This window comes from Malus sylvestris, chromosome 3 (assembly GCF_916048215.2).
Source record: "Malus sylvestris chromosome 3, drMalSylv7.2, whole genome shotgun sequence".
Taxonomy (NCBI): Eukaryota; Viridiplantae; Streptophyta; class Magnoliopsida; order Rosales; family Rosaceae; genus Malus; species Malus sylvestris.
Genome location: NC_062262.1, coordinates 12,543,496 through 12,614,441, shown reverse-complemented (window position 1 = coordinate 12,614,441; position 70,946 = coordinate 12,543,496). Strand labels below are relative to the sequence as shown.

The window sequence follows — 70,946 nt, the reverse complement described above, 5'->3', positions numbered from 1 at the left end:
GTGATTGGAAGAGGTAGAAGATTATGTTTCCATTGATGAGGTAGAAGATTATGTTTCCATTGGAAGAGGTAGAAGAATAATTTGTGTGTAGGCCATTTGAATTTGTCCATTGTATTTTTAAATTTGTCGTTGTCGAATTCTTTTGAATTTGGATATCTCTGTCATTTCCATTTGAATTTGCAAACTTTAGTGTTTTTCATTTACATATTATTTGTTACATTTTTTAAGAGATAATTTTATAATTTCATATGTATGTATATATTAAAGGTTATTTTGGAAATAATAGTGGGTGGGAAAATAACATTTTAATTTTCTAACTTTTTAAGGTGGCTGAGATTATAACGTCGGTGGAAAAATAAGATAATTTGGGTGGGTGAGATTTAAGGGCACATTTGAGGAAATCAAATTTACATAAAACCCCCTCCACAACTTCCTTTCACCACCGCCCCACCCTCCCATCGCTCCCCTTTATTAAATTCTCACTCCCCTCCCCCCACCCCTTCCCCCCCCCCCCGGCGATCGTCGCCGACGCTCTCTGTGAGGTAAAAGCACTTTCTCCTCTCTCTCTCTCTCTCTCTCTCTCTCTAGAACATCGGTCTCGTTTTGTTGCTTGAAAATAGATTTTGTTTTCGCAGATTAGACTGAGAAATTTGCTAAAAACCCTGTTCGAGATTTTTTGGTTGAAATCGCGGCTTGGGATCGAAGGATGGGTCAGATCCAGTACTCCGAGAAGTACTTCGATGATATTTACGAGTACAGGTGCGCTCTTTTCTGCTTCCTTTTCTTTCGATTACTTCTTCATTTTTCAATATTTTTTTTGTTTTGTATTTTGACTAACACTTTTTTGTCTTTGTTTTAATGTTGGTACAGGCATGTGGTTCTTCCTCAGGATGTGGCTAAACTCCTTCCAAAGAATCGGCTTCTCTCTGAGGTAATTTCTTAGGGTTTTTTTTTTCCTAATTTTTCGTTCATTTTTTTGTTTGTTTGTAATTATATGATCATTTGGTTCTCTGTGTTTAATTATTTGGAAAATTTATAATGTTTGATTTCTGTGGATGAAAGACATGCAATTCATATTTTGTAATCTCAGTTGTAAAATCTACGAAACCCCGAATTTAGAAGCTTTCATTCTGTTGTTTGGGGTAATTTGGTTAATTTTTCAGTTGTGGAACCCAAATTAATTCTGATTAGTTAGAACCCATTATTTAAGATGCTCTCTGATATGTTGATGGTGTAGTCACATGAATTGTTTTCTATTGTCTTCCTCATTTCTGTTAAGAAATGAAATGGATTGGTCGTTTGGTTGCCGAGGATCGGAAGTAAAGTGGAAAGAGGAATAAGATAGTGAAGGATATGATTCCATCAAGTTCTAAAATCAGAAGCATCTCGTCACTTCTGAATTCAATTAACACTCATTTTGTTTCATTTTGCGTTTTGATTTAGAATGAATGGCGTGCAATTGGGGTTCAGCAGAGCCGTGGTTGGGTTCACTATGCAATCCATCGCCCGGAGCCCCACATCATGCTCTTCAGGAGGCCACTGAACTACCAGCAACAGCAGGAGAACCAAGCCGCCCAGCAGGTGCTTGCAAAGTGACCCTTGTCTGCTCAAAGACAGCGTGTTAATCTCCAGAACTGAAATGTTACATAAACAGGTTTATCATTTGTTCAAAAGTAATATAAATGCTTCGGTCGTGGCACTGTAGTGTAATTCTCTCGTTTGAAGAATTGTTAAGTGTAGCAACTGATACTTATGTAGAATGGTGCTGATGGCTTCTCAAACGTGTTGGTTCGCCAATGTTCTTGTGTGGATTTAGAACCATTGGTGAAATTGAGTGATAATTATTATGGATAAGATTTGTGGCTTTGCGTTTTTTGTTCTTATCTTTTAGTGGTTGGTAAGTTGAGTCGTTCTGAATAAGTTTTGTAGTTGTTGAGAAGCAAAGCTGATCTCTCTATGTGCACTCAAGATGTGCGGTTCGGGTGGTTTGAAGTATGAGTTTGTTTCTCATTCATTGTAAATTTTGTCAGAGAAGGTGCCGAGTTCTCTAAAGGCTCGCTATGTAAGTTGCATCTTATGTAGTTTTATGTAAACTCAGTTTTGTATCGGGGATGGTCCTAACCTCTCCACTCGTATCCGTGGGAGGAGAAGCGGGCAGAGAAGCTGCCGATCACCGGTGGCCAGCAATGGAGTATAGTTCCTGGTTGAGAAATTAGAGCATTTCCACCCCTAAAAAGTTCCTTGGGCAATATGCAATTCAATCCTCCGCTCAATAGGCAATTCAATCCCCTCAGGTGAATAGTAACTTGCCTTTAGTGAAGCTCAAGGGCATCTTTCATTCTTAAATTGAATAGCTTAGATAATTCGTATTAAAATATTATTATTTTTTAAAACAAAATAATAAAAAATAATTTTATTTTTAATTTATGATGATAATAGAAGTTTGGTTGAAATTATTTGAAAATATTGAAATGTGGTGTAAGGTGGAAGAACATGATTAGGTATTTATAGAAAAAAATTATTATATTTTATTTATAATTAGTTTTAATAATTATTTAATAATTTTTTTTATATATTTTGTATTTTTAATTGTAGCTGACATTAGTCGTGCATCAAATAGCCTAGGGGCTAGGTTAATTGATTTTAGCCAAGGTGAGACCAGCCGAGCGGATTGGAATGTGTTGGGGGGGGGGGGGGGGGTTTAATCCATGGAAAAGGATTCGACGCAGATCATTTTCCTAAGGATCCTAGGGATTTGTGATCGTGACGGTTCATTGCACATTGTGCAGTTAGAAATTATTTCAAAATTTAAAATTTAAAATTAAATATAAATAGCACCTAACAAAAATTAACCGCACGATGTACGATGAACAGTCACGATCATTGAATTTTTAGGATCCTCAGGAAAAGGATTCGACAAGGATCCTTTTCCTTAATCATCAGGATCCTTTTCCTTAATCCACTATCCCCTAGAGAATTTGAGAGGAGTGGAAGTGCTCTTATTGTCGAATCCTTTTCCTTAATCATCAGGATCCTTTTCCTTAATCCACTATACCCTAGAGAATTTGAGAGGAGTGGAAGTGCTCTTATAGGATGAAATTTGGATGTTTGGGAAATAATAAAGGTAATGTAGTGTCCATAAAACCAATCTTTTTAATTCTGAAGAGTCCGTCGAATCACTCCTTATATATCAATTCCATTGGCATTTGTTATTGTGATTCTTTTTCTACATTCGACAACTGTCATCTATGGTACATCCATATGCCACTATGCTAATATGGTCACGACCCTATTTTGTAGAAAGGAAAGGGATTAGAGCGCAATTTTTGCTTATTTTTGACATTTGAATTAAATACACTGCGTCTTAGTTTAGTTGAGAGAGATCTTAAATAAGAGAAATTCTCGATTCTGGATACTGAACTACTTAACTCTTACGACACAAAGAAAAAAACATCACTGTAGCCCACATTCTCTAATTTGTCATGCTAATCCGACTCCGCTTTAATCCCGCCCTCTCTCTCACACCAATCCAATCTGGTTTGCTACTCAAGAACCTCTCCTCAGGTAACCTAACTTGAGAAACAATTCCATAGGGTCTACCCCATATTATATTTCAACAATATGAATGTCTGGGCATTAGGTCTTCATTCAAAGATTATCTTTACAAAATATCATACAAAATGAGAAACATATATATGACCATTAGATTAAACGGTGATCGTTATAGTGTTTCTTTAAGGCACCATATTTGTATTCCATTTACTACAAATGATGTCTAAATAATGTTGGATACATTTACTACAATAATGTCTAAATAATTTTGGATTTATTTTATTTTTTGGTAGAATAATTTAAGAATTATGAATTATAACATAGACGGTTCATCTCTACTAATTAATAAAACACTTATTGTCAACCAAAATTTTATGAAATTAACAGTTTAACCCTCTAATTAAAACAGAACATGAATAAGAAATATGGGGCATAAATGTAATTTCACACAACTAAATTTTGCTGTTTTTTTTTTTCAAAACCTCAGCTACATGTAATCCTAACATATCTCTAATTATATATATATATATATATATATATATATATATATATATATATATAAACTTCCCACTCTCACGTTATCTATCACTCCCTTCCTCTCTCCTTCTATTTCAAAAACAAAAATAAAAAAATTTCTCACACTTTGTGTGTGCCCATATGCTAGTATTGTTTTAAACTACTTCGAAATATGAACAAGTTCTCTCTCAATAGAAGAAATGATACAAAATCATTAGAGGGATCCCTCAATAGAAGGGGTGATACAAAGAGAATTACAATATGTTTGGATGAAGAGATTTAAGATTATTAAGAAATTTTAAAATGACGGGATTTTATTTTTTAGAATTTGTGAATTTTCTTGTTTGGTTAATTTAAAAGAACAATGGAATTGAATACATAATTTGTTATTTTTAAACTCTCAATCATAGAAATTGGGAAATGACACTTATTTACATGGAATTTAAATTTGGGAAATGGAGGTCTCAAATTCCAATTTTTTTTCCACGCGAAAATTCTAAATTTCTATGTTTATAAATCCAAACAAGGGAATTGGTGCATGTCAATTTATAAATTCTGACTTTTATCCAAATTCCAAGTTTATTTCCCTTATCCAAACATAATGCGAAGAGAAAAAAACAAAAAAAAATAGAATTGCATGCTGAAAAAAAAAACATAAATGTGAAAATTATTTGTCATGTACCAAATGCCATGATTAGACTTGCCATTCAGTACTACGGTTTGGTGGTATTCCTCTTCACTTTGAAGTGAGAGGTCCTAGGTTCAAATCTCGTGGATGACGAATTCAATACCAATTAAGCTGCCCATTGTGTGGTTTAGCAGAACTCCCCCCTCCCCCCTTAGTGTAAAAAATTGATGTACTAAAAAAAATGCCATGATTAGACTTAAACTAGCAAGTATGCCCGTGCATTGCTGCGGGTTTTAAAGCAGTATAAAACATGTAAAAGGATATATATATATATATATATATATATATATATATATATATATATATATAATGAGGAACAAAATAGGTGTCCAAGGATGGGGTACTATTTACATAGATGTGAAAATTCATTTTCAACCTTATTTACAAAACAGAATAGTCAAAGGGTGGAGTAATATTTACATACATGAGTAACAAAATAGGTGTCCAAGGATGGGGTTCTGCATTTCTTCTCACATGTAAGTTGTCTTTTGTCTGTTACATTACAGATTGAGAAAATGGAAGTTGTTAATCTAAATAAATGCGAGTGTGTGAAGCTTTTGAGAATTGTGGTTGAACTCCTTTGATGAAGCTTTTGTTGGCACCATAAATTGGTTTTGCTTCACACTGTCTTGATCAAGAGTGTGTGAAGCTTTTGAGAATTGTGGTTGCCCTCCATTGATGAAGCTCTTATTGGCACCATAAATTGGTTTTGCTTCACACTGTCTTGATCAAGAGTGTGTGAAGCTTTTAAGAATTATGGTTGCCCTCCATTGATGAAGCTCTTGTTGGCACCATAAATTGGTTTTGCTTCACACTATCTTGATCAAGAGTGTGTGAAGATTTTGAGAATTGTGGTTGAACTCCTTTGATAAAGCTCTTGTTAGCACCATAAATTGGTTTTGCTTCACACTGTCTTGATCAAGAGTGTGTGAAGCTTTTGAGAATTGTGGTTGCCCTCCGTTGATGAAGTTCTTGTTGGCACCATAAATTGGTTTTGCTTCACACTGTCTTGATCAAGAGTGTGTGAAGCTTTTGAGAATTATGGTTGCCCTCCATTGATGAAGCTCTTGTTGGCACCATAAATTGGTTTTGCTTCACATTATCTTGATCAAAAGTGTGTGAAGCTTTTGAGAATTGTGGTTGAACTCCTTTGATGAAGCTCTTGTTAGCACCATAAATTGGTTTTGCTTCACACTGTCTTGATCAAGAGTGTGTGAAGCTTTTGAGAATTGTGGTTGCCCTCCTTTGATGAAGCTCTTGTTGGCACCATAAATTGGTTTTGCTTCACACTGTCTTGATCAAGAGTGTGTGAAGCTTTTGAGAATTATGGTTGCCCTCCATTGATGAAGCTTTTGTTGGCACCATAAATTGGTTTTGCTTCACACTATCTTGATCAAGAGTGTGTGAAGCTTTTGAGAATTGTGGTTGAACTCCTTTGATGAAGCTCTTGTTAGAACCATAAATTGGTTTTGCTTCACACTGTCTTGATCAAGAATGTGTGAAGCTTTTGAGAATTGTGGTTGAACTCCTTTGATGGCACCATAAATTGGTTTTGCTTCACATTATCTTGATCAATAGTGTGTGAAGCTTTTGAAAATTGTGGTTAAACTCCTTTGATGAAGCTCTTGTTAGCACCATAAATTGGTTTTGCTTCACACTGTCTTGATCAAGAATGTGTGAAGCTTTTGAGAATTGTGGTTGAACTCCTTTGATGAAGTTTTTGTTGGCACTATAAATTGGTTTTGCTTCACACTGTCTTGATCAAGAGTGTAAAGCTTTTGAGAATTGTGGTTGCCCTCCATTGATGAAGCTCTTGTTGGCACCATAAATTGGTTTTGCTTCACACTGTCTTGATCAAGAGTGTGTGAAGCTTTTGAGAATTCTGGTTGCCCTCCATTGATGAAACTCTTGTTGGCACCATAAATTGGTTTTGCTTCACACTATCTTGATCAAGAGTGTGTGAAGCTTTTGAGAATTGTGGTTGAACTCCTTTGATGAAGCTCTTGTTAGCACCATAAATTGGTTTTGCTTCACACTATCTTGATCAAGAGTGTGTGAAGCTTTTGAGAATTGTGGTTGAACTCCTTTGATGAAGCTCTTGTTAGCACCATAAATTGGTTTTGCTTCACACTGTCTTGATCAAGAGTGTGTGAAGCTTTTGAGAATTGTGGTTGCCCTCCGTTGATGAAGTTCTTGTTGGCACCATAAATTGGTTTTGCTTCACATTGTCTTGATCAAGAGTGTGTGAAGCTTTTGAGAATTGTGGTTACCCTTCATTGATGAAGCTTTTGTTTCCACCATAAATTGGTTTTGCTTCACACTGTCTTGATCAAGAGTGTGTGAAGCTTTTGAGAATTGTGGTTGCCCTCCTTTGATGAAGCTCTTGTTCGCATCATAAATTGGTTTTGCTTCACACTGTCTTGATCAAAAGTGTGTGAAGCTTTTGAGAATTGTGGTTGCCCTCCATTGATGAAGCTTTTATTGGCACCATAAATTGGTTTTGCTTCACACTATCTTGATCAAAAGTGTGTGAAGCTTTTGAGAATTGTGGTTGCCCTCCATTGATGAAGCTCTTGTTGGCACCATAAATTGGTTTTGCTTCACACTGTCTTGATCAAGAGTGTGTGAAGCTTTTGAGAATTATGGTTGCCCTCCATTGATGAAGCTCTTGTTGGCACCATAAATTGGTTTTGCTTCACACTATCTTGATCAAGAGTGTGTGAAGCTTTTGAGAATTGTGGTTGAACTCTTTTGATGAAGCTCTTGTTAGCACCATAAATTGGTTTTGCTTCACACTGTCTTGATCAAGAGTGTGTGAAGCTTTTGAGAATTGTGGTTGCCCTCCTTTGATGAAGCTCTTGTTGGCACCATAAATTGGTTTTGCTTCACACTGTCTTGATCAAGAGTGTGTGAAGATTTTGAGAATTGTGGTTACCCTCCATTGATGAAGCTTTTGTTTTCACCATAAATTGGTTTTGCTTCACACTGTCTTGATCAAGAGTGTGTGAAGCTTTTGAGAATTGTGGTTGCCCTCCTCTGATGAAGCTCTTGTTAGCATTATAAATTGGTTTTGCTTCACACTGTCTTGATCAAAAGTGTGTGAAGCTTTTGAGAATTGTGGTTGCCCTCCATTGATGAAGCTTTTGTTGGCACCATAAATTGGTTTTGCTTCACATTATCTTGATCAAGAGTGTGTGAAGCTTTTGAGAATTGTGGTTGCCCTCCATTGATGAAGCTTTTGTTGGCACCATAAATTGGTTTTGTTTCACACTGTCTTGATCAAGAGTGTGTAAAGCTTTTGTGAATTGTGGTTGTCCTCTATTGATGAAGCTCTTGTTGGCACCATAAATTGGTTTTGCTTCACACTGTCTTGATCAAAAGTGTGTGAAGCTTTCTACGAGTTGTAGTTTTTGCATTGTTACAGAGGGGAAATGTCTGAAGCAGATGCAAGAGGGCTGAAGAGCTTGATTTTCGTATGCCATGTACTGAAGTTGTTATTGGCTTGTAGTAAGACTTTGTTGGTGACAATAACTCTTGTTGGGCATAAGTGCTCCCCTAGTTGAGTTGTCAAGCTTGAGGGTTTTTGATTATTTGTGAATGCTAGGAGTTCACATGTACAAGTTGTAACACTCGTCTTCTAGTAGGCGGAATGAATGGTGAGTTGCTTTCATCACTTTGTTGATGGTATGAATGTGAGTTCCTTTATCACCTTTCATCACATTTCATCACCTGGTTGGTGGCACGAGGATGAGTTCCTTCTTCACCTGGTTGGTGGCATGAATGGCAAGTTGCCAAATGATATTAGAGTACGGGTTGTACATTTCATCACCTAGTTGGTGGCATGAAGGAAAGTACGGGTTGTACATTTCATCACCTGGTTGGTGGTATGAAGATGAGTTCCTTCTTCACTTGGTTGGTGGCATGAGTGGCAAGTTGCCAAATGATATTAGAGTACGGGTTGTACATTTCATCACCTGGTTGATGGCATGAAGGAGAGTATGAGTTGTACATTTCATCACCTGGTTGGTGGTATGAAGATGAGTTCCTTCTTCACCTGGTTGGTGGCATGAGTCGCAAGTTGCCAAATGATATTAAAGTACGGGTTGTACATTTCATCACCTGGTTGGTGGCATGAATGAGAGTATGGGTTATACATTTCATCACCTGGTTAGTGGCATGAATGGCAAGTTCCCAAATGATATTAGAGTATGGGTTGTACATTTCATCACCTGGTTGATGGCATGAAGGAGAGTACGGGTTGTACATTTCATCACTTGGTTGGTGGCATGAAGATGAGTTCCTTCTTCACCTGGTTGGTGGCATGAGTGGCAAGTTGCCAAATGATATTAGAGTACAGGTTGTACATTTTATCACCTGGTTGGTGGCATGAGTGGCAAGTTGCCAAATGATATTAGAGTACGGGTTGTACATTTCATCACTTGGTTGGTGGCATGAAGGAGAGTACGGGTTGTACATTTCATCACCTGGTTGGTGGCATGAAGATGAGTTCCTTCCTTACATTTCATCACCTGGTTGGTGAGAATAAGGGTAAGATGTTTAGGCACATTGTAGCAAGTGTCGAATGACACAAAGTATGTTGAACCCTTTCGAAGCACAGTTGGCTTATGTATGGATGTGTTGGAATGTATGATGTTTATGTATGAATGTGTCGGCATGTATGATGTTTATGTATGAATGTGTTAGAATGTATGATGTTTATGTTGATTGATATGAGTGATGCTTATGAATGTTTTGCTATGCATGAAGGGATCCATGCTTTTGATATGTGAACCATGTTGGTTTTAACCCTTACTATCACATACTTTGTGTCAAAGTACGCATGTTGAAGCTCTGAGTTTGAGTATAAGGGTAGGTCAGTGTAGACCAAATGTTCCAGTGCTAGGAACGCAAAAGACTCAGAAGAAGTTGTCTGAATTCCCTTTTCTTTAAATATTTGCTGAATGGCTTGTGTGACAAAAGATCAAACGGTTGAGAGTCAAAACATTTGTAATGTGTATGCCTTCTTATAATAGCATTTCCTTCTGTACCTAGTCCTCCACTTTGAAAGAATGAGGCTTGGCCCCATAGTCATAATAGTCAAGGTACGTTCACCTCTGGTTGTCTTGATACGAACTTTTATCATTCTTGTTGTAATGGGCTTGCTGAGAGTAAAAATCATTCATCTTACCAAGAGACAGATATGTTTGGTGACTTAGCGAGTAGCTAAATGAGGCAGAAGATGATGCAATGGGTGTCTGAATGGCTAAGATCTCCTCACTTGGTAGAACTTGACTTCCACTTCCCACTTGTTGATAAGGGTTAACCATATGAGGGTTCCCTTGGTATGTCCTTGCTTCGGCGAAAACGTGGTTGTAAGCCTGTACCATCACCTTAGAGTAAGTCTTCCAAGTGTTGGCATTGATCTTGTACTTGAAGAAATAATCACGTAGGCCTGCCATAAAGGCCTTGAGGGCGGTCTTGTCATTTGCCTCAGCGCAGCAAGAATACTCATGGCTGAAGCGACTGGCATACTCTCGTAGTGACTCGTCCGGCTACTGGCGAATAGTGTAGAAGTCATCTACAGAATGCAAGTGATCGGTCTGGAAGATGTGTTGAGAGACAAACAGTTTCCTCAGTTCCTCAAATGAGTCTACTGTCTCAGGTGGAAGACGGCAATACTAGTTTAGAGCTCTGCCAGAGAGGGTGGAGGGGAAGATAAGACATGCTCTTCGTCGGTGTGCATCCGATATGCCATGGTTGACTCAAATAGGTTAAGGTGTTCAATTGGGTCATCCATTCCAGTATAGAGTTGTAAACCAAGCTTTTATTTTGTCTTCGCTTGAAGGGGGTGTCGAGGATCCTCCTTGTGAGAGGGCCAGGCCTGGGTTGGTTCCAGTTAGGTGTCTCGGCCTGATGTTCGACCTTCAACTTGTTTACTTCCTTAAGGAGCTGTAGGACAATGGAGTCCTGAGTGGAGTCATGTACCACTGGAATTTTCTTTTGTAAGTCTCCATCGCCTCTTGGAAGTAGGAAAGTTTGAGTAATAACATGTGGTTTTTCCTTAGACTCGTCGTACTGACTTCTAGGGCGAGTCTTTCGGAATACCTCAGAGTCCCCTGTACCTTCATGTTCCTCTAGGACCTGTCGTTCCTTCTCTAGATTGGCAGTTGGCCTGGGTCGTGGGATGAGACTGAGTCTTTCAGAAACCCTTGGGTCATTGATCTTCGAGCATATGTGGAGGGGATTCTTTCGACGTTGCTTTAGGAAGCCTCGTCAGTCGCGATAAACGGCTTTCGATCCTTCCAACCCTTCTGCAAGGAGGTGTCTTCCTTCACTTCTCTTGCTTCGGGTCTGTTCTTCGCAGGAATCTCTTGGCGGACGAGCACACAGCTCCCCTGGGAGAATGGCGTCGGTTGAGGGTATCTGTCGTACTTCTGCTTTCTTCTCGGGCTCGCTCGGGCAAGCCTTTGTCGGGCAGATCTTGGTCGGGCAAGACACACTTCGGGCAAGGCTCGTCGGGCAGTTCTGAAAGAGAAGGACAGAGTTAATTTGAAAGGGTGCCTTTGTGGGGCCTTAGGTGTAGGCCTTAAGGCTCACAATCAAGATTAACTTTGTCGTGCTCAGGCGTGCCACTGCCATCTTCAGTATGGCAGATGTTGAATGGGTGTTAAGCTTTGATTGAATATGTATACGCCTGAGAAACCAAGTTAGATATAACAGGTGCCTTTGTGGGGCCTTAGGTATAGGCCTTGAGGCTTCCTGTCAAACTAAACCAGCGCTTGGATGTATCATATTTGGTCTTTTATGGTTGCCAGAGTTTTATCACTATTATACCTTTGATTATCTGAATCCAAGAGGTAGGACGAACCCAAATGAGTGCCTTTGTAGGGCCTTAGGTATAGGCCTTGAGGCTTCCCATCAGAGTTAATCCTTATACTCGGACCAACTAGACCGCAACATGAAATGAAGCTAAATAGATGCCTTTGTGGGGCCTTAGGTGTAGGCCTTGAGGCTTTCTATCAGAATTCACTCCATGCTTAAGCCTTTTCTACGAATCAAGATATAATAGCAACAAAACGGAGAAATAGATTGATTACTTGCGCCCCAAGTAACTTCGGACTTCTCGCTTATCAAGGATTGTCGTGGATGGGTTGAGTCCACATAGAGTTCTTTTTTATGCCTTGAGGCCAAGGACTTTTAAACTGATCTTTAAATTACATGCCCGCCGGGCTTAAGACTTAGATCTGATTTGAACTCTGACGCGATTCAGATCGGATTCAAGTGCTGAAGACTCATTTTCATTATGACTTTGCTAGAAATAACTTGTATATAACTGGGAATATATAACATGTTATTGTGCTTTTAAAAGAAAGAAAAGACAAAGACAAAGCAAAGATAGTCGGGTAAGTTTGAACCTTATCGGCCAAGGCTGAACTTCTTACAAAATCTATCTTTGTGGCTCTGTCAGAGGTCTGAAAGCTTTTAGAGGGGTTGACGGGGGAGAAGAGGATACAAAATGAATCGATACCACCATGAACAAGGTAGCAGAGCTATTACAGGGGTTTGGGAAGGTTTATCCCGAATGGGATGAAGGCTTGTGCTGACTACAGCTTCGTTGAAGGCAAATCTGGCTTGAGCAGAGTTTTGGCTTTTGTTTGTTTGTTTGAGTGTCTCTAATTCTGTCTTCTCTTCCTCCTTTTATAGACGACTTCAGCTTGGGTTCCTGTAGCAATAGCGGTGCCCGAATGCGGTTTGGTGATGACTCACTAGCTTTTTTACATGAATGCCACCAATAAAGTACTTTATTGGGCTGTGTAGTGACTGAATAGCCTACCCCCTGTGGTCTTTGAGCAGGTAAGCAGGTGGCCTTTGTAACTTGTGCCCAGCCGAAAGCCTCTTTCTTGCCTCCTAAGTTTTCCTCTGGGCCTTGGGTTTGGGCCGACTTTCTCTCTGGCCCAAAGTTCAGATTTTATCCCAAACAGTGCCCCCTTCAATTGATGTTAAGGTTGGGATCCCAAGCGCCAACATTAAATGAATAACAGCATGCGTGCCCTTTGAGCTTCTTGCGACCTTTAAACTGCCTTCTGGTTCTCTATAAATTCTGGCTTTGGAAACCCTTTTCAAATCATCACCTCTTCTTCATTTTGGTCTTCACCCTTCATCCACCTTGAATCCTTCCGTCTCCCCACTGAGAAATGGGTTCCTCAGGTTTTGAGTGGAGTTTCCTGAAACTCCCCTTTCGTGAGAAAAAAGAAAGTTTTCACCTGATGATTGCTACCTCCAACACCTTTGGTCGATCACCCCTCTACCTCCAACACCCTTGGTCAGGCGGTCTCCTCTTGATGACTGATCTTCCCACAACTTGTGGTGATAAGTCGGGCTTCATCATCATACATGGTGAAGATCTTGTGGGAGGGTCCTCTACCAAGCTCATGTTGGCCGCACAACCCGATCACCTGATTGGGTTTCAACCAAGAAGATAGCGGGAAACCAGTTGAAGACACCAACACTTTCAGAGAGGATCAAATGTAATACATAAGATTTGGTATCTTGTAATCTCATCAATTTGTCGACATGAAATAAGTATTTTTATCTATTTCTGCATCTCTGCCTTCTTTAAATGTTTGGATGAACAAAATACCGTATGTGAATTTCTAAGGTCCGTCTCACTCTGCTCCCTCTTCGATATAGCAATCCCTAACATCCCATAATGTAGGACAATATTTCTTCAAGAATTTTGCATTAATAGGGTGTTTCTGCTCGTTGCCTTCGAGGTCTGCTAGATAATATCCTCCTTTGTTCAAAACCCGACTAATAATAAAAGGACCTTCCCATGTCGGGCTCCATTTCCCGAAGCCACGCAACTGAGCGCCTAGCGGGAGGACCGCTTTCCACGCTAAATCTCCTTCCTTGAAAGACTTTAACTTCACCCTTTTGTTATAAGCTCGGGCAACAGCAATCTTTCCTTCTTGAATCTGGTTCAAGGCTTCAATTCGGGCTGCATCCAGATCTTCAATACCTTGACACATGGCTTCGATATATTCTGCACTATGCAACCCAAATTGGTTTTGAATTCTTACGGAACTGACGTTGATTTCCATAGGAAGCACTGCATCTTGCCCGAAAGTCAAGGCATAAGGAGTCGTGCCTGTCCCCGCTCTTTTAGAAGTCCGGTATGCCCACAACGTGTTCCCTAGCATCTCATGCCACCTTTCTGGACTATCAATCACCATCCTTTTAATAATGTTGACCAAGATCTTGTTGCTAGCCTCTGCTTGCCCATTTGACTGAGGGTAGTATGGACTGGATTGGATCATCTTTATTTTGTACTTGCTTGCAAACTCTTCAACCTCCTTTGAAATAAAAGATGGCCCACGATCCGTTACTATAGTTTCAGGCACCCCATACCTGTGCAGGATCTTGGTCTCAATAAAATTCTTGACCACGGCTGAAGTTATGGATTTTACTGCCGATGCTTCTACCCATTTGGTGAAGTAATCCGTTGCCACAATTATGAAAGTATGTCCCTTACTAGAGGCCGGATAAATCTGCCCGATGAAGTCCATTGCCCATCCTCGGAACGGCCAAGGCTTGACCACTGGATTGAGAGGTACTGATGGTACGTGCTGGAGAGGTCCATGTCTCTGACATTCTTCACATCCGCGGGCATAGGACTTACAATCTTTTTCCATGTCGGGCCAGAAATAACCATACCTTCTGAGTAGCCATCTCATCTTTGTTCCCGCTTGATGTGCTCCACATATTCCCTCATGTACTTCGGCCATTACTCTCATGGATTCCTCTAGGCCTAAGCATTTTAATAGCAACCCATCTGGGGTCTTTCTCAACAGATTTTTTGTCCACAAGACATACTTGGTTGCTTGCTGCCTGTTCTTCTTACTTGTGGGTGAAGAAGGATCTTTCAGATACTGAGTAATAGGTGTCCTCCAATCTTCCACCTCGGTCACTAGAACCATTACATCCAGACTGAACCTCCGATCTAAGATAGAGGGAAGGTTTCTTGTTTGGATCTCAACATCAACACCATACTTCCTTTCTTGCATTGGCACTCCTGAAGCTAGTTGCGCCATTTCATTGGCTGCCAAGTTAGATCCCCTAGGAATGTGATTGACTGATATCTCAGACTCCCACAAACTCAGCAGTTGTGTTGCTGCCATATAGTACCCTGCCATAGTGATATGTCTGCATTTGAACTCGCCATTTAGTTGATTTATCACTAACTCTGAATCACCAAAGATCTCTACTTCAGTTGCCCCCAAGTCCATCAGGATTTCCAGGCCGATAATCAATGCCTCATACTCCGCCCGATTATTGGTATTTTCTTGATAATCAAGTAGGAAGGAATAGTAATGATAAACCCCTTGAGGGTTTATAATCACAATTCTAGCTCCTGCTGCCTTCTGAGTGTAGGATCCATCGAAATATAGCTTCCAAGGTGTAATCCAAAGACCTGCTACTCTCCTTATCTCTTGCTGGATCCAATATTCTTTGCCCGAAACATCACTTCTTGGTGGGATCCATACATTAGCAACTTCTAAACTTCCCGGGATATTGATTTCCTCGCTTTGAGACTCCTGATGTTCGGTCAGGAAGTCAGCAATTGCCTGGCCTTTGACTGCCCTCTGGGGTATGTACTGAAAACTGAATTCTGATAATGCTAGAATCCACTTCCCAATCCTCCCTGCTAGCATAGGTCTTGACAACATATACTTTATCACATCTGTTTTGGCGATAATGTGCACATGACAAGGTAGCATGTAATGCCTTAGCTTGCTGGCAGTAAAATATAGAGCCAAACACAGTTTTTCCACCGGAGAATATCTTGTTTCTACCTCGGTCAGAATTCTGCTGAGGTAATACACAGCCTGCTCTTTTCCTCCTTCATTATTCTGGGCTAGTAGACTCCCAATTGATCTTTCCAATGCAGAAATATATAGTTTCAATGACTTTCCCCTTTGAGGTGGCACCAGCACTGGTGGGGAAGTTAAGTAAGCATTGATGCTATCAAATGCCTGCTGGTGGGTTGGCCCCCACTCAAAATTCTCCCTATCCTTCAATCTCAGTAGCGGAGTTAGTGGCTGGATTTTGCCCGCCAAATTGGCAATGAATCTCCTTAAGAAGTTGATTTTACCTAGCAATCTCTGAAGCTGTACTTTGTTGGTAGGTGGAAGTGACTCTAATATTGCTCGAGACTTATTTTTGTCCACCTCCACACCTCTCTAATACACCAAGAATCCCAAAAAATTGCCCGCTCTTACTCCAAAAGCGCATTTCTTTGGATTCATCTTCAACTTGTGGATCCGCATCCTCATCAATGCTTGCTTGAGGTCCACGAGATGCTGCTCTTCTGTCTTAGATTTCACCACAATGTCATCGATATACACCTCCATGCTTTGGCCAATTAAATCATGAAAAATGGCATTCATTGCCCTTTGATACGTGGCGCCTGCATTTTTGAGCCCGAATGGCATGACCAGATATTCATATGCCCCTACATGACCAGGACATCTAAAAGCTGTCTTATGAATATCCTCTGGCGCCATCTTTATTTGATTGTAACCGGCATTTCCATCCATAAACGATAAAACTTTATGCTTTGCTACAGCATCTATGGATAAGTCAGCCATGGGCATGGGATATTCATCCTTTGGTGTGGCGCTATTAATATTCCTATAATCAACACAACACCGTACTGCTTTTGTTATAGCTTTTAAAACGGGTACAATGTTGGCTAGCCACTCTACATATTTGGCTGGTCTAATAAAGCCAGCTTTCACCAGCCTTTCAATTTCTTCTTTGACTTTTTCTTCTATCTCCTTTGACATCCTTCGTGGTGCCTGCTTGACAGGTTTATATCCTTCCTTGATGGGCATTCTATGTTCCACCAAGGCTGGGTCTAATCCTGGCATCTCGGTGTAATGCCAAGCAAAACAATCTTTGAATTCTTGCAAAAGAGAGATAATCTTGGCCCGATCCTCAATCCTTAATAAACCGCTGATTTGAATTGGTCTCGGATCCTCTTCTGTGCCTAGATCAATAACTTCCAATTGATCCTGGACTTCTGGAGGTGGCTTATCAGGTTCTGCACACAAAAATTCAACGAACTCCGGGTTCTCGGGCAGACCGTCTGGCTCGTCTATATCGTAGACGCATTCGGCCATTTGAATGGCCTTATCTAACTCCTCTGTGCAAGATTCTTCCTCATTTTCCTGCTGGCTGGTAGAAACTTTCCCCTGCCACTCCTGCTCTTCTTTATCCAAGAGCTTTTCTTCCTGTCTTCTTCCCTTTCCATACACCAACAGTCTTTTAATCAGGGATCTGACTGCCATGACCTGATCTTTCTTCTTTTGTTCGATCATTGATGGTATAGAGAGTTTGGTATAAGACAGGGTCTCTCCCACTCCTCCTTGGTAAGGAGCATCCCTTGTTCTAGAAGCTTTCGGGCCGTCACCTTGGTAGGGCGGCCGTTCTCATCAGCTCCTAAACATTTCAAAATTCCCACGTTGGGATTGTAGAAATTTGCTTCTGCAACATTAGCTGAGGGGAGAAACGGCCGTGATTCGGCCTCTACCAACTCCCAAAAGCTTGATCATTCAGTACTTGCCTCGTGGTATACAGCCACTTGTTGATGAAGAGTAGAAGGTATGGCTAAACTTTGATGAATCCAATCTCTTCCAAGTAGGGCCCCGTAAGTGGAAGTGCAGTCTACTACAAAGAACGCCAACATTATTTTCTTGGACCCCAGATCTACCTCCAAAGGTAATATCCCATGAGTCCTGGTGATGGCACCTGAAAAGCTCGAGACTGTAAGGTTTGTGGGAATAAGATCTTCAGTGCTTCTCCCCATCCTCTTCATCTGCTTGGCTGGCAATATGTTAACAGCCGCTCCTCCATCAATCAAAATTCTTTTGAAAGGTACACCTTCCAGATGAGCTGAAACGTATATAGGCTTCAGGTGGTTGGCCAACGAAATACTTGGGCGGCTGAACACCATTTTATCTGTGTAAATCCGTAGGGGACCACCTTTAGGTACTTTTGAGGATTCAACCTTGCCTGAGTCTTCCTCTGTAACTACCTCCACATTGACGTGAGCCATCATCGGCTCAGTTGTTAAATAATCACCTTCCATGGTAGCGGGCTGGTCAGGCCTGGCGCCAAACATGGCGGATAATACATACGTCATGTTGATGTGGAAGTTGCTGGGTTCGAGCAAGTCCTCCTTCTTGCTCCCAATGTGATCCATGAACTCGTCTAACCAGGCCATTGCATCGGCTGGTAGTAAGGGCTCTGGTATCCCTTCCTGTTGTGGTTGATTCATGTCTCCGTACAGCGCTTGCTTTGGAACTTCACCAAACGGATCCAAAGGCAAAAAGGTTGGTCTCCTCTCAGATGCAACAGTTTCCTCATGGGTGGGCCCTGGCCTCCAACCAGGTGTTGGCATCATAGTCAGATCTTCCTGAGCCCTTCTTAAGATCCTATACTTGCCAGGATGTTGGCTTTGTGGCACATGATTCCCCATACCCTCCGTCTTGCCATTGGCCCTTTCTACTTCCTTCTTACTTCGCCAACGAAGCTGACTACTACTTCCAGATGTTGCCCTCTCTGGCTTTTGATTTTTTGAGGCTTCAGAGGTGATGGGGGTCATCAGGGAATTCATGTAGGCTTTGTGCTGCCTTTGAACCCTTCTGACCATGGATGCTCCCATTGGTCTGGTGGGCTGCCCATCTTTTCCAACTACATACCATTTCCGCCCACGATATGCAGGAGTTGCTTTCTTAACAGGATTAGCTATCCCATCAGTTCTTCTGACTTCCTTCCCCTTTTGGCCATTTTGAAGCTGCTCTGTACTTCTTTGAAGTTTGGCTTCCATGTCCTCTGCCTCGTCAGAAACTTCATAGTTTCGAAACTCGTCAGAAACTTCATAGTTTCGAAACTCGTCAGAAACTTCATAGTTTCGAAATACTTCTGACAACACCTTGGGTTGGGAATCACCTCCTAAACGTTGAAAAACGCTTCGGGAAGTATTTTTTCTTGTTGCCTGCTTAAGCCTTTCGCGGGCTTCTCTTTTAATTAACTCGTGATCAATAAGGACTCCAGCTGGGGGAATCTCGAGTTCACATTCACACTGGCATTTACTACACATAACCAGCCCTTTGATTATGGCAGCCTTTGGGTACTCGGATGGTTTGCCTATCCCTTCCGTAGGTCGTTTGGCTAGTTTTCCTTCTTCTTCTTCCCTTATAATTTTCCCTTTTCCTTTCTCTGCCCAGGTCATGTTGAGCATGTTTACCGGGGCTTCAGAAAAGGGCAACACAGGGTTGACTATGACTACCTCATCTGGTTGGGTAGTCATGTGTCTTTCTCCTTTGGGAGGAGCCAAACCTGTCTCATTTCTAGAGCCTAGGGAGGCTTCATTCAGTCTCTGTAGCATTTGAAACAATGTATTCTGTAAATCTTCTGGCATGTTTATCTTTATCTTCAGATCAGAGGATCCCACCGGGCGTGCCAAAACTATGTTCGTCGCAGGAATCTCCTGGCGGACGAGCACACAGCTCCCCTGGGAGAATGGCGTCGGTTGAGGGTATCTGTCGTACTTCTGCTTTCTTCTCGGGCTCGCTCGGGCAAGCCTTTGTCGGGCAGATCTTGGTCGGGCAAGACACACTTCGGGCAAGGCTCGTCGGGCAGTTCTGAAAGAGAATGACAGAGTTAATTTGAAAGGGTGCCTTTGTGGGGCCTTAGGTGTAGGCCTTAAGGCTCACAATCAAGATTAACTTTGTCGTGCTCAGGCGTGCCACTGCCATCTTCAGTATGGCAGATGTTGAATGGGTGTTAAGCTTTGATTGAATATGTATACGCCCGAGAAACCAAGTTAGATATAACAGGTGCCTTTGTGGGGCCTTAGGTATAGGCCTTGAGGCTTCCTGTCAAACTAAACCAGCGCTTGGATGTATCATATTTGGTCTTTTATGGTTGCCAGAGTTTTATCACTATTATACCTTTGATTATCTGAATCCAAGAGGTAGGACGAACCCAAATGAGTGCCTTTGTAGGGCCTTAGGTATAGGCCTTGAGGCTTCCCATCAGAGTTAATCCTTATACTCGGACCAACTAGACCGCAACATGAAATGAAGCTAAATAGATGCCTTCGTGGGGCCTTAGGTGTAGGCCTTGAGGCTTTCTATCAGAATTCACTCCATGCTTAAGCCTTTTCTACGAATCAAGATATAATAGCAACAAAACGGAGAAATAGATTGATTACTTGCGCCCCAAGTAACTTCGGACTTCTCGCTTATCAAGGATTGTCGTGGATGGGTTGAGTCCACATAGAGTTCTTTTTTATGCCTTGAGGCCAAGGACTTTTAAACTGATCTTTAAATTACATGCCCGCCGGGCTTAAGACTTAGATCTGATTTGAACTCTGACGCGATTCAGATCGGATTCAAGTGCTGAAGACTCATTTTCATTATGACTTTGCTAGAAATAACTTGTATATAACTGGGAATATATAACATGTTATTGTGCTTTTAAAAGAAAGAAAAGACAAAGACAGAGCAAAGATAGTCGGGTAAGTTTGAACCTTATCGGCCAAGGCTGAACTTCTTACAAAATCTATCTTTGTGGCTCTGTCAGAGGTCTGAAAGCTTTTAGAGGGGTTGACGGGGGAGAAGAGGATACAAAATGAATCGATACCACCATGAACAAGGTAGCAGAGCTATTACAGGGGTTTGGGAAGGTTTATCCCGAATGGGATGAAGGCTTGTGCTGACTACAGCTTCGTTGAAGGCAAATCTGGCTTGAGCAGAGTTTTGGCTTTTGTTTGTTTGTTTGAGTGTCTCTAATTCTGTCTTCTCTTCCTCCTTTTATAGACGACTTCAGCTTGGGTTCCTGTAGCAATAGCGGTGCCCGAATGCGGTTTGGTGATGACTCACTAGCTTTTTTACATGAATGCCACCAATAAAGTACTTTATTGGGCTGTGTAGTGACTGAATAGCCTACCCCCTGTGGTCTTTGAGCAGGTAAGCAGGTGGCCTTTGTAACTTGTGCCCAGCCGAAAGCCTCTTTCCTGCCTCCTAAGTTTTCCTCTGGGCCTTGGGTTTGGGTCGACTTTCTCTCTGGCCCAAAGTTCAGATTTTATCCCAAACAGGGTCGAAGCATCTGGGTTGAGAGAAGTCTCATGTTGGTCAATGTTTTGATGATTAGCTCGCTCCTCATCAGGGATACCCATGTCGAAGAGAGGTGACCCTCAGTGTTGGGGGCACTCGGATGATGGTTGATGTTCACAGGGGCAACAAGCTCGCGTGTTTGAGTACGCCTAGTTTTGTGGAGCGTCTCAAAGAGCTTTTCATACTGCTCCTGGAGGACCTCATTCTTCATTGCTATCTTATTGTTCTGAGCTTCTAACTCATCGACTTTAGCTTGAAAAATAACCTTCTTTCCTTCATTCTTTCGTTGCTTCGCACTAGGTGCAAGAGGGGTGTCATTGTGTGTGCTGTGGCTTCCTTCGCTCTCCATGTTGGAAAGGGATGCCTGGTCAAAAGAGAGTGTACGAATGGTGGAAACCACCTTGACAAAGCTGAAGAGAGTAGGAATAAGTGTCATTTCCCATAGACAGCGCTAAATGTTAATGCACAAAATCAGCGAGGACTTTGGCACAACAGAAAGTGTTAAGTTTGTGACCTTCACTAGATTGCTTCGGTCACTAGTATGGATAAGTAAGTAAATGGATAGAGATAGGGAAGCAAACACAAGATGTACGTGGTTCACCCAGATTGGCTACGTCCACGGAGTAGAGGAGTTCTCATTAATTGCGAAGGGTTTACATAAGTACATAGGTTCAAGCTCTCCTTTAGTGAGTACTAGTGAATGATTTAGTACAAATGACATTCGAAAATATTGTGAAAGAATGATCTCTATTTATAGAAGAGAGTTTCTAGTTTCATTCTGACATTGACACGTGTCGTGTTGTGATTGGCTTCTGATGTTGACACGTGTCGCATTATGATTGGCTTCTGATGTCGACACATGTCGCGCTGTGATTGGCCTCCTGGTTGGAGGGAAACTCTTATGGGTCCTTGACGATATAATGTTGACCGGTGCTCAGTAGTTTCGGAATTGGTCAAGTATGGTACAAACATGACCTATCATTCTTACATTGCCCAAGGTAACCCTGTTGTGTTACAAGTGGAAAACGAAGCGTACTGAGATGAATGAAATAGTGCAATGTAATGCATGCCTTACGACATAAAGTTTCTCTCAAACGCCCTGTAATTGATTGCAATATTATGAATGTGGTTAATGTTTCTCCATGGGGGTTTTGATACAGAGATTTACATGTGAATTCCTAAAGAATTACATGGACTAGTTCAAATAGTTTCAGACACTAAACACCCTCTCAACTCGTTTGAGGCTTACACTTTATGGATTGAAGCAATATGACGGATGTGGTATTCCTGTCTAAGTGATTATTTGATCAGTTAGTGATATGAAATTATGCCATTGTGTATTATTTTAAGAAGTCTTATTCCTAATTGCTAGAGTTGCAGTTTACGTCGACAAGATGAATCTCACTAAGACTCTTAAAGAGTTTGAGAAAACTGCCTCGCACCTGAAGAGGGAATATGAGATGAAGGATCTTAGGAAAACTTGTTTATGCCTTAATCTGAAGTTCAAGTGTTGTTTTGATGGTACTTTGGTCTACTAGTCAAACTATACCCCTAAGGTGTTACCTTTGAGTATACCTATGATCTTCCATACTTCATATACAAATAAGACCTTTGAAGAGGTTATGAAATCTGAAGTTTAGATCTGAGTTCAACTTTGCGCTTTGTTGTACTTACTCATTGCATTAGAAAAGACATCTCATTCATTGTTGATATGTTGGTAAAGATGTAGCACTGCTCATACACTCAGCCACTGAAATGTTATTAAAGATATTTTTTTTCTGCTACCCTAAAGGTACTATGGATTTGGACTTATCCCAACGCATCTCGAGCAGATCTGACCCCTCTAATCCTCATAATGATGTTTGCCTTGTTTGTTATGCTGACGCTAGTTAGTTATCAAACCCACACAAGGTACATCCTTAAATGGTTATGTCATTATTTTTTGGGATATCGTAATATCTTGGAGGTCCACGATATAGACCTTAGTTGCGAAATCTTTGAATCATTCCAAGGCTCACCACAATTCCCTACGCCATATGTGAGACATGGTTGATATATCTTGTTGAGCATATTTGGAGTACCTGTTGTTTTCATCCATTGTTGAGTCCCAATAACAACCCATGAAGACTATGCCTCATGAATCCACCTGACCAAGACATGATTCATTAACAAAGTCAACACCAAGACATATTGCGTCTACATCACATAAGAAAAGCATTAGGACAATGAAGCCAAGCAATCAGATCCTAGAGAACTTTGCCGACCTCTTTAGGACGTCACTACTGAAGTTTACCTTCCATAAGCTTGTCCGAGGAATTGGTATGCATAACCATTCATATGCAATGCTTGTAGTTTTCATTTGGAAGTTTTTTCAAACTCAATGAAGTATATAGAAGTGTACTCACTTGATCTTAATATACTCTTTTTCCCTATGATTATGAGCATTTTTTCTACTAGGTTTTTGCTACCTAACTAGGTTTTGACAAGGCACCTAGCTTGAGCTAGTCATACCCTTATGAGCTCTTATACTTGAGTCCAGAAAACGTATAGTTTTGACTTAATGCAAATTCTCACGTTTCTCCTTAGTCTATAGGTTTTTATCCCACCTTGGGTTTTACCATGATGAGGTTTTGTGAGTTTTACCTTTTATGCATTCTTCCGTTGATTTGAAACTTGCATTCGCTCATCATGTCGACGACTTCACCAACTGAACTTACTTCATTGATGAAAACTTGATGCGTCACTTACTTGAGTATTTACAAATTCAAGGGGGAGTGTTGCAACCCTATAGTTTAGGAATGTGATTGCGTAAATCCTAGGAAATACCATATTTTATCTTTAGATACTATCCTATTAGAGTTATAATCCTATTGGGATAAGGAATTTACCTTCTGATCACTATAGATAAAGGCACAATGGGGTGAGAAATCACACCTCAGAATCCACCCAATTCTCTCTATGTTTGTCGCACCTTCTCTCTCAGTCTTTATATAATTCTTCAGTCAAATAGGCCTATAACGTGTACCAATTTTTTTTATGAATGTACCAATGTACCATTTTATGGTAAAATGTACTTTTTTTTAATGTAAAATGTACCAATTTGCATGAATATACCAATGTACAATTACAATTTACAATACACAATCCAATGTACCAATATTTTTATGAATGTACCAATGTACACATTTTTTATGGTAAAATGTCCAATTTTTTTATGTAAAATGTACAATGTACTACCTTTTTATGTACAATGTACAACTTTTTTGTAAAATGTATCAATTTTTTATGTACCTCTTTGTTATATGCAAAATGTACCAATTTTTTATGTGCCACATTGTACATACATTGTACATTTTACAAATCCTTTCTTAATTCATTGGGTTTTCATGCGAAGACAAGGAGAAATTATTAGGCAGTACTATACTACCACGTGACAGATACTTCCATTTAAAATGTGACTTGTGGACTATTTATTTACAGTTGGATTTATAATTTGTTTTAAGGAATACAAATCAAATATTAATTAAAAATAAAACGCAGATTATAAAAAATAACCACCCATCCTTAACTCCCATTTAACACCCAAATTGATACTCTTTTTTAAACTAACATTGATTTCCATTTCAGCCACCATTCTTATCTTTTCCCCTCTTTCTCTATATAGATTTCATCTAGGATTAATCTCTTAAAAAGGAAGAGGAAATGACCGAACTATATCGATAACATAGACTGCGGGAGCCTTTTCGACACCATTGACGACTTCCTCGATTTCCCAAATGGCAACGTTGAGTCTGCCTTCCGCCCCCGTTGCAACGCCACCTTCAACTCCTTCCTAATAAAATTATAACTTCAGTTACCCATTGATCGATGGGGAGTTTGCTATTAATCTCTCATCAACTGGGAGTTGCAAGGAGTGGAAGGAAAGGAAAGGGAGAGTCGACAACCATGGCAACTAGTGCCAGGCAGGTGGGGTTGGACCTGTGGAGGTTGAGGACGGCTGGGGATCCGTCGGGGTTCGAAATCTAAATGACAATAAATGTAAAATTTAAAATGGAGATAAGGATGTCACTTAGTACTACGTTTTAATGATATTCCTCTTCACTTGTAAATGAGAGGTCTTAGGTTTGATTTTCGCTAAAGGCGAATTTGAACCACATTATTACTAGTGTATTGTGAGGCTAAGGATGGGTACATAAATGGGATTCAATCTGGGTATTAAATGGCATTCAATCTAGGGCTGTTAAATTTTATAATTTGTGTTTTTTATATTTAATTTGTAATTCATTAATTTTTTTTAAATTCAATTGTAAATAATTAGTCCACATGTTACATTTTAAATGGAAGTATCATGGATGGCGTGGTAGTACAGTACCACCTAATAAGGTAATGAGTAACTCAATTAGTTTTTTCATCTACAAAAATTTTACTTGTAGATGATATCGTTTGTAGATAATATCTTTTGTTAAAAAGAAAAAAAATAAAGATAAGGATGGGTACATAAATGGGATTCAATCTGGGTATTAAATGGCATTCAATGTGGGGCTTTTAATGAGATTCAATTTTAGATAATATCGTTTGTTAAAAAAAAAATAGAGATAAGGATGGGTACATAAATGGGATTCAATATGGGTATTAAATGACATTCAATCTGGGGTTGTTAAATTTTATAATCTATGTTTTTTATATTTAATTTGCAATTCATTAAAAAATTATAAATCCAGTTGTAAATAACTAGTCCACATGTTGCATTTTAAATGAAAGTATCATGGATGACGTGGTAGTACAGTACCACCTAATAATTTGTCCAAAAGAAGTTAATGAGTAACTCAATTAGTTTTTTCATCTACAAAAATGAAACAGAAGATATCAAGTTGATATCAAGTTTCCATTGGATTAATTTTGGGGAAGTTTTTACAATACACAATACACAATCTATAACTACACAATACACAATACAATGTACCAATTTTTTGCTGTAAAATGTACCAATTTGTTATGTAAAATGTATAATGTACCAACTTTTTATGTCAATGTACAATGTACAACATATTAGCCACTTAGTACTATGATCTAGTGATATTCCTCTTCACTTGTAAGTGAGAGGTCTTAGGTTCAATTCTCGTCAAAGACGAGTTTGAATTGCATTATTGCTAGCCCATTGTGAGACTAAGCCCACTCCCTCCTCCTTAGTGTAGATAATATTCGTTTGCTAAAAATAAAAAATAAAAACAATACATGTACAACATTTTATGTAAAATTTACTAATTTTTTTATGTACCACTTTGTTATATGCAAAACATACCAACTTTTAAATGTAAAATGCCCATTTTTTAAATGTAAAATTTATTCACCTTTTTATCCATAATGTAACGGTATTTAAAAAAAAAATACAATAAAGTTTTATTTCGAAAAAATAAAAAAAATTTATCAGATTTCGTACAAATCAAATTGAAGAAAAAAAAATTAAAAATTCTTGTTTGTTTGAAAATTAAAAATTAAAAATTAAAATTCTTGTAACATAAATCCTAGAATTGGTATGATTGTTTATTCCTTGGTAGATTTGATTTACTCTTTATGATGGTGAGTATTTCGTATTAGAACTTGTATGACTTGAAAAGTAAGTTTCTCTCTCTCCTTGATTTACTATAAATAAAGACACATGAAAAAGGAAATTAACATCCCTAAAATTCCACAATTCAATTTCTCTCTATGTTTGCCGTTTTTTCTAGATAAAAAAGGCCACAACACCTTATTAGCACGCTCATGTCATTGAAGTAAGGAAGTTATGCTACAAAACAGTTCACAAGATATGTCATCGCAATCTAGGTTCTTCTAAAACATGGTCTTAATTGTCAATATTTTTTAGCCTGATTGCATGAAACCCCATTGACCAAAGAGCATGAACCCTAATTTTGTGATTACTGTGAGATAATGATATTTTGGGCCATGACACATGGAGAGAATGGTGGAATTGCCCAAAACCCATAGAGCGTAGTCCGATAGGATAAGCTTAGGCCTATTAAAGATATTACTTGTCTCCCAAGTAAAGAAAACCCTAGTTAAAGTTACATTAGGATATCTTAAGATTAGACAAAATAATCATAATCCTAGCAAGATTGGGTATCTTATCCTAGATTTCCTCTTAGATAGTCTCTCGATTTGATGAAGATTATTATTCCTACAAGAACTCTTAAGATCCCTATAAATACACTAGCCTGGGTGTTTATCAGGAGGACATCTAATTCTCTCTAGGCAAGAACACCAATCTCTGTCATGAACGATCACTTTATTCTCTACAAGACAATCATAGACAAACACATATCCCTTTACCTATCTTTCTCTCAAATGTTTACACACTTATTCCCACTATGCCTAACATGGGCCCTTATGCCACAGTCTATGATTAGACACGTCTATAGAAAACTCATCTCACAATGCCTCGCCATAGGTTATTTGTCAAGGATGGTTCACACCATTCTTTCATAGAATTAACGTGGTTTGATTCTCCTTCTCGGATATATGTAGGCATTCGTTTCCAGATTCAACCACCTCCTCAATCAACCCCATTCTCCCCTCATCGGAGATCATGGACTAGTTCGGCTGGGTTCTTAACTCCGTCCACGGATGTGAGCGAATTTGGTTCCAACAATTACCAAATTATATATTCGAAAAAAAATTATTGTTCCCAATTATTTTATTACTGTTATTATGATTGTGGTGAATTGTAAACGTGTGAATAAGAAATGAAAAGGAAAAATTATTGTTCTCAATTCGCTCTTACAGCGAGAAATTAACTCGTACTTCGATTCTACTATCCACCTGTGGAAGTGATCGAAAAGGTGGCTAGTCGAAGAGGTTTTGTTTACCTAGATAGATGATAATAAAAACAACCATGAGTTTACTGTCCTAATACAAAGTTTGCTCCTAAGTTTCTTCGGCTTAGGTAATCATTGTTAATTAGTCTATTGGTCGCCCCGCTAATTAACGTACATATGTTATTTTGATATTGTTCGCTACCCTGAAGCTGTGAACCGATGTTCTGGCATAAGGGTATCACTCCCAAATGCTAGTACATGTGTCCGGTATCAGGGATCATACCACCTGAATACTAGTTCACAATTCCTGGATATTGGACAATATTGTCAATTAGTAGCGCCACCGTAGGCTGATTACATATTAGAGCCCGCTCGGGTGGTTAGTTTTAGATTATTGGTAAGGAACTAGTCAAATGAGGTGGGTTTGTTGATTCTAAGGAAATTGATTACTACTTCTGATATCTGTGTTAACCATAGGTATAACAACTCGTACTCTCTACTCATCGAAATGACGAGTACAACATCGAATGAATTCTGGGAACTAGTATTGGTTGAGATGCCCTAAGGCCAGAAAAATGAATTTGCTAATAATCTACTTTAGAACAGACTTAAATGTAAGTCGATTTTCCTCCTGAAGAATCGAAATTATAACTAGCATGCTTGAGAAGATTAATGATATTGGGGACCAAAAGTGATTTTCCCCTGGAGGTTCCCCCCGTCGAGTGCTACTACTTTAGTACCAGGTTGTCGCTCAAGACAATTTGGAATCTTGGCGAAGTAAACTTTGAAGGAATTCTAATTGATGGTATGCTATCGGATGTTGCCAAGGAATCAAAGCTATTCATGGTTCCTAACTTGGAATGGTTGGTAGAAATGACTAGATGGTAGTGGGATTGATTGGTAAAACTCAAGTGGCATACAATTATCAATACATTAGCCTTGCTTCAGGACCATCAACTTGTCTCAATTCGAGATTTTTCCTTGGCAAGGAGATTCTTCGTTTAAAAATTTAGAGGTGGCCGCCAAAATGTTCCTCTAAAAGGTCGATAAGTCGACTAAGTCACTCAAAACTTAAAAAAAGTTAACACATTCTTTGTACTCGATGAGGTGGCAAGATTCGAAAATTAGGCTTAAGAACCGAGAATGCTTACGTCACGCGTGTGATGAACGCAATACGACCCAACTTATGCTCTGATACCAAACTGACACACCTTGACCCGTAATGTTCACTTGGACTTCGAATCAAGCTGTGCTGGCCGACACTTGGAAGGTGACGAAGCCATAAAATGTAGTGTAGTGGAATATGTGAATAAATTTAAACCTAAAAGTGCTTAAATATAAGACTGCGCTTGTGCCTAAATATAAGAATTTTACCATCGGAGGTAACCATCTATCCCAAGGTTTTTCCATGAATCCTCGTTGGTACGAAAGTTCAACTACTAAAACCTGGAGGGCCGAAAAACAAGGGTGAGTGGCCTGAAAATAAAGTTTTATAAAACCTTTTGAAAACATTGTAACCACTATCCATAAAATTAGTATAGTTTCCAAAATACACATGCTACGTATAGTATAGATATACTTACTGTAGCCTGCAATAATTCAAGTACTTATCGACAATATCAAATACTCAACCGTAATATCAAGTTCTCCATAGTAATTAATTACTCATCAATATTCTCAATTGCTCATCAATAATCTAATGCTCATTAGATTCTCCATCAATCTATACCTGCACACGAGTTCATTCAGAGATATTTTGACATGAACATGACTGGGTGTAATATACATACGCTCTAGTGCTACAATCACGTGAAGATTGGCGCTATTCACGGTCACATACGAGTCTGAGTTGCCTATTGCAACATATACGATAGGACTGGCACCTATTTGGATCTAAGGCGAGCGTACGGTGTGGATGTAAACATACACGTGAAAGACTGGCCCTGGCCCTGGGTGACCACTAACACCAGGTGCAGTAGTGATGAGCAGACTACATAAATATAATCATACCATAATGATTCAATAATTCTAGTCAACATAGTAAACTTAGCTGCACATTTCGTAGGATTTGTGAGCACAAAAAATTCTTGAAACGAAAGAGACAAGAACAACATGCACAAAATAATATTTGTATTTGTGATTTATGGATTACAATCTCTCTCTAATTTGATCCTCTGATTCGATCTCCGTAAGGTGTTGATTTGTGGATGTACGATTGATCCAGGGGCCGTCGAGGCTTGATCTTGGATGAACGGTTGAAAGTTTCTTCAAGTGCCGTTGAGGCTTGATCTTGAATGACGGTGATGAACGGATCTTCAAGGGCTTTTAGGCTTGATCTTGAAGAACAGTGATGAATAGATCTTCAAGGCTTTTGGGCTTGATCTTGAAGAATTGTTGATGAACGGATCTTCAAGGGCCTTTGAGGCTTGATCTTGATGAACAGTTGATGAATGGATCTTTAAGGGCTTTTGGGCTTTATCTTGCAGAACGGTTGGATATGTGGATTTGTTGATGTTGTTGATCCAAAGGGCCGTTGGGGCTTGATCTTAGGATGAACGGATGATGAACGATGAACGCTTTCTTCAAGGGTCGTCGGGGCTTGATCTTGAATTGGTGGAAGTTCCTTTAAAGGGCCGTTGGGGCTTGATCTTGAAGGTGGATGATTGTTGATCCAAGGGCCGTCGGGGCTTGATCTTGGAAGAACGATGAACGAAGAACGAAGAGGGTTTTCTTGATTCTTCAGGAACCTGGATGCTTGAGAGCTTCGAAGTTTCAGAGCTTCAGAGCTTCAAGGTTTTGGTGTAATATGAATTGGTTAGGAATTGGTTATGAATTGGTTCTGAATTCCCCCCAAATGAATGCATTGGCTTCCTATTTATAGAATTTTCCAAGGCCTAATTTTGAATATAATATGCAGATGGAATAAATCGTTTTTGCCAGGTGTTGACATGTGTCCTATTTGATGACTTTTCCGATTTATTTTGATTTTTCGTTTAGTCACACGCTACGTGTAAAATTTATGTGACACGTGAGCGTTGAAATTGTAACTATTGGTCAACATTTATTTCACCGAAATTTCGATGTCTACAGGATTATTTTAGCATTTCACAACAGTACAACATTTCTTATAACGTTATTTAATCATGGCATTCATATACAAATTCATCATTAGATGTATATATGGAAACTAAACAAACATATATATATATATATCATAGAAAATACCCGCTCACAGATCATGTCGCCGAGTCGAACCCGTCTCGTAGCATCGAGAGTCTTTGTGATCCATTTCGCCCAAAAACGAAACCATTTAGATAAATATAACGTGCTAATGAAATTACGCGTTTTCATACAAAGTATGGATAATAAAGGAACTATCCTACAATGGTCGAATTTCGAAAAACGGACGACGGATTAGGAATTAGCGCGTCGAAATACGCTAAGGAGGGTCCACAACCTTACATAAGCCAATCTGAAACATCCGCCCATGGATTTCCGATCCGTAACTTCCCAAAGTTCACACTATTCTTTTAGAACAACATACTCAAACTTCTTTACGATCCAACGGTTGGATCTCATCCAATCACAAATTCAAGTAACGGTAAAAGTTTGATTTAACAAACTTTAGAAATTCAATTTGGGAAGATCCATAAGTTGGATTTCCGATCCGTAAGTTCCTAATGTCCACAAATATTATGTACTATCATGTATTAAAGTTTGGTGCCGATCCAATGGTTCGATCGTCCAGAGCCAACCAGGCGGTCCACTACGAAACTATATTAAAACATTAGAATTTCACTAAACAGATGTCAATTATGGGATTGGAGCATCAAATTAGCCTAAGATGGTCAGGTGGGGTCTCAGCCCATGCACCGCCGCACGTGGTGGTTTCCAGCGATCGAAAACCCATTTTTTCGACTAACTCCAAATTCTACCAAAATTTATAGGAAGATAGAGCTCAATAATAGGAACAAGTTTCATACCTGCCACGAAGTCCAAAAGTGGACAGAAGATAGTCAATTTTCCGATAAAGCTGGCGGGTGCTTAAAGCTTCTCGGAGTCAATTTGTCACCAATGGTGGTCCAACGAAGCTGGTTGGGATTTACCCCTGGGATGATGGGCTACAAAACCCAAGTGGTGCAATCGGCCATCACTTTGCCAATTCACCGAAAAAAAAGGGTGGCCGGAGCGCTATTGGTTTTCATCGGATTTTGTGGCCTCGCACCGCCACGTACAATGGTTAATCAAGGTGGTTTTTGGTTGGGTTTTGTAGAGGGGAATGAGAGCTTCAATATGGTGGTGGTGGCGTCGAAAAACTCCATCGGAGTTGGCCGGAATCGGCGTTGGAAAATGGGAGGTCGCGAGGGTCAATTAGGTTGCGAATTGGGTTGGGGTTTCTGGGGCTTTTGGGTCAGTTTCCTCATATGGAAATTTCCTAATTTGGCTGACTAATTATAGAGACTTACTACTAATAGTAAGTTCACATGTCTAAAAGGTCTCACTACTTCTGAGGCTCGTAACTTCTCCGTTCTAACTCGGAATTAAGGTCCGTTTGCGTACACGTGTTCGTATCGATGAATACATCGAGAATACAATAAAAATAACAGTCCCTTCGTGTCACGAATTGACTGTCAACGAAGGTCAACAATCTCGCCTAAATGGTATTTTTCACTCTTTTAAAATTAATAAAATCATAAAAGTAGAGACGGGTTGTCACAACTCTCCAATATATTATGTGTGTGTGTATATATACATGGGTACGTTCATCAAAACTAACCAAAAAATTATTGTACCAAAACATGGGTACTTTTAAAAAAAAAAAGGATATTAGACGTAGTAACATTATTGAATTTCTTCTATTAAACTTGACATGGATGCATTCTCAAATCAACGAATTATAATGCATCCATATAAGTTTATATAATGGATTAGGAAAAAGATTGAATGAATTTTATATAAAAAATGGGTACTTTATATAAAACAAGGTACATTTCACATATAACAAATTGGAATATTTAAGAATGAGTATTTTTTTTTTTAACATACGATATTATCTACACTAAAGGGAGGGGGGTGGGTACATTTAAGATTACAAAAAATTAAATTTTTTTATGAATGGGTACATATAAGATTAAAAAATTAATAGGTACAAACTTAGTCTAATTTTATTTTTTATATTTTGGAAATGTTTTGAATTGAAAATTAATTTGGAGCTTAATAAGGACACAAGTATTAAAACCCAAAGTCAATTACTAATTTAAAAAAAAAATTATGTAACTGACATGTAATTCATTAATACATTAATGCTATGGACTTTGATCAAAATCTAAAACTCATAAGGTCTCAGTCAATAAACATTAAAAATTAGGGATTGGATACTAATTTTGTCTTCTTTTTTTTACTTGATTTGAATTGAGATTTGATAATTGATTCAGTTTTAATGAGTCATATGTCATGTGTGCAATTTGTAAGACCCATAATGTGCACATAAACTCTAATGAATCAAAATTTAATTTGTTGACTACTATTTATTTCACCGAAATTTTCATGTCTATAATATCTTTCTTACAAAAAAATTGGAGGAACCCCTATAAGGCTATACGAAAAATAAATCTAGCTCTGTAGCCCTTCAACATGCAAGAAATAACCTAGTAGCTGGCTATATAGGCTTAGCAGGCAATTCATGCAAGTAAAAAGATATGATAATAAACTTACGGAACCAAGAACATTATTAATTTATAATATTATATACTTTTCTATCTCTGCCCAAGGTCTTAGCTTGTCCTAATGTGAGATTAGTGTGATCATACGAGGAAGGTCGCAACTGGGGAAGATCAGTTGATTCAGTTGTGACCTAGAAACTCCAAGTTGACTTTTCTCGATCGCTGTCTCTTATCTTAGCTAGCTTACGTAATATTATATTTCTGAAAGCGTATATTTTTTTTCTTAATTCATATAGACCCTATATAATTAATCTCTAGTTGTGCACTAAAACCAGTATTTAACCTTTCCCCGAAAAAGATCTGGCAACCACTCTGAGGAAACAATATTTCAGTCTCAAAGGAAGGCAGGTTGGAGAAGAAGCGAAACCGAAAGAAAATGATTTCTGAGGCTCCATCTGATTATCTCCAACCTATGTTACAACAACAGCACCACCAAGGGTTACAAAACTATGAAGATCCTCATCGGGTTTCATCTTTTGTACTTGAACCAAACTCCCCGACATCGTCGTCGGGCCCTGAGAATCACTCAACCTCTCTCCTCTACAACCTCTCAGTTCTCAAAGAAAAGGTTCATCAAGCCAAATCACTAGTCAGCGTCCTCATCTCTCCGGACCATCATCAAAGTCAACCCCATGAATCAACCACCATCGCCGTGAGCAATGTCATACAAGAAATCTTGGTCACGGCTTCTTCGATGATGTTCACTTGTCAACAGATGGCCCTTGGTTCCGCTACTACTCCAGGTAACAACATCAACATCACTACTACTAGCACCACTACTGCTCAAGGTCTTAGTGATCATCGTGATCATAATCGCACGTCGCAAACAAACTTTGGCATCGGTGATAGCAGTAAAATTGACCCATCGGCTTTCTATTCAACTCATGAACAAACAATCGATTGGTTTAGCTATAGCTTCAATGATTGTACCACTAGAGATACGAGTACTAGTATTGTCAATCATTGTAGCCACAATGACAGGTATGTGCAAGGCAAGGAATTGCCTGTTTCTAGGAAAAACTACGACATTATTGAGCTTGATGTTTCTGATTTGTTGGCTAAATACACCCATTACTGTCATGTTTGCGGCAAAGGGTTCAAGCGTGACGCGAATTTGAGAATGCACATGAGGGCTCATGGGGATGAGTACAAGACGAGCGTTGCTCTAAGCAACCCCTTGAAGAAAAATAACAACAATAACGATAGTGCAGGAGGCATAGATGGAAACACAGAGAGTTCGACGAAATTGCCCAGAAAGTATTCGTGTCCGCAAGAAGGGTGTAAATGGAATCAAAAGCATGCGAAGTTCCAGCCTTTGAAGTCTATGATTTGTGTGAAGAATCACTACAAGAGGAGCCATTGTCCCAAGATGTATGTGTGCAAGAGGTGCAACAGGAAGCAGTTCTCGGTGTTATCTGATCTACGCACCCATGAGAAGCACTGCGGCGATTTGAGATGGCAGTGTTCATGTGGTACAACATTTTCAAGGAAGGATAAGCTGATGGGGCATATCGCCTTGTTCACTGGGCATATGCCGGTTATGATAACTTCTTTGACAAGGAGTGGGAAGGTTGATCAGCAAAGCCATGGATCGCAGATGCAATTGGGATGAATCTTGATGTTTGATATGTACATTCTAATCTTACGTGTCAATGAAAATGTTTAACTACAATAATTAGCAGTTTGGTTTGTGAGTTTAGCATACACATTGTAATTAATTAAGCGTACTTATTTATTCTAGTTCTGAAACTTTCGATTCAATTTTCAAGGAAAAAATCTGTACTGATCCCAACCTGTGTGTAGTATTAGTTATTAGAATTGGGAAACCTATTCAGATGGAAATACAAAGCAATTTCTGAAACTTTTGAAATCGGAGTATATGTTCAGTTGGAAATACAACGCAATCCGATTATTCTCTAATTCAATATCCTTAATCACATTATTAGGTACATATAGTTTATGAAAACTGATAATTTTGATTTTTTTTTAATTCATATGATTCAACTAAGACGTATTGGAATACCTTCCTAAATCGGCTCAACACTCCGCATGAAGATTCTTGAATCATATCGTAGACTATTACCCTTCTCTTACTGAAGGTTAAAGATTTCTTATATCGTACGCTCACGAACATTTGTGAACAAGTCAAGGACCTCAGTACAGTGCATGGAACACGCGCGTGGTGGAGCATGGCCAATTGTCTTGCACAATGACGTATCCACACGACAATTGTGGTGTCTCAAGTCTAAGAATTACTTGCATTATTGCAACTCTTAAAGTTTCTTGCTTGATGCTTGACATGTAAGTGAAATTCCATACAGCATCTCTCGATTGATCCGTGAGTGAACTCACCCTCTATTGAGCACTTATACACTTGTCTTAGTATCCACACACAAATGGCTTGAGATTAGTCCATTCTCCCTATCGAGTAGAATTAGAGTGTACTGGTCTTTCTGGATTATCAATGTCCATTCAATAAGCCTATGATTGAAAGCAGTTTAGTGTATGATAGTTGGATAGAAGGTCTCTCAAATCTAACTACTTTAATTCATTGATTCACTTTTCAAACGTAAAACGACAAATGAGATAACCTTTACCAATCTTACAATTTGATTAGATTAGTTTGATTAATCATCTGTATTTATCCTAAAGATTGCCACTAATGATTGGTTTGTAATTAGGCATACATCTAACAAGAGTAGAAGCTTTTCAAATAGTGAAAATTTTAATTCCTATCAAAGATAGTCACCAAATTGAATCTTCTCTATTTCCTTCTCTTTAAATTTGGAGTAGAATTCAATCTGAGCACAATTAACCTTTTATCTAAAGATACTTGATAATGGTTTGAACTACTTTCGTTGCCATAATTAGTTCTCTAGCATGTTGTTTACATGAACGAACACAAATTAGTTTTCTCAAAATATTACTTCACAACTACTTTCGTGTATTAATTTTTCTGGATTATCGATGTTCATTTTGAGAGGAACGTCACTGTCTTGTCATTGAGTATGGCTAAAGCATGCGTGCAAAGCAAACAATCCCAAAACAAGCTCCAAAACCTTCAAATTTTCCACACGAGGATCCATCGCCAGGCTATGCTATGGTGCCAAATGATATGGACAAGGGAAATGCTTAAGAATGTTAGGATGCCAGATGGCATCATCTTGTGGTGACAGTTAGAGTGGGTATTAGCATAAATAGGAGATTGTAAAGATAGAAAAGAGTGAATGAAATTGTATTGTTTGTATTGTTCTTCTGTTACTCTCTCTCTGTGCAATTGTGGAAGATGTAGAGTAGGGTCCTAACATTGGTATCAGAGCCTAGGTTTCCGACGCTGCGGAGGGGGCGACCTGGAAAGGGCTACCTTAACGGGATGACCAAAGGGTGCACCGCCGTTAAGAGTGAAAGCCACCAGAGTAAGGGCCGCCGTGGGCGTCGGCTTCCGAAGGGTGGTGTAATGTTATGATCCCACATCGACTACACTTATGGGGGTGTAGGGGTTCTTAAGTCCTTGGGGTCCTCCCACCTATTGGACTAGTCTTTTGGGTTGGGCTCTTCCCTTGGGCTTGAGTACCTAACAAAGAATATCAATGAAAAATACAAATTTGGAGTTTATGGAGGAGGAACCATATGACTTCTTAATCTTGGGTTTACGGAGAGGAACTTGACCTCTAAATAATTCACGTTATTTGGTTCAACAATTTTCTTACATTTTATTCAATAAAACCTGCACTTTTATATAGGTGGCATGAACGACCAGCCATGAAAGATATAAGGAGTTTAAGTGGCCATATAGATAAACATGTTGGATAAATATCAACAATCAATGATAAATTTATATATACTAATAAATGTGAATAAATAAATTAACAGAGTATGAACAAGACGAAATGATATTAAACAGACAAATTGAAGATCGAGCTTTGCGTACCGCAATATCCTTGAAACAGAAATTTCGTCCCTACTCAGTGCTTGTAGTTCTACGGATGTCTGCTCACTAGGATTCAACGATCTAAGTTAGAATTCCAACACCGGAAAACTTGACTTATGGCGAATTTCTTTGTGGTTCTCTCAATAACAGTAAGAATGTTTGGGATTGTAGAAGAAGAATTTTATATTTCTGTGTCCTAAATGCCATGCAGATGGATATATATATATATATATATATATATATATATATATATATATATATATATAATAGGTTCATACATGTTCGCAATAGGTATGAAAATGAGATGCGTTTGTTGGGAGTCATCTTCTCAATGGTGTGCTTTGCTCTCTGGCGTTCTTTCATCACTTCAGACTTCATTTGAAAAGATGAGTCTGTTGATATAAAAAATAATTAATTCATTAAAGAATTAATTCATTAAAATTAATTAATTCGAAACTAATTAAAAATAATTAATTAAAGAATTTAATTATTAGAGCCCGAGCCCAATAGCGTGTGTATGAACACACTTTTTTAGAAAATGAAAATGAGAGAGAGGTTAAGAGAGAACGTCGGGGGAGTGAGAGGTTTTTGTTTTTGTTTTTTAATTTTTTTTTATATTTTTTTAATATTGGAGGTATTTTAACAGCACCTATAGGTGAGGCTTCAATAAAAAAAAGTAAATTTTGGACCAGTGAAATTACATTATTGCCCATCATATATTTTTTTTTTTTTGTGATAGAAGACTAACTAATCTTTTCACCCTATTTTGGTTGACAAAGAGGGTTTCATTAATTAATAGAGATATATTACTTATATATTAATTATCAATTAATTAGTACACTCCAAAGTCCAACCCCAATGTTGAGCCTAATTTTATTCTCCATGATCTATCACTCAAATCACTTTCTATAAGGGACAAAGCCTTATAAAGTGAGGAAACCTTTTGGTAGTGACCAATGTAGAACAATGAAATTTCTACTCAAAATTTCCAAAAGAACATAATGACATCAACTAGCTACTAATGTAAGTGCATACGAGAAGAAGACAACTACGAACAAATTACGTATCAAAAAGTAGTTTTTGTTTTGTTTGTCAAAAGTATCAAAAAGTAGTTTAATTGTGCAACTTCTACAGGTTTTATTATTAGAAACCAATGATAATGATGAATTTTGGTGGCGGGTGCGGAGGGCCGGCTTATAGTTGTGCGCGACATCATAGGCCCTAATGAACCCAGGGACTCCAGCTGCCGAGAATTCCAGAGAGAAATGAGAGGTTGTGCAGGTGCGAGAAAGAAGATGATGTGTAGCCTTTGCCACACTTTGTATTTGTTTTCATTTAATCATTATTTTTGTACAAAATGGCCTCTATAATCAGTAGAAAATCGGCCTCTATAGTTGAATAGTATACCAGTACAAAGAGTTCTTTATATAGTGAAAGACTAAAGCAAACCCTAGACTAAAACAAGAAAGTAATTTAAAACTTAACGGGCAAGTGATTAATCCTTGGCCCGCAAGACAACTAATTTAAATAATAATAATCTAAATTCCAACATCCTTCATCAAACTCATGGCGGTACACGACATGGGTTTGCCAAAGTAGATGTGGATGCAAGCTCCGTTATGCTGTCTTTTGATGCCAATTCCAATACGAAATTCCATCGGTGCGTGCGAGACTCTAAATTCCAGTGCCATGCCAATGCCAGTGCCAGTGCAAGATTCCAATGCCAGTGCCAGATTCCAATGCCAGTGCCATGCCAATGCCAGTGCCAGTGCAAGATTCTAATGCCAGTGCCAATGCCAATGCGAGTAATAGTGTAAACTTCCAATGCAAGTTCAAGCTACCATGCCTAATCATCTTTTCTAGATTTAGATTCCGAATCAATTGCAATATGCAAAACAGAAGATACAACTGCTGCTGCAAGTGGTGGTCTACGTGGAAATCCATGTTTTTGAGATAACTCATGACATTGGGACTTCCAATGCCCTTTCCCTTTACAATAAGAACGATCATCCATAGCAACACTAGTTTTAATACGAGGTCTTGGCCTAATTGCCGCAGCCAATGCTAAAGTGTTTGACAAAGATGAAGAAAGCCTATGCGACTGCACACGGACTTCTTCGACTTGCAACTCATTAAGAACATAATCAACAGATGGAAGAGGAGTTTTATGTAGGATGCACCTACAGAGAGTCTCGAACTCATCTCGAAGAGGCATTAGAAACTGAACAAGACGTTGTTCTTCTCTATATTGACAATAGAGCTCGACATTGCCAAGTCCTTTAGGTTCAATCAATGCAAGTTGATCCCAAAGATTGGTCATTTCATTATGAAAAACTTGAATACTCTTATCACCCTGCTGGATTGCATGAATCTCCATTTCTAATTGATACCTCTTAGCAAAATTGGCCTTGGTATACAACTTTGCTAAGTGATCCCAAACTTCCTTAGATGTTGAGAACTTAGCAAGTTGCATTCCAATAGTCAAATCAACATAATTATTAATCCGAATAATAATCTTTGAATTATTCACCTCCCAAGAAGCAAACAATTCAACATGTTTTTCATCTTTGGGGTTATTCAGAATGGAAACCATTCCAGAAACATAGCCCCACAGTCATTTTCCAATAAAAAAAATTATTCATCACATACACCCAATACACATAATTATTTTCATTTAATTTCACACTAATAGCTTGTAGGGAATCATCATTTGCAGATGCCATATTTACAATGACAACACTAAGGAAAAAGATACCTGATAGCAAGCAGGCGAGTCAAACATATGGGGGTTGTTATGTGCAAAACGACATAAAACAACAACGAATTCTGATCTAGTTATGCAGTAAGGATTATAATTTGGTACTAGTGCAAACTGCTACAGGTGCAGCGGGGCGTGATCTACGGATTCAAGCGGCGGTGCAAATTTGGGTAAGTTCAAGATGGGAATCGGTGCAGCAGGTGAGTTCCATATAGTATCGTTTGGTATGCAGATGGGACGGGACAAGACGAGATGGAACGGAGAGAGAGCAAAGATGCCCTTGGATGGAAACAAGGAGGAAGAAGAAGGAGATGAAGACGTTATAATTTTGTGTTCCACGGATGTGGAACGAGTCATTCCAGGGGGTGAGGCGAAACAAAAATTCATCCAAAATTCGTCCCGTGGAACAGTGCATTCCACCTTTTTTAGGCTCACCAAACGTGCGACGGAACACCTTATCCCACTCCGTTCCGTCCCGTCCCATGTACCAAATGGTACCTATAGGTGCAGCTGTGTGTAGTGATCAGGTGCTGCAATGGGCAAACGAGTTTAGGAATCAGTTAGGCTGATAGGTGGTTCCCAAGACAGGTCCAGCGAATCTGCTTTTGATACCAAGTTGAATAGTATACCGATAAAGCATTGTTTATTGATAGATAAAAATACCAAATCTTTATATAATGAAAGACTAAAGCAAACCTTAGACTAAAACAAGAAAGTAATTTAAAACTTAACGGGCAAATGATTAATCCTTGGCCCACAAGACAACTAATTTAAATGATAATAATAATCAAAATTCTAACATCTATAACCTGGAAAAACTTGTTCAAAGCAGGAAAAACTATTATATCCTTCTTTCTTCACTTTATTTCTTTCTTTATCTCCTTTATTCTCTCATCTTTATTTGCTCTTTTCTATCATAGATTTCTCTCCATTCTCTCTTCACTCTCTCCCATCCTTTCCTCCCTTTCTCCATCTATCTCTTTAATGAAGAAGAGGTCATTGGCAATAGCGAGGAGCACTAAATCCCAATGACTCATCTGATCAGTGATTATTACATCATATTGACACGATTTCTTCCATAACCATCAACAGCCTCCATGAGATCATGAAGCAGATGCTGGTGGCGGGGTTCGAGAAGGAATGATGGCACGTGTACAATAACTGCCTGGAGAACCAGGTAACAGACACTACAACGCAACATCTGTATCAAGTGTAAAAAATAGAAGTCATGCGATGTGTGAAAAAAATAAGGTGTGTGAATGATGAAAAAAAAATAGATCAGGAAACGACACTACAACTCACCGTTTGAATCTAACTATAAAACACTTAACCAGAAAATGGACATTGTAGTGTCTAAATACGTATCGACCTAATTCAAAACATAAAAAATATGAAAAATGAGGTGTCAATTGAAGTGGATGCCAACTGTAGTGACATATTTTGTAATATTTATTTATTTTAAATACATTTAAGTATTACAATACAAGATTAAACTGTTTCTAACTAGGATAAATATTATTGATATTATAATTTTTTTATTGATTTTATAAAAAATCACCCTACATCTGAATGCCCCTTCATAAGATGAAATGAAATTTTGGTTGATACTAGTGTTTTCTGAATATTTGGACGAAAATCCAACAGCTCCACAAAACCCAAAGCACGTCCTAAGACCATCTTTAACCCTTGGCATAAAACCTAAAATTTTTAGCCCAGAAACAACTTTTCTACTCCAATCCTTCTGGCCTAAAATTGTAGCCCTAAATTATTAAAGAATGAATTTAGGCTAATTTTTTTCTTAAATTAACTTTTTTTTAAATATGTAGACTATCGTAAATTAATTTTATGAACATTGTAATCTAAAAATATTTAAATTCCTATAAATATTGAGAAATCACTAAATCGATACATGAAACTCATGAAACACTATAGAAGAATATGAAAATCTTGATAGAGATGTATAAACAAAAAATACATGAAACACACAAGACACACATAACACATGTGAAGCACATACACATGTGAAGGACATACAAAACACATGATAGAGATGAAGCACACACAGAACACATGTGAAACACATGACATACACGAAACACATACCAAATACATACAAAACACATGAAACACATGAAACCTAAACCTACACACATGAAACTCAAACCTTCAATCATCCTTTATATAAGCATATGTTGAATATCTAACCATCAAACAACATATTCACCAATCTTCCAACTTTTAAAGTGCTTTTGTTTCCTAAGACCATCTCCAAAGGAAATGTCAAATTATAAGAGTAGTCAATTACAATTGATGGCTGATGTGGCAATCTGAAGCCTTATGTCAAATTTTGTACTTCTCCAACCGAATTGTCAAATATTATTTAAATAGAGCTTTAAATGATTGTAATTATTAAAAAAATGTTGAAACAAAATTTTTATTGGTTGAAATGTTAGTAGAATAAGGGACCCATTATTAAAATGAATTAAAAATAAATTTGACATTGATGTCAAATATAAGCCTTCAAATCCAGTTAGCATATAACATTTCAGTTGGAAAGACTTGATGTCAAATATGTACAGTGGCATTCCACCTAGGATTTTGACATCTCCTTTGGAGATGCTCTAAAAATCATCAATATCTCATCAAGATAGAAGAAGGCGTAGTTGGGCAATGCAGATGGGACAATACCAAGCAAGCAATGCAACTGCGGATGCAGAAATGAACAACGAAGAAGCCGAATTTGCAAACTCACTTATGCAATATGAGCACCATGCCGAATCTAGCTATCGTGGTTCTGGCACGGGGAGTTCATTTGTGTAGCGTGATAGAGAAAAGTGTCATGACCGGATGATGAAAGATTATTTCATCAAACGTTCGAGATATTCTTCTCATGATTTTTGGAGGCGATTTCGGATTAGGAAAAAGCTTTTTGAAAGCATCTTGAACGCAGTTGTCCATCAGGATCACTACTTTGCAAGGAAGATAGATATTGTGGGCCGACAAAGTCTATCACCTCATCAAAAGCTCACATCTGCATTTCGGATGCTAGCTAATGGGTGCTCTGCAAACTCAATTGACGAGTATTGCCAACTTGCGGAGAGTACTGCTACTGAGAACCTAAAGCACTTCTGTAAGGCAATTGAAGTCATATATGGAGCCACATACCTCTGCAAGCAAATCGTGAAGACTTGAAAAGGCTTCTACGCAAGGCAAACAAAAGAAGCTTCCCTGGCATGATAGGAAGTCTCGATTGTATGCATTGGGAGTGGAAGAATTGTCCTACTGCTTAGGCTGGCCAATTTAAGGGTCGTTATAACAAGCTAACCATCGTGTTTGAGGCTATGGCGTCTTATGACAATGGATCTGGTACGCATTCTTTGGCGTTCTTGGATCAAACAACGATATCAACGTTCTTTGGTCTTTTCCTATGCTCGATGATGTTGTCAAGGGATGGGCACCGGAATAGAGGTACAAAGTAAATGGTAATAGGCATGAGCTAGGTTACTACTTAACTGATAGTATTTATCCTAGTTGGTCTATCTTATTGAAAAATTATTCTCATCCCGATAGTGTAAGGAAAAAATTATTTTTGCAAAGACAAGAGTCTTACATGAAGGATGTGAAGAGAGCATTCGGGATCCTACAAGCTCGATGGGCCATTGTTAGAAGGGCTGCACCCTTGTAGAATTTGGAAGACCTTTATTCAATCATGATGATGTGCATAATTTTGCACAACATGATTGTGGAAGATGAGTACGTCAAAATTGAGGAAGATTCTAATGAAGATGTGGATGATGACCAACCAACATATGCCAGAGCTATGGCAAAAGATGTTGAATATCTCGCTGCAACCACATACGAGACCTAACTGGATAGGGTCACACTCAGTGAGTATATGAGACGCTTAAATAGAATTCAACCTCCTCAAGGCCATGACATAGTCTGCAAGGATTTGGTTGAGCATATATGGTGCCGAGAAGGAGAACGTTGATGATGGATAATTTTAAGTATGTTAATGTGTTATGTTATGTAATAATTTTGCATGTACTATGTTGGTATTTTGTAGTAATAAATCGAATTGTCTTCTTGTGACAAGTCTTTTCACTAGTACGTTGTCAATTATTGAAGGCCGTTTGAATTATTGAAGGCATCTATTGTACATCAAAGTGTGCAACAATAAGTACAATAATTATTGAAGACATCTAGATTAATAGAAACAATAATTGATAAGTCATAAACTTAATACAAACGACATTTAATAAACCACATAAACTTAATACAAAGGACAATCAATAAACCACATAAACTTTAAAAAAAATAGAGTAAAGTACAAAAAACTGCCTCAACTATTGGTGTCACGACACTTTCATACCCCATCTTTTAAAATTGACAATGTCATATCTCATCTTACGAATTTGTGCCAATGTCATACCTCCGTCAATTTTTTTTGTTAATTGCTGACGTGGCTTGATCCAGGACCCATTTTCTATTAAAAAAAATCAAAAAAATCATTTAATATTTTTTAAATATTAAAATAATAAAAAAAAGTTAAAAAAAAAAAAAACCCAACATCAATTCGTCCCCTTCCCCCCTTCTCTCTCTTCTCCCCATCTTCTTCTTCTTCAACCTTCCCTGCAACTTCAACCCAGAAAAAAAAAAATCAATTTGTCTTCCCCGCTCCCCACCCCCTTTTCTCCCCGCACCCACTATCCGCACCCAACCTACCCACCTTCCCACCCACCCTCTGCACCCAACCTCGCACCCAATACCTGCAACCCAAAAAATAAAAAATAAAAAAACCCAGATCTCGTTGAGAACTTGGGCGCAGAGAAAATGGGGAGAATGGACGAACTGGGTATCCTTCCTTTTTTTTTTTTTCCTTCTCTCTCTTTTTCTTCTTCTTCTGCAGGTTGCCGAGGGGGGGGGCAGGGACTTTTTTTGTTTTTTTTTGTTTTTTCTGGGTTGCAGCAAGGGACCTTGTTTTTTTTTCCTTCTCTCTCATCTTCTTTTGCAAGTTGGGCGGGGGGGGGGGGAGTTTTTTTTTTCCTTTTTTTTTTCTTTTTTCTGGGTTGCAGCAAATAGGGGGAAGAAGAGGAAAGAAGATGAAGATGGGGGAGAAGAGAGAGGGTGCCGGGGGGGGGGGGAGGGAGTTTTGTTTGTTTGTTTGTTTGTTTTATTTTTTATTTTTTATTTATTTTCTGTCTGGGTTGCAGCAAATAGGGGGAAGAAGAGGAAAGAAGATGATGGGGGAGAAGAGAGAGGGCGCCTAGGGGGTAAGGGACAAATTTTGTTTTGTTTTGTTTTTATTTTTCTTTTCTTTTTTATGGGTTTCAGTAGGTAGGAAGAAGATGAAGGGAGATGAAGATGGGGGAGAAGAGAGAGGGTGCAAGGGGAAGTTTTATTTGGTTTTTATTTTTTTATTTTTTTTAATAACCTTCTTTATTATTTTAATATTTTAAAATATTAAATGATTTTTTTTAGTTTTTAATAATTTTTTTAATAGAAAATGGGTCCCGAATCAAGCCAAGTCAGCAATTAACTGAGAAATTAACAGAAAATTTGACGGAGGTATGACATTGTCACAAATTCGTAAGATGAGGTATGACATTGTCAATTTTAAAAGATGAGGTACGAAAGTGTCATGACACCAATAGTTGAGGTAGTTTTTTGTACTTTACCCAAAAAAAAAAGGACAATTAATAAAACACATAAACTTAATACAATAGAAAACTCAGAAACTACATAAACTTAATAATGATATCCACCATCTTGACTTGGTGGTGAACTTAAGATATAGCCTTGAGATGAATCATCATCTTGAAATATACTCCTTGTGGCATACCTTCGCAAAATTTCCTTTTGCTTACCACGTAAGTACTTCTTCCTCTCTAGAGTGTATTTGTTGAGGTCCTCCATCATGAAATTAATTTTGAACCTCTCTTGCTCCTTAGCCCCTTCGTGCGTCATAGCCACACATATTCGGGCAACTTTTTCCTCCTAAGAGCTATGGTTTTCTGTCAATCTTGCAAATCCGGTATGGGATCTTGGAATTTCCCTTTTCTCTTGCTTCCTTTTACTTATCTCTTCCCAGGCGTCTTGCAAAAGAAGAAGTTGGGGTCATTTGTTCGAGACCTTCATTCACACCTTCATTGAAATCATTTGGGGGTGGGGCTTCACTTTGAAATAATCTTCCCCATATTTGGTCCGCATTAGTTCCCCACCTCGGACAATCTTTGAGGACGTTCTAAGCATGATGCAACTTAAAAGCTTGATTTTTTGGTGTAGTTCTTGTCTTGTAAATCGCAATTTCTTTGTCACCCTATGCAACAAATACATAAAAACAAATAGTTGCAAAATACTATTATGCACATGACAAATAAAATATCAACAAAGAAACTCACAATTTCTAAGGCGTTCTTTCCACCAGCCATGTCAACCATGGCTCTCTTCAAGCTTTCGTTCCACAAAGTGCACGCTTTGTTGATAACATTCCACTGATCATAAACACCACCACCTTCCCTTCGGCCGGCATTGGAGTTTCATGGAACTTATCAACAATTTTACCCATAGAACCTTTTTATTTTGATTCGTGCCGACGACACCATCTTTGCTAATAGAATCCCATGCCAAATGTAAAGCAATATCTTCCTCAAAAGGTCCAATTACAACCTCTAATATGCTCTTTTGCCATTTTGAAAAATTTGGAAATGAGAAGAAATGGTAGAAAGAAAAATTGGAAGAATTGTAGGAGAAAAGTGAGTTTTGTGTGGATGTTTGAACAAATACATAGGTATTTATAGAGTTTTTTGGTGAATTTTGAGTTAAATAATTTTTTTAATTATTTTAGCCGTTGGATTTAAATTTGGACCATTAGATCTTTTTTTTTTTACTGTTGGATTTGATTATGTTCGACTTAAACTGTTGGATTCAATAAATATATAAATATAAAACTAAAAAAAAAATTTGAACGTAGGCTGTTGGATCACAAAAGTAGCCGTTAGGCTACCCGACCGAGCTGACACGCGGGGGACACGCCCACGTGGGTGGGGTCCTGCTGGGATTGGCTCTGGTGCGTTCTCATTGGTTAAGTGGGGAATCGGCATATGGGCTTCACAACTCACTTTTCAGGTGGGCCCCACACCGATTTCTAGCCCGCCGATATTTGGCCCTTTTTTGAGTTTTAGGTTCACTTTTTAACTTGGGGGATTTGTTGGGGGGAAAGAGAAATTTGGCTTTTAGCCCATAATTGGAGAAGGCCTAAGAATCCAAGATCCCAATTTAAAAACAATTTCTAAACAAATTAGCCCAAAAATTCTACCGCTCAAACATATCCGATCTCGACCGTCCATATAACCTCCCAAAATCAAACCACTCCACGTCAGCGATCTGCGTCTCACAAACCCAACCAATCAAACCTCACCCCCTTCCCCTATTTATACAGAACCCCAAACAAACGCCTTTCATTTACTCACAACCTTCGTCTGAAAACGCTCAGTATTTCCCCCTTTTCTGCAAACCCAAAGTTTTAGAGAATCGGACACCAATGGCTCCCAAGGCAGAGAAGAAGCCGGCAGAGAAGAAGCCCGCGGAGGAGAAGAAGGCCGAGAAGGCCCCCGCCGAGAAGAAGCCCCGAGCTGAGAAGAAGCTCCCGAGGGAAGCCGCCGCAGCCGGAGATAAGAAGAAGAAGAGATCGAAGAAGAGCGTGGAGACGTACAAGATCTACATCTTCAAGGTCCTGAAGCAGGTCCACCCCGATATCGGAATCTCCAGCAAGGCCATGGGGATCATGAACAGCTTCATCAACGACATCTTCGAGAAGCTCGCCCAGGAGTCCTCACGGCTCGCGAGGTACAACAAGAAGCCGACGATCACTTCCCGGGAGATACAGACGGCCGTGCGTCTGGTGCTGCCCGGTGAGCTTGCTAAGCACGCCGTCTCTGAGGGGACTAAGGCGGTGACCAAGTTTACTAGCTCTTAGGGTTGTGAAGGGGTAACTTGGGAAATGGGTATTTGGGGATTTGGATGGATTTAGGGTTTTTAGGTGTAAAGTTTGAATTTTGGGATGGGGATCTAGAATGATTAGTGTTATATGGTATTTTGCAGTTCCTTTTTTTGTTGGAATCGGATAGGAACATCCGCTTGATGATTTCTGGATATAATGGAAGATTTTATCTTCTGCATTTAATTTTATTTTTGTTTAATTTTGTTATATGATAATTAGTAATATTTACACATAATTATGCGATGAATTCTTTTGAAAATTAATAAACAAGGAGTTGGTTTTGAATACTTCACACTGATGAGCAGTAAGATGGACGGTGGAGATGGTACAAGTAGACACTAGCTTTTCAGTGAGATGTACGTTGGAGATTGTACAAGAAATCATGCAAGTTTTCATGGCGGGAAACAGGGGTTGAACTGTTACCCGGGATTATGACCCTACATGCGATATAGGGTGATTGCGCAGGGGAGTTTCACAACTGGTTTTTTTTTTTTCAAGCCCAGAGCTATATGAAATTTCATCTTACTCGTTGTCACAATCAAACGTACACAATGTCCAGCTCAAATTTATGTATATGACAACGACGTGACATAAGAGAAAAATCAAGATTAATCTAACGGAGACAAATTCTCTGCCCTCACTCTTTCTGTGTTCTCTTGTTTTGTGTGGTCACGGTTAAATTACGTTAACATTTTATATTATTTTTTTATAAAGATAATAAGATAAAAATGAATAGTAATATAAAATGTTGACGCGACTTAACCGCGACCACACAAACAGAAGAGCACAGGAGGGCACGAGAAGTGGAAGGGCAGAAAATCTGCCTCCTAATCTAACAGCGACATATATAAAACGGTTTTAATAACATTTTAGTTGAAGAATACGTTGTCATGAGAAGTGCGATGAATCCGTTGCATATTGAGCATTCTTTCGGGCCAAAATATTCTTATACAAATCAACCATCCTCTCAGACTCTATTTACTTATCCCCGTTAAGCAAGTTCCTCTTACAACTAGTTATTGCATTAAGCAAGTTCAAGAAAGAGCAGTGAGAAACATAAGGAAATGATAAACACACACTGAATTTGTCCTCCTACACACTCCGGTTTAATCTTGTCATTATTTTCGTATGATCGATTCAATTCAGTGGTTAGAAATGAAGAAGGGGGTGTGAAAATCAATCTTTGAAACATATTGTACATACACAATTTCTCTTTTTAAGAGTACTGCTAATATGGTCTCGATAATATGTCAATATCACATCGCTAACATTATTAATGCATAAATAAATAATGGTAGCAAAATCCGTTATTTGATAAGAAAAGATGTCTTGTACAGAGAATTTTTGTACAACACATTACCATGCAATCTAGTTCTATGTAGGTCAAGATAGGGGTGGGTTCAAAAAACCGAAAACCGAAAAAAAATTGTAAACGAAACCGAACTGAAACCGAAAAAACCGAACCGAACGAAAAAACCGAACCGAACCGAATTAATTAAATTAATTTTTTATTTAATTATTTGTTTTGGGTATTATTTTCTAAACCCAATTCGTAAGTTAAAATGTGCTAAACCAAATGTGTTACCAAACTTGAAGCTCAAAATATTAAAAAAAAAACCTATAAAAACTCTAAACCCTAACCTATTATTTCTCCTCCATATAAGGTTCCGGAACCAAACCTCCTCCTGAAGTACCTACATCCATCTCCATAGCACTGTCTACTTCTACCCCAACTTTCTTTTCCAAATCTACTCTCATATAACATGTAACAGAATCCATAAACATTTATTTCGGGTAGATTACTTGGGTAATTTGTGATGGAAAAGAATCCAACACACACTAAATAAATCCACCAACGTATTACTTTTACTAATCAAGTTGTCAACATGCAGTTACAAGCAAACAACCCTGATCTTTGAACAACATCATACAATTTAACTTTTCTAAGTCATTTGTACGATTTTTGTGTTGTAAGGTTGTTAGTTTGGACTTTGGAAGACTTGATTGATGATTTTAGTTCAACTTAAAATGTTTATTTTCATTGTCTTTGATTCTAGTTAGAATGCTTATGTTATGATTGTGTTGGATATGTTAAAATTTAAAATTTCAATGTTTTTCATTTTTTAAAAAAAAAAAAAAAAAAAAAAACGAAACCGAACCGAAAAAAACCGAAAAAAAAATGAACCGAACCGAAATTTCGGTTTGGTTTCGGTTTTGGCAAAAAACCGAACCCACCCCTAGGTCAAGAGACCAAAATGAACCATGAAACTATGGTTGCATCTTGTACAGAGTTGGACTCTTGGACGCAACAAAGATCAGTAAACATCAATTCTGAGCTATGTTATATGCAGAAGAGATAGGAACCAAATCTCCATAGGAAGTTCACCACCAAACCAACATAATTGTCCACAGGAAGTGAGGAAGCAATAAACTCATTCGAAACGAGGAGGCGAGCAGGAATAAATCCTCTAAACTCGTCTGAAAAAATTACTAATCTGAGACTTGCAAAACTGGAGCCCATACTATTTAGCATTCCACATAAATTTACACCCAATTAAAGAAAGTATACTACTTCTCTTTGAACTTTTATGATTTTCCTTCATGAATCTGAAATTAGGTTATGAGGCTTACAGTGAAAAAAGAAAAGAAACAAAAAATAATAATAATGCTAGTAATATTAGTTTACAACGAAATTAAAGCATACATGTCCGGTGGACTGGATTTTAAACTCTTACGCTTATTCTTTCCATTCAAAGTGAACACGAGAAGAATCTTAGATCTCTATATGTCATCTAGATTTGTAGATCAAGAGAGACCTTCTTGGTCCAAAATACAGACAAGTCCATTCATCTGGAGTAACAAATTCCAAAATGATTAAGATCAGGTATAATGCACGCGAGTGTTTACTTAAAGTTACTCCCAAGAAAGATATCATACCATGATGGTCACTTCTTCGGGTAGGTCTGATAGTCAGGTCCAACGTCACGAGAACCAGTGTTTATATAAGGCCCTCGAAATGTTGCCTGGGGTGATAGTGGCTTTGATGGGTCAATGACAGGCTTTGGCGATGACCTGCATAACACAAAACCACATGATTCTAACTTTCTCCTGATGAATTAACATAAATCTATATTGTGTAGTCACCATCTTTGAAATGAGAATATGCTTACGCCATGTAAAAGGGAAATGCCAAGCCTGCAGCTGCGAAAATTACCAAGCCAGTAGCAACAATTGCGTTCCGTGATCGGGCCATGGAGAGTACGCAGGAAACTAAATATGGAGTAAACAAGGAGCATAACTGTTATATTCAGCTGGATTCTTCAGTGAAGCTACTTGAAAATTAAGTGACTATGAAACTAACTATTCAGTATACTCCAAGTGAACACTTCCATGAAATTGTCCCGAAAATTACAGCCCAGTATCAAAGTGAGAACAAACATCTAGTTTATTTTCATTACCAACGTACACACCATGATTAATCAAACGAAATGTTCAGCAGACTGTAAATTTGGACAAGGAAATGCTCAACTGATAAAACAGATTGGAATTTGGGGTATGCCTATGTGTATCCAGCAGCTAAACATTTTCCATGCCAACCTAACCTTCAAACTATAAGAAACCTACAAATACCCTACTTTCAGCTCAAACGCTAAATCTTACATTCAGATCCTACTAAACTAAGGATAAAATACATTTTAGTTTCTTCTAGTTGGCAGTTACAATGCATGAACATTGCACATGATCCCACTAGGACTGATTCTAAACCTAACCAAGATTACAGCACACAGAAGTGACAATCCGTCAATGCCATCAATGCACAGCTCTATAATTACCAATGGTTGTCTCCACAAAGACCGATGCACACACTTCAGTATACTAACAATCACATGAATCCTGATTGTATAAACACCATTCACACTCACAAGTTGCTTTAAGAATAAAACGTGTTTAAGAAGAAAACATATCAATTACATAGAATTCCCTTTCAGAATTCGGAATAATGGCATTCCAAAAAGAATATAGGATTACTGGAATAGTCAATAAGCTTAAGAAACAGTCTACAACTTCCCCGACTAATGTAATGTCGAACGAAGAACTCCATGTCTCCGAAAGGAGTTATATCACACTGAACAACTTCCAACTAAAATTCTCCACAGTTTTTCACATTTTTTGAATCATGAATAAACCCTTCAACTCACATTAAGAAATTGAAAGGCTTGACAAGCCCCAATTTTCATGGAACAAAAAATGAACACATCTATCACTTCGTTAATCATGGATTTAATTTCCGCATGTTTTGATCCCAACAGGTAATTAGTCATTCACAAACAAACAAAAAAGATCAAATTTTTCAATATATTGGGTAATATTAACCAAAATTCAATACAATCACATTTATAGAATGGAAGAAAAACCCTAATGTTAAACAAATTGCATAAAGAAATGAATTGGGGGATTCCAATCTAAGTTTGCAAACAAGAAATAACAGAGAGGTGTTGAATCACCTGAGTCACTTCCGACTGACGCGGATTGCTGATGAAAGAAGCAACAACTCGCCGAGTGCTCTGACTCGGTTTAAGACTCGGGCTTTAGCAAAATACAAGACAACTTTGGGTAGGTGTTTGGGCTAATGCCTACAAATCTTGGCTAAAGTGAAGAACTGAATAAAATTGGGCCAGAAACTTAAATCTAATTATTTGGCATTTCATACACGAGAAATCATTTCCGCACACCCCCAGGGTCGGTCTTGAGGGTAGCCCAAGTAGGTGCCCGTCTAGGCCCCAATTCAGAAGGATCCCAAAAAAAAATTTTATCTTGTAATTAACATATAAATACAAAAAAGTAAAAAATATCATAATTCATTTGTTAGTGTAGTGGAAAATGTTGGCTTCATTTTTCTTTGGGGTGTTGAGTTCGAAACACGAAGCTGCCTTTTTTAAGTCACTAGATTTTTCTTGTTTTTCAAATTTACTGTCAATCCATCTATCCAAATGTATATAAAGTTATAAAACTCAAGTCTCCTTGCAATATTTTTTCTTTCAACTTCTCATTTTCTCTATTTCTATCAAATGTTTAAACCAACTTCCCATTCTCTCCATTTCTATCAAATGTTTAAACCAACTATCATATGGTCTTAAAGATTGTACTTTAAGGTAATCAAAACTTTGAATTTTATATTTTTCTTTTCAATAACTTTTTATTCAATGGATTATTTTAATATTCAATTCGTTAGTGTGATGTTGATTTTAGAAGAAAAAAAAACACAAGAGAAACAATTGGCGTTAAATTAATTATACTCCTCAATCAAGTTTTATTGTTATTTACTCTCTTGATCATCAAGTTTTATTGTTCTTCACTCTCAATCTTAAACTCTTGACTGCAAACATTTAGTACATTTGTGTCTAAAAATGTGAATCGTGTAATGTTTAAATAATGTTTGTATATTTATCTTCGTTTGATATTAATTTTTAATGATATTTAATGTAAAAATAGAACTTTTTATGTATTTAGCGAATTCTTTTTTATACAAATCAATATACAAAGAACCGAAGATCAGAGAATTTTAGGACCCCACTTCGAAGGCTCGCCTAGGGCCCCTAAATTCTCAGGGCCGGCCATGGCACACCCCTAACTGGTATGGCGCTATCAGATCATTTAAGCTTTCTTCTAACCTTTTTTTTTCCTTTTTTTTTTCCTTACAATGGCAGGGCATAATAATGTGTTTCAAATTTTCCTTTGTCGAGAATTAGACCTAAAACTACGGGACGAGTTGGTCAAGTTTGGTCTACATGATATTGGTTTTATTTCTTGCATTTAGATGGAGAGAGAAAGTCCACTTTTATTTTAGGATAGTGCTACCAAACACTATTTTTACTTCTTACACACTCTTTTCAATTTTCTGCGATGGATAGAATGACTTAAAAAAGATCAATGACAAAAAATAAATAAGTACGTGTGAGAAGTACAAACAGAAGATACAAATGGGTGTATAGGTGTGTGAACTCACCGTTCAATTAAATCAAATTTCAGACATTCCCCTTACAAGTACATAAGTATGACTAGAGAGTGCAGTGATAGTTGTTGGAACCGGATCCCCTCTGGACCCAAATAAACTGAGCCTCCTGAGCAAAGGATCCGGCCCGTTAAAATTTGATCCAACAGCTACAAACAGGAGGCTCCTCTAAAAATTATAATAATTGTAGCCGTTATATCAAATTTCAACAGTCCAGATCCTTTGATTCTTAGGCTTAATTTACTTGGGTCCGAAGGGATCCGATTCCATAGTTGTTGATAGACAACTGTTTTAAAATTTACAAAATGGGTAACGTTTGTAGTTTACATTTTTCAGAGAGGCCAAAATGATAAAACGCAAATTGTAGTGCAGTGATAGTTGTTGATAGACAACTGTTTTAAAATTTACAAAAATCAGCGGGTAACGTTTGTAGTTTACATTTTTCAGAGAGGCCAAAATGATAAAACGCAAATTGTGCCGAAAGAGATAAGATAGTAAATCCCATAAAACCCCTAAGAGACTGCGTGAGAGCAACTGAGCAAAGAGAGAGAGGCAGTGTGAGCCTGTGTAAGGGTAAAAGAGCGACAATGGCATCCGCAGCATCGACTCTGTCATGGAGTTCTTCTTCGTGGCTTCAAAGCTTCGCCGGAAACACAAACGAAGCCACTAAATTGTCAGATAGAAGAACAGGATTGGTGGTTATCGCTCAGAAGAAAGCAAAGAAGGCTCGAACGGTAAATTTGAGAAATGGGTTCTCTTCTTTTTCTCCAGTGCTTCAATGGTTACCCAAAAGTTCAAATTTTTATAGTTTCTCTGAATCCAGAATTCGTAAATGAAGAACCCACCTCAATTTTGTGTTCCATTTTCTTTTATTCTTTCTAATTCAAAGTGTAGTAGTGAATTTGAATGTAGTCTTATTGGGGTTTGTTTAATTTAATTGTTTTTGTTGGAATGTTTCAGATAATTCTAAAGGAGGACATAACTGATCTGGGAAAGAAAGGGCAACTTCTAAGCGTGAAAGCTGGTTACTACAGGAATTATCTGCTGCCATTGGGGAAAGCCCAGATTGTCACTCCCCTGCTGCTCAAGTAATGCATAAATTCAACTTTTTAATTCGATTTTTGTCACATTTTCGATTTTGAAGTGTACGATAAGGCTTGTGAATCTGTTGTATTGTGCTTACGGAGTCGAACTAGTTTGATGACAAGAAGTTTTAGTTGGAATCCATAAGATAGGACTTATGCAGAATGCTGACGGAATTGATTAGATGATGTATAATGAGATGGATAGAGGATGCATATACAATACAAGTTGTGAAAGTAATGTATGAAATGTTGATGGTGTTTGTGGTGGTGAGACTTGATTATCGTTACGCAACTGCTCTCAAATGTAAATAGCCTTTAAAGTATACTACTAACTCTGAAATTCTTTCGTAATAAATCCACAAAAATTTTGAGTGGTCAACCTATTTGTATACTTCGAGATTGGATCCATACTCATATTTGTTATCAATGTGAGTTACTAGTAGTAATACTTCTCAAGTTGTCTGCATCAAAATGTGAACTTTTATTTGCATAACTATTATGCTTTTTAGTTGCTTCTGCTAATTAATTGGAAACATCTCAGTCTTTGACATTCACACTTTGGATTTTGAGGGAAAAATGATTATATCTTAAGAACATGTTACCCATAATTTTAATTGTTCTTTCCAGGGAAATGAAGGTGGAAGAGGAAAGGATTGAGGCAGAGAAAATACGGGTATTTAGAAAGCACATTTATTTGTCTCCTTTTGCATCGGGGGCCTTACAGATGTTATTGTAACTCAAATCGTAAGTATGATTTGGATGTACCTTGTTTCGGTGCCTCCTGTCAGTTTGCCGTTCCATGTCTCTATACATCATGGTAACCCCTATGCACATATCATTCATTAAGGCTCAGGTTTTGGGGCTTTGGACGTATCATGCCATCCTAAGCTGGCCTGAAGAGCATATGCTGCTTATAAAATGATGCTACTTCTTGCTATCCCTTGTCATGTCATGGAAAGACAGCAAAGCTGCTTGTCACAAATAGAGTGTACCTGGAGAATACCTTTGTATCTTTAAGTGGATTAATGACCGCTACAAAATGCAAATAATTACATTCTATGTGGCGTTGAATACCCAAAAAAATTCTGAGCTGACTTGTTGCCTCTCTTGGTAGTAGATTCTATATTGTCTGAATTCGTCCTAACAATTATGTCTTGTAAGATTGTTTCATCTTGGTGCAGGTAAAAGAAGAGGCAGAGCAACTTGCTCGGATTTTTGAAACTGTTGGAGGTTTCAAGGTGAAGCGCAAAGGTGGAAAAGGGAAGTTAATTTTTGGAAGGTGAGTTGCTTTCAGTGCAATGTTAAGTACTTCATGCACTGTCTGCGTATGAATTTTAACAGACATGTTTCTGCAGTGTGACACCCCAAGATCTCGTTGACATAATCAAGGCACAACTTAACAGGTTAGTATCTTTTATCAAGTACGAGTATGATCAATATACCAATCACAATTTTCCCATGAGCACTGTTATTGTCATTGTGAATTTTTTATGCATGACATATACCATAGGAGTTTCTTAACACAAGCATTAATAATTTTAAACTGCAACTACCCCCGAAATAACTAACAAAAGAAAGAAAAAAGAAGAGGGAAAAGAAACAAGAAGGATATACGTGTGTGCTGTTCCTATCAATGCATTTGATTAAAGCTTTAGGAACTTCCAGATAATACCTTCAAAATATATTCCTGGAACACAACTTTTCCAAACAGTGAAAGCTTGTGATGATTTATTGTATGCTCATGCATTTTGCAGTTTAAGAGCTCGCGGTAATCATATGCATATGGATAGCAGATATTGTGATATTTTGCAGTTAAAACCTTTTATGCTTGTGTTTGTAGTTTTGTCTTTGCCAAATACACCCATGCTCGACTGACGCTCCATTCTCTGCTCTTTTGTTCATGTGTAGGGAAGTGGACAAGCGCATTGTTTCTCTTCCAGAGATTCGAGAGGTAGGAGAATATATTGCAGAACTGAAGCTTCACCCAGAAGTCACTGCTAAAGTGCGAGTCATCGTTTCGGCTAACTAGGGATAAGCACCTCCTGGAGTCATCTTCGAGGACCCATGGGAGCGGAGAAGATGAATTTTTGATGTGTTTGTGCAGGATGTACATGGCCAAAGTATGATCAACATCATCTATTTCATATAGGCACCAATTGGAAGGTGGCTGCAATGTAATTTAATGAAAGTAGAGATGTATAAATCTGATTTTCCTGCCAATGTATTTTTAGCGTTCATTACTTTGATTAGATACCACTTTTTTTGTAAGTATTATTTGTTTCCTGTGAGTGATAATTCCTCCTCTCAGCAAATTTTGGTACTTCAATTGTCACCCCAAGAAGTCCCAAGATTTTGGTAAATAATTCTTTAATTCTCTTCTTTTGGTAAAAAAGCTTATAGTAATGTCTTTGCAGGCTCAACTTTGCATTGTATTTGAATGTTCCAAACCGTCTAGTGGTTAGGTCTTTGGTTTTTTTTTGTAAAAAAATTGTCCTTTAAAAAAAAAAACTCAAATCCAAAAACGTTTAAACCACTCAATGAAATGGTTGTTATTTAAGTGGTTTCTTGAACTACCGTTTTCGGCTATCCGTTTTACTAATTTTGAATTGTCCAATTTTTCACAATTTTGATCGAAGAAAAAAAGCTTGAAAAATAAATAATTTGGATCATTGAAATTAAATTTAAGAGTGCTACAAGGTGTCTCTGAAATAACTAAACCCTGAAGGAACTGTATTAAAATGCTAAAATTTACAACACAAGAAGTTGCTGTGGTGTAGTGGTTATCACGTTAGTCTTACACACTAAAGGTCCCCAGTTCGATCCTGGGCAGCAACATAATTAATTAGTTTTTATTTAATTGTTTTTTAATACTTTATTAGCCGTATAAATGGAAAGGTTTGTTTTTTAATAGTTTCCACATGGTTATCACAGGGTTGCTGTGGTGTAGTGGTTATCACGTTAGTCTTACACACTAAAGGTCTCCAGTTCGATCCTGGGCAGCAACATGTTTGTTTTTTCACCTTAGCCTTTTCATTATTTTTTAGAAAAACTAATGAAAAGTGCTTGAAAACTTTGAATCTTAACGATAAGAACAAAGTAAAGGGTAAAATGAATAGTACCATAATTGATTTTTTAGTATAAAAATGTAATTTTTTGTTAAAGCAAATAATACCATGAGCTTTTCGTTAAATTTTTTTTTTTTTTTTTTTTTTTGCACTGAGTGCATGTTTTGAAATTTTTTATTTGATGAATCCCTAACTTGGTTGGGCTCTGTGGGGAAGTGGTTGCTTTTCACCTTTCTATTTGAGACTTCTTAGAACGGAAGTAACACGAATGTTATTATGCCTGAAATTATCTTTTAGTTTGCACTTATGAAGTGTTATATATGCCACTAATTGTTTACACGTTCGTTTGGGTTGTAAATGAGATGAGCCGAACTAAGTCGAATACTATACTCGAGCTCGGATTAAGACATTATCAAGACTCCACCTTCAGATAGTCACTTTCTCACACAAAACCTTTAGTTCATGTGAAATAGCTGAAAAAAGTGTATCAATACAAAAACTGAGCTTCATACCATCTTTCTTATCAAGATTAGGCCTCTTTGGTGTTATTACCCTTAAAAAACGTCCCCGACCTACCATTTTTTGTGCACCCAATCACCTTTCTGGCTTTCAAATCACATATCTTAATTCATCAAAAAGTGAATCATATACCTAAAAAAAAACAACAAAAAAACAAAAAGGTGTCATGCATCTATGCATCTCAAATTTTCCAAAGCCCAACAGGCAACATGACCCCGTACAATACTTTCAAATTCGGCTACACCATGGCATATACACACCCACATATTTGAAGAGATAAGACATTTAATTCAATTTTCCCATGCTCCATGTTTTGCCTTTCTACACTTTCTAATTAATATACATCATTAGAAAAATTAGCAACTTCGAACATTTTCAAGGGAGATATCAAAAAGTCCACATCATCAATAACGGTAAAAAAAAACGACATCATTAGTGTTTTCCAACGGAAATGTCAATTCCTATGTGGCATAACATGGAATGACAGTAGAGGAAGTTGATGTCAAACAACACCTTTATATCTATTTTTAGTAATTAATGCTTTTCATAATTTTTATTCTTATCTTTTGTTTTAAAAATACTAATTACAACTATAAAAAGTAAATAAAGTAATAAATAATAGTTTAAATTTGACATATCAGTTGGAAAACAAAAAAAAAAAAAAAAACAATCTATCACATAAGTCTGCAAATTTAAATTCTATGTTTAAAATTTGACATCCCCATTGGAGATGGTTTTAGGCCATTAATTTATTTAATTTTGTGGGATTTACTTTTCAAACGTGTATTAGGTCAATTGGTTAAAACAATGTTCCCCATTGCACTCCAAATTTGTCGCTCTTCTCATAGTCTTTGACAAGATGTGACATTTTCACCATGCAGTGATCTAGGTAGCGGATCAATATTTTTCGATTCAGTCAATGAACTAAGAATTAGAGAATACACTTCAAAATGACCAATAACATAGCAAAGAACACAAGTTTTACAAATTGTGACAAATTTTAGCATCACGATAATAAGTTCCTCTTAATTTGTTAACACAACTACCAAGAGTCCATGACCATGAAAAAACCTAACCCACCAAAATATGTGAACCAGCTGATTAGTAGTAGAGATTAGGTACTTAATATCTCACCAAACCAAGTAATGACAACCATAAGAAAAATAACCAAAAAGATCACGACTTTTGTATCACACTCATGCAACACCAGACTAACCCATTTTGTTAATAATTTAGTTGAGTCCAAAGTGATTAAAAGTTGGAGTAATTAAGCCAGCAAAACAATTGGCTAGCTGCAATTTCAATTGCAACAAGAATGGCCGGCAAATACCCATTTCTGGACAGTGCGACAGCTAATTAGACAAGATTAATTAATTAACTAATTAATTTGTCTCTAAGCAAGCAATGGCCATACATATGTCAATGCCACCACAGCATCCTTTCTGGGTGTCTTTGCTTTTGGTAGTTTAGCTTGCATGCTATGCCATTGGAGGAGCTCAGCGCCTGTGGGTTTTTATTCGTGGCCATATAGCTGTGTGAAGTTGGAAAGCACGCCACACTACTATTTCGACATATCTAATTCGAGTATGTGAAGTGAGAAGTGTCCACAAGTAGTCACATTCCATAACATAGGAGCCAAACCTGACAAAACCACTTCGTTTTTGTTAGGACATGTATGAATGGATCAACTTTTGTGTCGATGTTGTGCTGCCTCGTTGCGATTGGCAATGGGGTTCTTTGAACTTTTTGAGTGGTACACGATGTTGTATACTCTATGCAAAGAGATCAAAATTTTCACTTCCGTGTACAAGGAAAGGATGTATCAAGGAATCCATGTCCACTTGGCAATATTCATTAAATTACGAAAATATATTTTCCTTTGTTTTTTATAGATAAATAAACAGCTAAATGTCTAAGTCGAAAATACGGGCATTTCTAGCAGCAGTAGGAATTGTGTGCACGAAGAAAAAAGTTTGCCAATCTAAATATATGCTTTTTATGGGTCACTTAGTACTACGGTCTAGTGGTATTCCTCTTCACTTGTAAGTGAGAGGTCTTAGGTTCGATTTTTGCGAAAAACAAATTTGAATCACATTATTATATGACTCCCCATTATAAGGCTTAGCGCATTCCTCCACCTCTTTAGTGTAAATAATATTGTTTTTTCAAAAATAAAAATAAAAATTTTAGGATAAATTTCAACCTCCATGGGTTGCACAAATTTTGATACCACGAAAATGACTTAGAGTTGAAGTATCGCATCTTTACATATAAGCGAGTTCAAGGGGCATCTACTTTTTATATTTGAAAAAAAAAAAAAAAAGCCTAATCTAAGGCATCTTTATGGAGATAGAGATGTTTGGTATTCATAGGACTATAGGAGTTATAGATGATAGTATGGTAAAAATTTAGAGGAATGCAATTTTTTGTAAAATATTACAAAATATTTGATCATTTTAAATATTAGTAATGTACTTATACTAATCATATTGCGTGCGAAATACAACTAGACTAAGTGTAAAATACTTCCAATTCATTTACCACGTATACGGCTGTATAATACAATATATGGCGTGATTTCTTTTAAATAATGAGCATTTGACATAAACTAAGCAAAGACTTATCGACCTTGTTATTTTCTTCATAATTAATAAACTATTTCCTAATCTATATGATTGATAATTTGATAGAGTAGCCAATAAAGAGAATCTTTATAAAAGAAGCAAAGTCACGCTATTATTTAGTTAGTTAGCTCTCGTTTTGAGCATATACTGAATATTTAAATGTGGAGAAGAATAATGGGAGAGGATACATGACAAGGTAACCTCCCCACTACATGTGCCAATGTCAATGATTTCCCCTCTCTCTGTGTATTTGGACATCTCTATTCTCACGCAACCTGTCCACATGCTTCACTTCACGCATTCACCAAAACGTGCACTTAGTAAACTCTCCACAACTTAGCTAGTAGTGTGAAAGTAACACTCTCTCTGAATTCATAATCCATATACAAGCATACACCAACTACAATTGTTTGTGCGCACGTAAATACCAACTATAAATTGTCTGTACTCACACAAATACGTATATAAGTTTGACGTCTTTGTAGCACAATACGTAAAAGATTTTAGAGTTCATTCACTTGCATCCGGCTGGCGATTGGCCTATGTTAACTGATGTCTTTGTAGATAATACTTGGACCAGTCTAGCTAGGGTTACATTCTTGAAAATGTGACATATATGGAAAAGGAAATTCTATGACATGGTAAAAGAAAGAGTACTAAAGACAGAGGAACCCTGAATAATAGCTGATGATTGAGAACTGGGTGATTTGAAAAGCAGTGACCTATCACAGCAAATATGCGAGTGGATTGTGGGTCCTAACGCAGCGTACACAGACACACACACAGAGTGGAGTGAGAGAGGAGCTTGTATATGTCGAAGCTAGCCAAACCCTAAAAACAAAGGGGTGTGTGTGTGTGTGTGTGTGGTTGTGGTGTGAGAGAGTTGGAGTATCTGTCTTGGGAATATCAATGAATGTGCCATGGTGTGGGCCTCACTAGAGAGAGATGATGATTGATGATCTCAAATATAGTTAAAGTGACTTGCAAAGTAAGGGATCTCATAGTAGCACAGCAGCACAGTTGGGTAAATTAGGTACAACCGTTTAGAGAGAGTGCTTGTAAATGTATAATTATGTATGTTAGGCTAGGAACTAACTAAATTATCATTGTATTTGAAACACGAAGGGGTACATTACGTATCATAATACAAATATAAAAATATATCTTTTTTTTTTATATTATAACACGTAGTATCGTGGCTTATGTTTTGAATACATGAAAAAATATCTCCTGATTGATAAAATTAACATACAAATTGATTATCTTGATAAAAAAAACATACAAATTGATTACTATTGTTGTTTATTATAAATTAAGCTAAAAAATGGGAGGGAGAGAGAGAGAGAGAGAGAGAGAGAGAGAGAGAGAGAGAGAGAGAGACATGTGGCATGCAGTTGCCAACTTTGCTTGCTATCCGTTACTTCTTGTCATTTAATGGAACAGACTGTGAAGTGAGAGGGAGAGAGCTTTTATAGGCTTTTTAGCTTTATTATTATTCATAATAATGTAATAAAAATATATAACACACCAATTCCAGGAGGAGAAGATGGAACCTAATCCATGACTTTTGGTTGTGGTGCTGGATGCTGCACTGCTGCCCAACCCTAGCCCTTTGCTGCTGTGCCATCCCTCCCATGCCACTACATTCCCCCCCCCCCCCTCCTCTCTCTCTCTCTCTCTCTCATAGTGTTTATGTGCATAACTCTCCCACTTGAAAAGAAAATAGAAAAAGGGAGGAAAATTGTAAAAAGAAAAAGATGCCTCATCACTCACTTTTCGTGAATGAAAGACAACCATGAACACTAACCACTTACTTACTCAAAGTATTCAACTTCAACAATTTAGATGATTCAACAATTTTTGAGTGACAAAGTAATATTCTAATTAAAAACTCATCTATATGAATAGAAATACGAGCTTTGGTGCAAAAGAGTTTGTATTGTTCTAATCAACTGATGTAACTCACATTTACTTCATGATCCAACATTTGGTAGAAAGAAATTAAAAAGTAAAATGAATAGATCAAAAAATTTATATTCCACAAAAATACTCAACAATAGTAAAAAATGAAAATAACAATGCTTATAATTCACATTGAGATGTTCTACTAATTAAAGATTCTTCTTCTTTTTCTTATTTTTCTCTCTCTCTTAATAATGACAATCCACCAAAGCAGGGGCGTTGAAGACAAGGGTAGTTTGTTGGGTAGGCACAAACTGAAACTTAGACTCACGATGATGGTGATGGTGGTGATGATCATGATCTTCTGGTGCAGGAAGGTTTAGATCCAGTGGGAGAACATTTCTCTGCAGTTTGGTACTTGAGCCAATCATATTATTGCTACTATTATTCACAGCCACATGTGTAGCAGTAGCACTACCACTAATAGTGTTACTATTGGTTGCTGCAGATGCTGTTCTGTGCCTTCTCATGTGGCCCCCAAGTGCTTGACCAGATGTGAACTCAGACCGGCAGATCGAACACTCATGAATCTTAGGCTTATTACCTACTTGGATTGGAATTGCAGGAGGTGGGCTGCTCTTATATTTGATTAACTGCTTGCTTTGATCTTCAAATTCCTCAAAAGTTGTGGCTGTGATGAAATGGTGGGTTGGTGGAGCCGCCGCTGGTGGTGATTTTTTTATCATCTCCTCCGTGCTACTCATGGACTTCGGTTTCTTGTGACTTGCTCTGTGGCCACCCAGTGCTTGAAATGAAGGGAAAGTTCTGTTGCATGTTTTGCACTCATAGACAAAAAAACCAGCCTTGCCCATGTTAGTATTTTGTGCTAATCTTTCTTCAATGGTCTGCTTTGGATTAACATGATCACCCTGAGCCAAGAGGATTAGGCAATTTGCCATGTCCTCTTCTTCTTCCGTGCTCTCATAAATCTCACCAGAAGTTGTGGGAGATGTGAATGAATTTCCATAATAATTGTAATCGTGATCTCCTCCTCCAATTGTACCAGCGCCACAGGCGCTGGATGAGCTAGAGGTGACTGCCGCGGTGACCAACCCGTTTGGGGACTGAGGCCTCTGTCGCTTGGTACGCTTGCCCTTGATCATGATCATCTGTGACGCTTGATCATTGGTCACGACTAGTTCTTCTTGGCCTTCCATGCTCACAAACAAAAACCCAGAATTTGGTTTTGACCAAGAGCTAGCTTAGAGAAAGAAGTATTGGAGGAGAGAGAGAGGAAATTGTGATAGGGGATTGATGAGAACTAAGAAAAGGAAGGGCTAGGAGGGAGTGAGAGAGAGAGAAAGGAGAGAGAGCAATGAAGGGAAGCAAGGAAAGAGGAGTGAGTGATGCTGTTATATATAGTGAACGGTGAGAAAGTTTTGTGGGGTCAAAATCCGCCTCTCCGCACACAGTTAACCATAAATAAGTCTGCCACCAAAATCTTCCTTGCGTTTCCAACCTTCGAAGTGTGACTACCAAGAAAAGTTTGTTCTATTTTCACGCGAATATATATATATATATATATATATTGTACGTCAACATTTTTTTTCAATTGGAGAGTCATGTTCTCTCCTAGCATCATGAGAGGGTTAGAAAGGAAAAGGGAGAGGCATATAATTTTAGGAAAACTAACGAAAAATTAAAAAAAACTTTAGTTTTAATGAAAAATGACAAATAAAGGTGTAGTGAATAGTACAAATAAAATGTAAAAATGTGATTTTTCATTAAAAGTGAACAGTACCAGGAGTGTTTTGTTAAAACTCCCTATATTTTTACTAACCACATTGTTGACCATATCTCGTTTTAAAGTCAGATCTATATGTACGTATCAAACGTATTAACATAATAATTTTGTCACTAAGAAAAATATATTATGTATGTAATTTATAATATAATGATCAACAAATATGATCCATGCATAGACTTTTTAATGATTAGGTGGTGGGTTTGTTGTTTTATAGCTAAACTAAAATATATGACTCGTTGGAGTGCATGGCAAAAAGTTTTGCTTTCTATTATTGTTTAGTGTTATATTGTGTTAGTTTGTTATAAGAAGTTTTGTTATATTATTGTAGAGGAGAAAATAAAATGAGAGAGTGTTAGAGAGAGGGGAAACTAAAATTAAAATTATAATGGAGACACAGTTCAAGAATGTTTGGTACAAACGTTTGGAGTTGGTTTCACACTCTCTTTCTCATATCACATAGTAAGCCAACTAAGTCACGAATAAACACACCCATCAAAGCAAAGGAGGATTGCACGTTAAAAGCATGGCTACCCCTCATTCACTTCATTTCTTGTTAAAGAAAAGTAGCACTACATCTTCATATATATTGAGTAATTGATGGGAGATTCGGGTGGCTTTCAAGCAAACCCCTTATTACTTTTTTTTTCTGTCAACTATTCTTTCTTTGCCAATTGCTCACTCATCTAAAGCTCGTGCCCAATATGTACCAGTAGCCTACATTAGCTCTGAGTAGTATCAATACATATATGAATGAGGTTGCATCACCAACTAATTAAGCACGGAAGCTTTCGTTATGAATGTAACACTGTTATGTAATATTATATTCTAAAGTATAAACTCGTTGTTCATTCATATTCTAATGCATAAATTTAAATCATTAACATCACGTGACAGTGCCACATTAACATCCAAAAGAATTTATTTTAAGCCACCAAAAGTGCCCAGCCTAGCAAGAAAAGAAGGGGATCGATACATCATTTAAGTAGTGTGCACAAATAAGTGCCCACATCAAGTAGGCTTTGGTTAAGTGATATATAAGTAGGGCATGTTTACCATACAATACAAGTATATATGCACACGGGTATTTTATGACTAGCTATATCATCTTGTTTAAAAGCAGTAGTTTTGGGTGCACTAGCAGCTAATTAATTTGTGATGTCTACAAATAACCTCTTTTTCGTTTATAAAGATTAATTCAACCATTGATTGTTCGTTTGAGTTATTAAGAACTCAATGTAAAGCTATTGGTGCAGCTAGCCGATTTCAATAATTAAACAACTAATGCTTATGCTTAAGTCTGAAGGTCAGTTACCACTAGCATTATTTATCTTTCTTTATAAGTGCGAGGTCATAGATTCGATTTTCGTGGATGATAAGTTTGATACCAATTATTATGGCTGACTCATTATGCGACTTAACCTAATATCCCTTTCCTTAGTGTAAATAATATCGTTGTTTTATAAAATAACAAAAAAAAAAGTTTGAAAGGTCCAGTTACCAATCAAATTCAAGTGAGCACACAACGTAGTTGACAAACAAAAAATAAAAACTTAAGATACATCTTATTAGAACATAATTAATGCTATATAATATTTTTCATGCTGGGAAAATTGTTTGCAGTTCAAGTCCATTATCAGTTCAATAGTGAAGCTCCTATTATTCTAAAGAAGGGTTCGATTATCACAGAAAAGTCGACGTATAAAAAGTGGTTCGATTATCACATATTTGTTTGGAAACAGAAATATAATACGGCTGCAGTTAGAACACTGCCATGTGAAAGCATTATATTTTTTGGACCAAGTAAATTGTATTAAAAGATGTAAACAAAATTTCTTGGAGTATTTTGCAAAGTCGGTCATGATATTTTTGAGATAGATCACGTGGGAAACTGGAAAAAAAAATAGTACATATAAACCACCTCTATATATGTGTATAATTGAATTGGTAGTGCTATTCACACACATTTTTTTACCTCTTACACACTCTTATTAATTTTTGTCCGTTGATGTACTTCAATCGATCTAATGGCCGGGAATTGAAAGAGGTGTGTGAGAAGTAAAAATAAATGTGTGGATAACATCATCATAATTGAATAACAACGAGACACTAAACATATATATTTCGTCCTGTGTTGATGCCAATTAAAAAAAAAGTAATTTCTGTAACGTCTAATTCGAGATATAAGAGTGAGTTAACATATAGTTTTAAGATAAATTTAAATAATCCCTAATACACCACAACAAAGACTAAGCACCCGGATTATGACCTAATTAATGAATAAGTTGAGGTTTCATCTTGCAATTTATTGACAATAGTGCTGGGGAGCGTAGTCCAACTCTTTATAATTAAACATACTCCACAATATCACCTGCTCCTCACGTGTGGCGACATTTAAGCCAACAAGTGAACACAAGTAAGAGCATACTTATATATGACCATTTAGCTTAACATGTGAGACAACATGTTCTAATACCATAAAAAAAAAAATTCTACCCTAAAATCAATTGGTAATAAGAGAAAAAACTCAATTTCTTATAAACAAGTACAAAGTCCTTACCTTTTCAATGTGACAACACTCATATTCTCACACTAGATTACCAAATTTTATATATTATGGCCAAGATCATCAGCATCTTCATCGATCTTTCTCATTAACTGGTTAATTAAATCCTTGAATTGAATTTTCAAATAAACGTTGTGGTTTTAACAACAAAATGAAAAATAAAACTTGCCCTGGAACTTATTCAAAAACCTCAAAGTGTTTATTTTTCTTCATGAAAATACGACCTACCTATAAAAAAAAAGAAAAGGAATTTGAGGCTTGTTGGGGGACTGAAGAAAGTTGAGGTTCCACCATAATTGGCAATATGGGGAATAGCCAAACTTACTTATAAACCCATGCAAGGTCCCTTCTCTCATCAATGTGGGATTCATTCTCAACACGCCTCCTCACGTGTGGCGAATTTTCAAGCCTAACACGTGGACAACACAACGAGATGACGTGAAGCGCGTGTGGTCATTTGAATTTACACATAGGACAACTTGCTCTGATATCATGAAGAAAGTTGAGGTTCCACCATAAAACCAATTGGCAATATGAGGAGTAACCTAACTTACTTATAAGCTCATGCAATAGCTCTTACTGATTGCAATACAGAAGCTGGTTACTATGATAGTTTTTTTTCAGGGATTTTTTAGCGGTACCTTAGAGTATAGAATGCTTTGAATGTTTTAACCGTTAAATCTAATTTATAAATATAAAAATAAAAATTAAACGATTAAAACACCTAAAGTTTTGAATACTGCGGAACATCCTAGAATTTTTTAGTTTTTTATTCGATGTTTGACTATTAAATGGTTCAATTTTCATGACAACCCTATTAGAGATTTTTTAAATTAACAATGAACAGTGTCACAAGTTCACAACGACCTCTTATGAAAATGTTGCTTTTAAAATCAAAGTGAAGTCTGAGAACAACTACCAAAGTTTAGGTACCTTCTACGGGACTTCATCTAGTGGTTCATGTACCGTTGACCCACTTATTTATTCCCAAGGAGCCACCCCCTTACTCATCTGGTGCATTATTTGTTTGATGTTCCTTTATGCTTTCCTCAATCGCTAGAGTTTTTCAATTCCTTTGATAAATCAAAGCGAGTTACTTAGTCACTTAGATCCATACTTTTCAGTTAAGAATGATCAGTTGTGCAAATACATATTAAGTGTTAGATTATTTGTTGATTCATGAGACTTCGAGTGTATAGGCCGGCCGGGATCAATGAGCCCCTTTATTAATTGGACTGCGAATTTAATATAATTTTAGGTTTTTTTTCACAAACCAAGAACATAATATTTTAAACTTACAATTGCATATCTGCTAAAAGCCTAAAATATAACCCTCTAACCAAATACGCGAGTTTGTTTGATATATCAGATTGTTCTTTTATTGATTCATGACATATTAGTTGCATTGTTGCACCAGATTATCTCGGGTTGGACTATCTTCAGAGACTAAGCAGTACTGGTTTAGCTTGGACTAAGTAAGATAAGAATAATGAAGTGTTTGGTAGTGTGCGAGACTAAATTATGAATTAAAATATGTTTAGGTCACAAATTATTTTTTATCATTTTGAATTGTGCCTTGAAAAACAAAAAACAACTATTATTATATTATAAAATATTATTTTGTAGTTATTTAATTTAATTATAAATTTCTTAAATTTGTTTAAATGACAAAGAAATTTAACTAGAATTGGTGGTTTTTGTTGTGTGAAATAATGATGAGGTCTTGGGTTGAAAACACCATGTGTGTTTATTTACTTTCCAATTTTTGTACAAATTTCTTTTCATAAGAGTAAAATTTATAAAATTTGATTAAAAGATAAAAAAAGCTTGACCATAAGTGGTGGTTTATGTTATTTAAAATAAACAAGGAGGTCCTAGGTTCAAAACAATGTGTTTTTTTTTACTTTCCAACTTTTACAAATTTCTTTTCATAAGAGTCTAACTTTATGAAATTTGGCTAAATGATCAAGAGGTTTAATTAGAAGCAATGGTTTTTGTTGTTTAAAAGTAACAAGATGTCTTGAGTTCGAAATGCTATGTGCATGTTTATTCTTTTCAAATTTTACAAATTTCTGTTTGGTTATTAATTTCTTTTAATTACTAGCTAGTAGCCATGTGGCTTGTAGTTTTTAAACATTCGTTCCAATTCAAGTCTAACCTTCAACAAAGAGTAATGTGTATACCAAATTTATAAATCATATGATGTGTCACCAATTGGTTTAACTTAGTGCCCATTCATTGCTTATACATATCAACTAAAGACTAGAAAGCATCATCACTATTTTTTCAGTCTCATATTGACAAGGTTAGTAAACAAGAAAAAAACACATCACGATTTATATAAAAACACTTTAAAAGTTCAGACATAAGGAAAACAAAACTCATCATCTTTCTACTTGTATGCCTGGGGTTTTTTGGTTCCCTTTCTCAGTACAAAATAAAATAGTTTTTCCCTATTTCTAAATTATTGAGTTTGAGGTGCTTTTGTAAATATAATTTTATCGAAGTCTTACAAGTGAAAATAAATAATTTTCTTATATAAAGTTAGGGCACATTTTTTGGCGTTGCCCCGAGTTCAAAAATCTTAGTACCGGCCCTGATGGGACTCCAAAGGTTAATCCAATCTAGTCTAAGAATACTAAGGGTGTGTTTGTTGCACTGGACTATCTCGGACTGAACTAGCTTTAAGGACCAAGCTAGACTGGCTTAGATTAGACTAAGCTGGATTATCTTAGTGAAGCATTTGGTGCAGTTTTAGACTAACAAATTGAATAATATTTTTCTTTTCTTTTTTTTCCATTTTCTTTTTCTTCTTCTTTTTCTTTTTCCTTTTCCTTTTCCTTTTTATCGAACACTCTTCCCTATATCGCATGAACTTTATCGCAGTTTTTCAGAACTCTATCGCATGAACACTCTTTCCCTCTATTGAAAATAGGTTAGTTTTTCAGAAATCTTTCTCTCTGGGATTTGCAATTAGCAATTCGAATCTGGGTTTGCACTTCCACCGAATTTGGGTTTTTTTTTTATTCCATTGAATTTGTGCAGATGTGTAGAAGACTAAGATGAAGTTGTGGTTATAGATGGAAGTGGGCATCGGCCATGATTGTTCGCCTACCAAGTTCTCTGTCTTTGTCTACCAACGAAGGCCCATGCATACTTAGAGGTGAACGGATGACGACGAGAGCAAAGAAAGCAGAGT

At 37.5% G+C, this 70,946-nt stretch overlaps 7 protein-coding genes and 2 non-coding genes across 10 annotated transcripts; 6 read left to right on the top strand and 3 right to left on the bottom strand.

Annotated features, from left to right (window-relative positions):
• Window positions 1–438: 438 nt before the first annotated feature.
• Window positions 439–1,854, top strand: LOC126614564 (cyclin-dependent kinases regulatory subunit 1). Its single transcript, XM_050282217.1, has 4 exons — window positions 439–542; window positions 636–759; window positions 871–931; window positions 1,444–1,854. Exons 2-4 carry the CDS (start codon window positions 707–709, stop codon window positions 1,594–1,596), a joined length of 267 nt encoding a protein of 88 aa, XP_050138174.1. The 5' UTR covers window positions 439–542; window positions 636–706; the 3' UTR covers window positions 1,597–1,854.
• A 31,838-nt stretch (window positions 1,855–33,692) lies between these two features.
• On the top strand, window positions 33,693–35,200 carry LOC126614561 (protein SENSITIVE TO PROTON RHIZOTOXICITY 2-like). The gene has a single exon (XM_050282214.1). It carries the CDS (start codon window positions 33,855–33,857, stop codon window positions 35,088–35,090), a length of 1,236 nt encoding a protein of 411 aa, XP_050138171.1. The 5' UTR covers window positions 33,693–33,854; the 3' UTR covers window positions 35,091–35,200.
• A 4,055-nt stretch (window positions 35,201–39,255) lies between these two features.
• Window positions 39,256–40,002, bottom strand: LOC126616984 (uncharacterized). Its single transcript, XM_050285082.1, has one exon. The coding sequence runs from the start codon at window positions 40,000–40,002 to the stop codon at window positions 39,256–39,258; it is 747 nt and encodes a 248-aa protein (XP_050141039.1).
• A 7,616-nt stretch (window positions 40,003–47,618) lies between these two features.
• Window positions 47,619–48,352, top strand: LOC126614563 (histone H2B-like). Its single transcript, XM_050282216.1, has one exon. The coding sequence runs from the start codon at window positions 47,711–47,713 to the stop codon at window positions 48,143–48,145; it is 435 nt and encodes a 144-aa protein (XP_050138173.1). The 5' UTR covers window positions 47,619–47,710; the 3' UTR covers window positions 48,146–48,352.
• Window positions 48,353–50,723: 2,371 nt separating this feature from the next.
• Window positions 50,724–52,840, bottom strand: LOC126614226 (uncharacterized). 2 transcript variants are annotated; one of them, XM_050281816.1, is made up of 5 exons: window positions 52,675–52,831; window positions 51,531–51,609; window positions 51,340–51,439; window positions 51,107–51,241; window positions 50,724–51,019 (listed from the first exon to the last, which is right to left on the bottom strand). In XM_050281816.1, the coding sequence occupies exons 2-4, from the start codon at window positions 51,607–51,609 to the stop codon at window positions 51,115–51,117; spliced, it is 306 nt and encodes a 101-aa protein (XP_050137773.1). In that variant the 5' UTR covers window positions 52,675–52,831; the 3' UTR covers window positions 50,724–51,019; window positions 51,107–51,114. The 2 variants fall into 2 exon arrangements, with proteins under 2 accessions (XP_050137773.1, XP_050137774.1); XM_050281817.1 differs by lacking the exon at window positions 51,531–51,609 and having other exon boundaries at window positions 52,675–52,840.
• A 1,848-nt stretch (window positions 52,841–54,688) lies between these two features.
• On the top strand, window positions 54,689–57,579 carry LOC126617270 (50S ribosomal protein L9, chloroplastic-like). Its single transcript, XM_050285296.1, has 6 exons — window positions 54,689–54,916; window positions 55,143–55,270; window positions 55,895–55,940; window positions 56,449–56,546; window positions 56,623–56,670; window positions 57,176–57,579. Exons 1-6 carry the CDS (start codon window positions 54,770–54,772, stop codon window positions 57,294–57,296), a joined length of 588 nt encoding a protein of 195 aa, XP_050141253.1. The 5' UTR covers window positions 54,689–54,769; the 3' UTR covers window positions 57,297–57,579.
• A 450-nt stretch (window positions 57,580–58,029) lies between these two features.
• TRNAV-UAC (transfer RNA valine (anticodon UAC)) lies at window positions 58,030–58,102 on the top strand. The gene has a single exon. It is a non-coding gene; the product is annotated as a tRNA-Val (tRNA).
• Window positions 58,103–58,199: 97 nt separating this feature from the next.
• On the top strand, window positions 58,200–58,272 carry TRNAV-UAC (transfer RNA valine (anticodon UAC)). Its single transcript has one exon. It is a non-coding gene; the product is annotated as a tRNA-Val (tRNA).
• Window positions 58,273–63,484: 5,212 nt separating this feature from the next.
• On the bottom strand, window positions 63,485–64,783 carry LOC126616910 (zinc finger protein ZAT5-like). Its single transcript, XM_050285034.1, has one exon. It carries the CDS (start codon window positions 64,592–64,594, stop codon window positions 63,626–63,628), a length of 969 nt encoding a protein of 322 aa, XP_050140991.1. The 5' UTR covers window positions 64,595–64,783; the 3' UTR covers window positions 63,485–63,625.
• Between the last annotated feature and the right edge of the window lie 6,163 nt (window positions 64,784–70,946).

Excerpts from the sequence above, each read along its gene's own strand:
- LOC126614564 (XM_050282217.1), top strand. The coding sequence starts at position 707 with ATGGGTCAGATCCAGTACTCCGAGAAGTACTTCGATGATATTTACGAG. Across the intron at positions 760-870 it reads GATGATATTTACGAGTACAG|GCATGTGGTTCTTCCTCAGG; the intron begins GTGCGCTCTTTT and ends ATGTTGGTACAG. Across the intron at positions 932-1,443 it reads AGAATCGGCTTCTCTCTGAG|AATGAATGGCGTGCAATTGG; the intron begins GTAATTTCTTAG and ends GTTTTGATTTAG.
- LOC126614561 (XM_050282214.1), top strand. The coding sequence starts at position 33,855 with ATGATTTCTGAGGCTCCATCTGATTATCTCCAACCTATGTTACAACAA.
- LOC126616984 (XM_050285082.1), bottom strand. The coding sequence starts at position 40,002 with ATGGTTTCCATTCTGAATAACCCCAAAGATGAAAAACATGTTGAATTG.
- LOC126614563 (XM_050282216.1), top strand. The coding sequence starts at position 47,711 with ATGGCTCCCAAGGCAGAGAAGAAGCCGGCAGAGAAGAAGCCCGCGGAG.
- LOC126614226 (XM_050281816.1), bottom strand. The coding sequence starts at position 51,609 with ATGTTTGTTCTCACTTTGATACTGGGCTGTAATTTTCGGGACAATTTC. Across the intron at positions 51,440-51,530 it reads CACTTGGAGTATACTGAATA|TTTCCTGCGTACTCTCCATG; the intron begins GTTAGTTTCATA and ends CTCCATATTTAG. Across the intron at positions 51,242-51,339 it reads GCATTTCCCTTTTACATGGC|GTCATCGCCAAAGCCTGTCA; the intron begins GTAAGCATATTC and ends TGTGTTATGCAG.
- LOC126617270 (XM_050285296.1), top strand. The coding sequence starts at position 54,770 with ATGGCATCCGCAGCATCGACTCTGTCATGGAGTTCTTCTTCGTGGCTT. Across the intron at positions 54,917-55,142 it reads AAGCAAAGAAGGCTCGAACG|ATAATTCTAAAGGAGGACAT; the intron begins GTAAATTTGAGA and ends GGAATGTTTCAG. Across the intron at positions 56,547-56,622 it reads GGGAAGTTAATTTTTGGAAG|TGTGACACCCCAAGATCTCG; the intron begins GTGAGTTGCTTT and ends ATGTTTCTGCAG.
- LOC126616910 (XM_050285034.1), bottom strand. The coding sequence starts at position 64,594 with ATGGAAGGCCAAGAAGAACTAGTCGTGACCAATGATCAAGCGTCACAG.